General features: G+C 34.0%; 1 protein-coding gene across 2 annotated transcripts; it reads left to right on the forward strand.

The window, feature by feature from the left end:
* The first annotated feature begins 45,320 nt into the window (after positions 1-45,320).
* LOC120189911 (phosphatidylinositol transfer protein 3-like) lies at positions 45,321-48,422 on the forward strand. Of its 2 annotated transcripts, none has more exons than XM_039193045.1 (6): positions 45,321-45,457; positions 46,511-46,769; positions 46,875-46,911; positions 47,933-48,038; positions 48,118-48,228; positions 48,308-48,422. In XM_039193045.1, the coding sequence occupies exons 1-6, from the start codon at positions 45,323-45,325 to the stop codon at positions 48,413-48,415; spliced, it is 756 nt and encodes a 251-aa protein (XP_039048976.1). In that variant the 5' UTR covers positions 45,321-45,322; the 3' UTR covers positions 48,416-48,422. The 2 variants fall into 2 exon arrangements, with proteins under 2 accessions (XP_039048976.1, XP_039048977.1); XM_039193046.1 differs by having other exon boundaries at positions 47,933-48,032.
* The last annotated feature ends 23,667 nt before the right edge of the window (positions 48,423-72,089 follow it).

Consider the following 72,089-nt stretch of genomic DNA (forward strand, 5'->3'; position numbering starts at 1 on the left):
CCTCACTTTGGGGACTTGGTATTTTAACCGGATACGTACAAAATGACGCAATTAGGATTGCCAATTACTAGACCTTCTAGAGTCTTTCCATTTCAATTCACTGGAATCTTTCATTTAGACTCATCTAATCAAAGTAGTGAGAAAATATCGGTCTAAAAATGAAATTTCTGAGTGCTTGTGTAAAGTTGACTGTAACAGGTGTTTCGTAACTCCTTTAGTCCATTTGTTAACACATTTGCCATTTTGGCTAGTTGAATTCAGCTTTATTGTATATAATAATATAATCACCTTTATCAGGTTAATTGAAACTTATCCATAAAGCTGGGACGCTTAACCAATTGCTCTAGAGGGACAATTTATTGCATATAATAGTATAAATAGATTAGCTGAATATTATCCATAAAGCCGGGGTGATTAACCATTTGCTCTAGTTGGACAACTCAAGCTTTATTGTATATAATAATAAAACATGGGTATCCAAATCCAATTTCTTAATCTTGTTAAGAAGAACCTGTTATAGTCTAGGTGTTTTGGTGGAATTCAGAAAATCTCTTCGTTAGAGTTCAAATCCCAAGCAACTGACTTAAACTAGATTTACCTATTTATAAAAATTATGTTCATCATCGAACGTCATCAATAGAAAAATATTCTAGTCAATTTTGTAATGTAATACACCAACGATGGCCCATGTTGTACGTTCCTATATATAAATACCAAGCCTTTTTGTAATTCCTTTCAATATGAGAAGGCTATCTCATATTCGTAATAGGATAGTGTTTGGGTGTAATTCTTCTAAAGTAAGGTCAAGGGTCCTTATTTCTCTGGTTTTCAATTTTGATATTTTGTCAAAGATTATAACTCTAATCATGCAAAGTTTTTTAATCCAGTTGATATTCAAAGAACTGCAAGATTGCAAAATTGACTCAATGCTCATAACCTTAATAAGCAACACAAATTTATTTATTGCACAAAAGGTGGAGAAATGAACAAAAAAAAAGTTTAAACAGGATGCTGAAAATAGAAAAGTACTACAATGGTAGATAACAACTTCCACTTGTTTATTTAGCCTACCCCATCATTCCAGTAATGTTGGGTATGTAATTGGCCCAAGATTTTCCTCATTTTCCCCCCATTTCTTGATCATCTTTTGTGTCAACTTCTTTGAGTAAGCCTTCATATACACAACTCTTTGCTTTATTCTATGCAGTCTCCATCATCATCTTTTTCTTCTCTGGCTGGTAATTGAGCTCATTTTTGGATTCAGGATAACTTTTACTAAGGATGATAGCCTTGTCCTAATTCTGAACATATATTGTGGCTGTAATTGGAGTAATATTCACTAGACTCTTTGTATCTAGACTCTTTTCACTGGTCTTCAGAAAATCTGATACATGCGTTTGAGGTTTCTTCAGAGTTTCATCTTTCCCATTCATTATTAAACCTGTGGGCCAATCTCGAATTACCTCTCCTTTTACTTTTTTATCATTTATAATCAGAGAAGTATTAAGAATTGACCGTTTTATCTTTGGCTCAAGTACTTTGTTTTCTTCATTTTCTACGGCATGTACTTTACTTGTTTTGATACTACCAACTCCATTTTGATGTTTAATTCTTGATTATTTGACCAAAACAAACTGATCATCCACTTCTATGATTCCCTGAACCAAAAGGTCTTGAACTCATTGTTTGAAGCGACCACAATTCTCAATGGAGTGTCCTTGGGTTCTAGCGTGATAATCACAAAGAGAGTTTCTCATTATACCAACTCGGTTATGGAAGCAACAAAGGCTTATCTCGACATGGAGTAATAATCTGGGCTTTGAGTAACTCAAGATATAACTTGCTGCATGAAACTAAAGGAAACTTGGGTAAAATTTCCCCTGACATCACTGTCACATTACAATTGTTTACTCTGTTTTCTTGAAGACCTTGTGACTGTTTGCTTTGTTTAGCTTTCTTCAATGGTACTGAAATTTCTTCCATGCTTCTCTTTAACTTGATCTTTGTCGCATTTTATGGGGTCATACCCGATTTTTGGAGATTTATCGAATTTCCACATTCCCCGACAAAGCCTTGGTCATTTGTTTCCATTGTATCAGCTACACCATTCATAATCCCATTCAAATCTTTCACAACAGGATCCTCTAAGGGTTTCTCTCCATGGATCATAATATTCACCATATCCATTAGTTATGTCATTTGCTCTTTTGAGTCATCTTGGAATTTTTTTTGCTTGATCCATGGCTATTATCCCTCTTTAGGAAGACCAAGTTAGCTCCACTTTGATTTTAAAATTCTGTCATGGAATTCTCCACGAATTATTCCAATTGTCACGATTAAATGCATGTATAATAGTTTGAAATAAAATGTAATTATGCAAATATGCAAATGCAAAAATGAAAATATAAATATAAACTTAAAAATGAAAAAATGCAAAATGCAAAATGCAAATGTAAATATGTGAATGTAACAATAAAAATGCAAATTGTGTAATACAAAAGTAAACATAAAAGTATAAATGAAAATGCAAAGATGCAAAATGCAAATGCATATATAAAAAGGTGTTACTCAAGAGTGATCATCTTAGAACAGATTTCATTGAACACAAAAGTTTTTGTGCATCAAACAAAACTTTTACATGTAGGGGACAACTTTCAGTCCTATCTAAAACTTTACATATAGGGGATAATTTTCCCTCCTAAATTCTCTAAAGCCAAGTTAGTTTCTATTCATTCTCAACAATTGAATTATCAGTCTGCTTCAATTCCTCCTAAAGTCAGCTTGGTTTATCAGTTTATGGGTCATATTGCTTGTCTGGACTGCAGCTTCTTCCATGACATTCTGGTGTTTCTTCATCTTCTGTGTCACTTCTCGGAGTTTCTCATTTTCCCTTGTAAGAGAACTTTTTTTGTCCAAGAAGTTATTGGATTAGATCTTCATATATGTTGCAGTTCTTTTTCAGTTTGGTAACCCCTGTTATCCACTCTTCTGGGGTATCTCCTATGCCAGTATTTTGAAAAGCTTGACTGATCTTTTGGAAATCTTCGTGCATGGTTTCCACTTCTGTGCTCAATTTCTTGTTTTGGTCATTCAAGTCCTTCAAATAACATGCTTGAGCTTCATAAAACTTTCCTCTACTCTGAATGCCCTGGCTGATACTCTTACTATAGACTGCTTTTGTTATCAATCTGGCAAAATATTTGTGGAGTACTTTTGGTATTAATATAACAGGATCTCTGTGTGCATTGCTTGCTTCTATCCTCGGAGTTTCATCAGGATGTCTTTCCTTGGCCGCATCATAATTTGTTTGATCATAAAACTTTTTGTCCATTTACGATTTCTTTCCAATTTAATGAACAGTCTTTCAAGTCAATACCTTTTGGTTATGCCATGATCATGTAATGCAGGCACAAAACAAAAGAAATCAATATAAACAAGTTAAAATAAAACAAAATGTATGAAAAATGAGAAAGGAAATAAATAAATTGGTAAGTACCAATTAATGAAAAGAAAATATTCTACCTATCATTGTATATAATATCCTAACCTCATGCTTTCTAGTTCCATGCTCTATTTGGAAAAATTAACCTAACAGCATGATTACTAGTTCGCAGGCATTTATTCAGAGAGAAAAATAATAAATTAAATAAATTAAAAGATAGAGCTTATTTCTCCTTTGTGTACACCTATGGACAGGGTTTCAGTACTTCTTAGATCAGGTGAAGTGCTAGGGTTTATTATATACAGGGTTTTAGTTCTAGGAGTAAAGGTACCTGAATTGTCCTTGTTAGTGCCCCCTTGGGCTGCTAACCCTTTATCCTAGTCCATCACAGACTAAAGTGGATCGAGTTCAATTCGAGGGGATACACTTCTCTATGCCTGACACGGAGAATAAATTCTCATGAAGACATAGAGCATATGAATCCCGAAAGCTACTTGCTATGTCTGACACGGAGAACAAATTCTCACGAAGACGTCGCTTTCACTCCCACTTAAAAGGGACAAGCTTGATTATAAAGCTTATGTTATGCAATGCAAGTGATGTGTGTGAGGATAAATGTTCAAACCTTTGACAAATAAGTATATATAAAATTTTTGAAAAGAAAGAATTATAAATTAAATATATGAATTTTTAATTTCTAATTAATAGAGACAATTTATAATTGATTTTAAAAGCTTGACCAGTCCCCAGCGGAGTCGCTAAGCTGTCGTAACCGGTTTTTGCCCGGGTATGAAATTTTTCTTGGCGGGAACAATAAAACAAATAAATAAATGATTTTCATTTAAAAAATATTTTGGGAGTCACCATTGATTTTTTTGGGTTAAGTATATCAAATACCTAAAAAAAATCTTTTAAAATAGGTTTTAAGAAAACATAATTTAAAAGATAAATTGATCTGCGTATAACCAAAAAAATTTTAATAAAAAGGATTCGTGGTCGGTTACGTTTAGGGAAGGATTAGCACCCCTATAACGCCCAAAATTGGTACCCATTAATTATAATTTGTCTCTATTATTGGAAATTTAAAAATTCAAAAATATATTTAATTTATAATATTATTATTTAAATTTTATAATTTTATGAAAATATATTAATTTAAATATAAATAAGATATTTATTTATTTAGAAATATCAAAAAAGGGCTTCTAGGTACTTTAAGACAGCTCTTTTCTTAATTTTAAAAAATAGATAAATATTAAAGCATTTATTAAAATAGATATAATTTATAAAAGTAATATATTATTTAAAATATCAGAAAATGGACATCCAGTCGCTTTAAGACTGCCCTTTCTTAATATTTAAATATTAAAAATAATAATTTTTTCAAATCTTTCACAACAATATGTGTTTTCTGATTTTTATAAGTAATATATTTATTTATTTAAAATAATAGAATAGGATATCTAGTTACTTTAAGACTGTCATTTTATTTGATATTAAAAATAAATAAATATTATTATTTAAACAAATATATATAGAGATACTTATATGAATAAGATAAAAACAATAATAAAATAATAATTAAAGCAATAATTAAAATATAAAAGTAATGATAAAATAATATTGTAAATAAATAATGATTAAAATAATAGAAATTAAAAACATAGTATACATGTACTAATATAATAAAATTTAAATACTAAATTCTAAAAAAAGTCAATTTATTGATACACCTAGAAATAGGTATCTTTCTTGAAGATTTTGTTAAATTAAAGAAAATGGGATCATGGTGATTTAATATAAATATCACGTGCAAATAGTAATGATTTAATTATATTCTATATACAAGTGGGATCATGGTGATTTAATATAATAATATCATCAAGATAAGTCAGGATTGTACTTTATAGAGAACAATAATGAATTGTTTTAGTTAGGACGCATGTTTTTGGAATCTTTCAATGATTCAAACTACAACTACGTGCAAATAGTATTAATTTAATTATATACCCTACATACATATTATATAAATTTATCAAACAAATTATTAACACTACCTAAACATAAAATTAACCGTATTGATAAATTATATAACAAAATCATGCTACAATTAGGTTAATATGATCATTACTTGCCTGAAGAAAAAAATATATACCATCTTTATCATTTTTTACTCTAAAATATATATATAAACGACTAAAAGGAAATAAAATAAAATATATACGTCAAACTAAAATAAACAGAAATATGTTTTTAATGATTAAATTATAAAAATATTAAAGTTAATAGACATAACTTGAAATATTATATAATATAGGTGCATATAGTATAATTTAGCTTTAATTATTAACTGGTAATTAAAATATAAATATTTAAAATTAAAAGGACTAAATATGGTATTTTCCTAAATATTTAATAAATATAGTAGGGACTATAATATAATAAAATAAAATTAAGAGTCTGAATTAAATGGTTCGAAGTTTGATTTAAGTGACTAAAATGTAAATTTACAAAATTGCAGACATTACGGGGCATATTTAACCATACGTGAAATTACCTAGAACCCCTCACCAAAACTACGTCATTTTGGTGAGGGTATTTAAACCCTATTCCAATCGGCCTTAAGGCCATTCTTGTTCATTTCTCATTTCTCATTCTCTCTCTATTTGAGAGAGATGAGAATTTTCTTTGTTCCCTCTCTAAATTCCTTCAGCGGGTGGAAACCGGTCTTCGACCGGCCGCCATCGCGCGCTGCGCTAAAAACCTCTATTTTACCATAAATCTAAATAAACTGAAGTGATTACCTTCGGTTAAATCTGGATCTCCGGCGGCTTTTGAAGATTCTAAAGCTGGTGATAAGGCTCTCGACTTCTTCTCCTTTTTTTCTTCATTTTGATGTTGTCTGGGATCGTTGGTTTAGATGCTTTTCTATCTTTTTTGTTGTGTCTTCTCTCTTCGGGTCTTCTTCAGACCCGTTAAAGGAATGGCCCTCGGTGAGTCATCGAACTATGGTGGTGACTCACCATAGGGTAGCAACGTGGACAAGGTAGCTGGCTTCTGGAGGCTTCAGCGTGGTAGCAGGGCGTTGGATCACCTCGTAGTGCTGGGGGCTGCTGCAACTGATGCGTGGAGGGGCTGCTCGCTGGAAGCTGCTGGGAATGATATGTGGAGGGGCTGCTGGATGGAGGGGGCTGCTCAGGTAAAAATTTAGTGTCTACAAGCCGAATCCGACACTCTTTTTTTCAAAAACCGCCTATTATTTCCTAGATCTAAGAAAACTACCTTCGGGATTTTAATTTTCCAGTAATACATGGAGGCGTATGGATGCTCCGGTGGCCGTGTTTCTTCTCGGTAAGTCTCTTTCCTTCTTTTAATTCACTATTGGCTATTCTGGTTGCTATAGGTGTATTTTTTTGTTGTTCTCTCCGTACCATTTTTTTTCTTTCGCAGGGGGTGGTGGCTTTTATAGCTACCATGGTGTTCTGCTCAGACCGATTAAAGGGTAGAAATCTCGATGAGTCACCGAAATATGTGGTGACTCATTCCATAGCTACGATGTGTGGCGAGCAGCTGGCTATACTGGAGGCTTCTTCGAGTGTAACGTGGCAAAGGAGTGGAGGCAATGGCGGTGGAGGCATCGACAGTGGGGTGTTGGACCACCTGGTAGAGGCGTGGCGGCTGTGGATGTTCTAGAAGCGGCGACCGCGGCCGCGTGGCATTAGGGTTATAATACCCTAGGGTTTTCATCTGGAAGCTTCTGGACCGTTGGATCTTGCCAGATCCAACGGCTGAGATTGTCTGGCGGCTGGGATGAGATGGAAACCCTAATATGATTTTAGGGTGTAGTTGGGCCATCTAGGCCGGTTCAAGTTGGGTCTGGATCCGTTTGTAATTGGGCTCTGGGTTTTGGGCCTTGTAATATTTATTTAATAATAATTATAATAAATAATAATAATAATAATAATAAAGGCAAATTGAAAAATTAGTGTCTACAAGTTCTCTCATTTATTTTATTTTTCAAGTTTTTGATATTTTACTTTATTTTTTTCGATTTATTTTTAAATAAGCTAAATATGACTTTTGTCATGCTTAGCTAATTTTCTCATAAGCCGAGAGCTGAAGCGATGACTCAGTTCCAATGGGAGAGTTGAAAAAGGCCCTTAATAACTTCAAAAAATCTCTCTCAATCTTTGTCCATATTTTTCAAAATCAAAACAGTTTTCAAAATTAAAGATTGACTTTCGTCAAGAGGTTATTGCTATTAAATGTGTGGGAGGAAGGATTGGCTTATTGAAAGCACATTCTACTTCCTGGGAACACACTTGGCGAGATACTCTTTCCAGGGGGAATTGAGATCAAAATTAGCGGCTATTGAAGTAACAATCCGAGTCAATCGCCACGAACTTAAATGGTAATTGATCTACAACAATTGATGTTGACTAGATCAGTTTCCGAAGTTGGAATCAAAGATTTCCTTGGGTATTCGATATACAAAATAGAGTCACGGAGATTGCCCTTGTAGACAAAGTAACCGACGTGAATCCCAAAGGGAAAATCTAATTCGATGATCTGAAGGAAATTGAGTCAAAGCGAAGCTTGAGGTTGTTTTTACCATATCCATTTTCAACTTTAAAATCTTTTCTTTATTTTTAATTCAAATCTCTTTTATTATTATTTAAATATATTTTTACCAAACCCCTATTTACTACTTTCACGCTTGTTTTAAATAATTCAGACAAAAAATTGGAATTTTCTAAGTCCCTGTAGAATCGACCATTATTTCTCTTTACTACATATTTCCTTGCTTATTAATTGAGAAAAAGGAATTTATTTGACATCAAAACGACAGTTGTCAACGGTATTCTACAAGATTGGGATATTTTGTCTCCCATTCTCCCCTGGGTTGGTATATTTCCAGAGTTGAATCCCCATATACCTTGAGCATTTTTACCTTACGTTCGATGGCGGCTCTAAGACCCAAAACACAAGCCTCATACTCAGCCATGTTGTTCGTGTAATAAATATTTAGCCGACCGGTGAAATAAGAAGGCTCTCCATTTGGTGAGACCAAGGTTACCCCAATCTCATGCATCAAGGAATTTGAAGCACCATAAAAGTTCAACTTCAAGGTTTACCGGTGGACATAATTGTTTCATCTACTGAAAAAACCATTAGATCTTTGTTTGAAAAATCAAAACTTAGCGGCTCATATTCTTTAGAAGCCCTATTGCAATAAATTTTGCTATGCCGCTCCCTTTAATTGTTTTCTGGCTTACATACTGGATATCAATCTCTAACAGTAGGATCTACCAATGAACTAATCTTGCAGATAATGCCATCAGATACTTCAAAGGATCGAGTATGGATATAAGCTAAGTAGAGTGATATAGCATATACTTTCTAAGCCTGCGGGTGGCCCATACCAAAGCATAACACAATTTTTCGATTGGCAAGTATCTGGCCTCACACTCAGTGAACTTCTTACTGGGATAGTAAATAGCCCTCTCATTCTTCTCAGTTTGGTCATGTTGACCTAATACACACCCCATTGAGTTTTCATAAACTGACAAGTAAAGAATTAAGGGTTTACCCGAGATGGGTGGTACTATGATTGGGGTACTTGACAAATATTGATTAACTACTTCGAAAGCTTCTTGGTAATCATTATTCTATGCCCCTGAGTTATTCTTGTGGAGGAGGAAAAAATGGGATCAGATTTCTCAGTCAACTGTGAGATAAATCGAGCTATATAATTCAGTCTCCCCAAGAATCCTCAAACCTCTTTTTGTACTTGTGGGGGTGGTAAATCTTGAATATCTTTGACTTTATTTGGATCTATTTCAATTCCTTTTTTTCTCATGACAACTTTCGTTTTCGATGTAAAATAAAATTCCTTCTTCTCGGATAATAAATAAGGAAATTCATAGTATAGAGAAGTAAGGGTCGATTCTACAGGGACTTAGAAAATTATAAACTTTTTTTTGATTTGTTTACACCAGGCGTGAAAGTAATAAATGGGGGGTTTGGTAATGAAATATTTAAATAATAAAAGTGATTAAATAAATAAAAGCAATTTAAATAAAAATAAGAGAATAAAGATTGTGAATAAATACGGTAAAATAGCTTCAAACCTTGCTTTGACTCAATTTCCTTCTGATCATCGAATAAGATTTTATCTTTGGGATTTATGTCGGTTACTTTGTCTACGAGGGTAATCCCCGTGACTCTATCTTGTATACCGAATACCCAAGGCAAACTTTGATTTCGGCTTCGGGAATTGATCTAACAACATCAATTCTGGCATCAATTTCCGTTTAAGTTTGTGGCGACCGACTCAGATTTCAATAACCGTCAATTTCGATCTCAAATCCCTATTGACGAAGCTATCAAACCAAGTGTGTTCCTAGGAAGTCGAGTTGCTTTCTATAAGATGAATCTTCCTCCCACACGTTTAATCGCAATAACCTCTTGACCAAAGTCAATATTTGATTTTGAAAAATAAGCGCATAGATTGATAGAGATATTCCGAAGATATTAAGGGGCTGTTTCAATTCTCCTGTTGGAATTGAGTCATCGTGTCAGCTCTCGGCTTATGAAAAATCTAGCTAAGCATGACAAAAGTCATACTTAGCATTTTGAAAACAAAGCCTGACAAATAAAAGAAAATGAAAAGAACTTGAAAAGTAAAAAGAGAAATTTTTATAAAAAATAGAGAGAAAAAGAGAATTATAATATGAGTCATGAGTTTAGGCTTACCCCAAGTGGGTATTTATAGCCTCTCAAAGCCTAAGGATAAACAAGAAAATAAAATAAAATAATCCTAAGATAATTGTTTTTCAAATTTAAATTCAAACTTAAACTAGTCTCCTAATGCAACTCTGCTCGTCCATCTTCCAGAAGGCGTGTGGAGAAAGTCTTCTAGAAACCGTCGATGACTGGACCTTCTAGAAACTACCACATCACACCACGTTGTGCCTAGAGTTGTGCCCATGTCTCCAGCCTTGACCAAATAATAAAAAATGCATAATGCGCCCGTTTTGTCACTAATTATGGATAGTAAGGACCTGCACAAAAACAAGCATAACACGGCCAATTTAGTATCAATAATTCCACAAAAATGAAGAAATAACGAGCAAATATTGACGATTCTAAACACTCATCAAATTCCCCCTCACTTATCTCATGCTTGTCTTCAAGTATGATATACTCAAATAAGTCAAAAAAACTTCATTAACCGTTCTTTGTCAAGTTTCATATCCGAGAAATCAAGGTAGAGACCACAACAACTATTCAAGTCAAAAAAATCAATCAATTGAATATCACCAATTGGAACAAGTCAAGTGTAATTGTAATATCCATTGATTCATTAATCTCAACACTCTTAACTCAACACCTTACCAGGATTCACTTAAATCACTCAATGTGTTTGGGGTAAAGAAACGCTCATTGTCATAATCAACACAATATTACCATAGGCCTACAAGTAAATAAAATCTCCACTACTAATGAGAACACGATGCATAAATCAAAGGGTATTTAATTGATTGTAAAGGGGCTTAGGTAAAGGTGGGGAAAAGGCTAAACATTCAAGGTAAAGAACTAACAAATAATAATTTCAACTTTATCAAAACATTACGCACAACGAGATAAAAAAACAACCTATCAAACAACAAACTTCTTTCTGAAATACATTGAATTTGTTTTCTTTGTTGTTGTTTCGTTCTCCATTCTTTTCACGTCTTTCTTCTCTTCTTTTTTTTCTTTTTCGAACAACATCCCTTTTTTCTTTTTTTTTCTGGAGCATACAACGGATAACTGCTCACTTACCCTTAAAATGGTAGAAAATAGCGATAAAACAAAAGGCTGGGGTTTATAAATATGATGAAAACAAAGAAGCAGGAATAGGCTCAAAATTGGTTAACTAAGGGAAAAATCCGTAGGTAATTTAGTGGGGAAACAAAATGGTTAATCCTAAGGTTCCCAAATAATTTTTGAGCATCATGTTCATGTGTAATCTCGACAGTATTTAACATGTAGGTTCTAGAATATCAATTCCAAATTTGACACACTCAATCCAACAAAATGAGAGCGAAAATGATATGCTCGTAAAGGCTCAAATCTCACCAAATTGTTTCATTCATTGAGCTAATCATATTTCAACAAACGAAGTTATGGAATATCACAAAAACACCAACTTATCAAAATTCATGTTATTCGCTATCAAGAACATCCTAACCTAAACAATTATGTGTTCCCAAACAAGCATTGCATTCCAAACAATATTCAACAAGACAAGGACAATCAATGAAATTTCTTACAAATCCAACCAACACATATTAGCATCGAAACATAAAGATAAGCAAGGTGAAATTCAATCCTACACTCTACCCCCCTCACTTAAAGCATTTTACCTCAAAACGTAAAACTAAACTACAAGAGAAGGAATATAGTACTCTATGGATTTAGTGTCGACCACGGCCTCGGCCTCAATGAGAGGTGCTAGGACGTAGGTAGGAGAGTATCTCTGTGATGTTTGTCTCGATAGATTAGAGGCAGTCGTGGACTTCATCTATTTGGGATTGCATATCCAAGCGTGTTGCTGCAGGTGGCGGCGCTGGTGCGTTTCGACGCATGAAGACTCGCTCACTGTGAGGAGTGAGGACACCAGGTGGAGCGAAGTAAGGTGTACTTGGGGTTCTCACAAGTAGGCCCAATGAATCCAAGCATCACTCATCTAAAGCAACTGTAGCAAAAGTATAAGTAAATCGTGTTACATCAAAGTTAGCGACGCGAGAAGCTAAATGGGTGATGTAATGGCCAAGGATAATGGGGCGATTGGATCGAATAACTATCTAAAAGGCCCGAGCAAACCAGAATCCTAAGTTCACACGTACATCGGTTAACATACACCACAAAAAGAATAGCTCGACTCGGCTTAAGGAGGATTATGAGTCGTTCCGACCAGAATAATTATAAGCGAGAAAGTGATGGATATAGCGCAAGGCCGATTCATGGATAGGATGGACTTGCGTCGCGCGAGCGTTGAAAATGTGGTCGGCTAAACCGGTAAGTCCCTCATAAGCCACGTCGGCATCGAAACTCTACGGAATCTCAAGTAAAGCGGTTAAATACGAATGACTCGTGACATCCATCATGAACCCCATAGCAAGATTAAATTCTGATATAGACATTGAAAAGTAATTTCCACATAGTCGGAATGTTACAACATCAGGTGAACTAACATTAAGCAGACGTTGGGGTGAAAAATTAAAAGTGACATAGAATTCAAACACAAGTTCATAAAACGTTCCACAGTTAATCATCGGATATAATGCCCAACCAATGGCAGCAATATATGTGTAAACAGACTCACGTAAATGCACTATTTCTAGAGTACGAGTTAGAATATACTTAGCTACACGGAAAGGGCAGTGTCTTATCGACTCGAAACGTACCATTTCATCATTGGAGAATTGTAAAAACCTATGCATCGTCTCCTCGGGAAGGACAGCGTAAGATCGACCCCAACGATTATGCTTTGGGTTTTCGTGGGCTGGTGGTAGGCTGTCAGGTGCATCCCCCGAGCTACGTGGACGGGTCGGTGAAGCATCACGTGGAGGTTGCTACTGTGAGCTCGATGTTGCAGGCGATGGGTCCAAAGACAGAAAACCGGCAATGAAGTCCTCTCTAAAACCATAGATAGGGTGGTAAATTAGCAAAGGTTGAATCGAAACATGATTAGATTTTACCTCGGAAGTGTTATCCGATGCCGCCGAATGCATCGAGTATGACGGGAATGCCATCCGTCTTAAGCGTGATGATGTTGCTTCGGTTGGTAGTGAGTGGAATGACAGAGATAGAGATCGTGGAGGGGACAGATGACGAGACGTGCTTGGCTAGGGGAAGAAGGAGGCGGTTGGTGCAAATACCGAATGATATGGCGATGTTGGGGCTTGCGCACGACCTTGCGTCGGTTGAACCAGGGGAGGCGGCGGAATGGAGTCGGAGTCACTCGGTAACTCTACGAATGTCGGTGCGTTTGAGCGGTGTCGTCCTCCAATAACGGTGGGTGGAGGAGCGTTGGTGTTGTCGGGTCGGTTTTGTGTGCGCACTATAGCGTATTAGGGAGGAACAAGAAGCGTGAAGATGATAGAATGATAAGAGTTCTTCGTTGGTGCTGCCAGTGGTGAGTAGAAAGAGGGGCAATGGTTTGTGCTTTGGGGAGGAGCGATCGGGTATGGAGAACATGAAGAGGAGAAGTTTTGTTTAATTGGGTCTAGGTTGGTGGTGCCGTGAGTGGGAGGGGGTTTGAATTTGAGTCAAATGGGGATTTTGTTTGCTTGGGTGGATAAGGTGAGTTTAAAATTGAAAAGTAAATTGATAGAGATTGGGGTTTGTTTTTTATGATAATAGGTGTTTTGAAAATTGAAAAAGTATAGTGATAATAGGGACGGGGCAGCATAGTAAGAAGAGGGATTGGGGAGTGTGGGGGAGGCAGAAAGGAAACAAAAGGTGGGAAAATTGTTTTTGGTTTTTGCTAACGTGCGCCAAAGCCTCCCTTGGGTTTTACTAACGTGCGCCATTAATGAAACGGTGTGCACTGGCTTCTCCTTCCCTTTTTTCTCTTTGTTCGATCGTGTACTGCACTGTAGGTTCCGAATTTGGCATTGTTCGAATGGAAATTCTGCAATTCTTCGTCGTTTAAGTTTGAATAAAAATATTCGGTTCTTGCAAAATAAAAATAGAAATTAAATTAAACATGCTTAATGAAACAAAAAAAAAGTAAAAATAAAAATAGAAATTAAATTAAACATGCTTGATGAAACAAAAACAAAAAGTAAAAATTAAAATATAGCGGAATAAAAACAATGGGTTACCTCCCATGAAGCACTTTTTTGTAACGTCGTTAGCTCGACGACCTGATTCAGACTCAGGTTCTTCTAAGTCGAGATCTTCAATTAAGTAAACTTCACTATTCGCATAATGCAATTTAATCCTGTGTCCATTTACTTTAAATCGAGTGCCCAAATCGTCTTCAATTTTGACTGCGCCATGAGAGAATATTTCAGTTGCCGTATAAGGCCCGCTCCACTTTGATCGAAATTTTCCTACAAAAAGTTTTAATTTTGAATTAAAAAGAATAAATTTTTGCCCGATAGAAAAATATTTAGAAACAATTTTTCGATCATGGAATTCTTTTGTTGTCCTTATATATTTTGGCGTTGTCGTAAGCATCTCTCTGGATTTCCTCAAGCTCTTGTATATGTAATTTTCGTGTTTCGCCAACCGCTTCTAACTCCATATTGCATTGTTTTACAGCCCAATATGCCTTGTGTTCTACCTCAAAAGGTAAATGGCATGGCTTACCGAACACAAAAGGTGATATGGTGACATGTCGATAGGTCATTTATATGTGGTTCGATAAGCCCACAAAGCATCAATCAACTTCAAGCTCCAATCCTTACGATTTGGCTTAACTATTTTCTCAAGAATCGTCTTTACTTCACGATTTGAAACTTCTGCTTGTCTGTTCGTTTGCGGATGATACGTTGTGGTAATCCTGTGATTCACTTCATGCTTTTTCATAAGTACATCAATTACTCGGTTGATGAAGTGTGTGTCGTGGTCACTTATTATTGCTCTTGGTGTACCAAACCTGGAAAAAATACAATTCATTAGAAATTGAACAGTAGTTTTAGCATCATTGTTTCGAGTGGCTTTAGCTTCTACCCACTTCAAAACATAATCAACCGCAAGAATTATATAACAATTGCTAAAAGAAGAAATAAATGAACCCATATAGTCAAGTCCCCAAACATCAAATATTTCGTATATATGTATAGGGTTAAGGGGAATTTCGTTTCTTCGACTTAAAATACCTGCACATTGACAATTATCACAAGACTTGCAAAACAAGTAAGCATCACAGAAAATATGAGGCCAAAAGAATCCGCATTCCAAAATTTTATGAGCGGTCCACTTCGGTCCAAAGTGTCCACCACACGATTAAGAATGAAAGAAATTTAAAATTGAGCTTACCTCTCTTTCAGGAACACATCATATAATTACATGGTTTGAACAATGTTTCCAAAGATACGGATCATCCCAAATGAAGAAATGAGATTCTCTTTTAATACGGTTTACTTTAGCTCTTGTTAAATCATATGGTAATTTACCTATAGCTAAGTAATTGACTCTATCTGCAAACCAAGGTATTGATGTATGCGCCATCATCAAGCTTTTCTCTGGGAATTCTTCACGAATGGGAGGATCAACTGTAGTGATTGGAAGCTGTCTTAAGTGATCGGCTACTAAGTTCTCATATCATTTCTTGTCCTTGATTTCCAAACCAAACTCTTGGAGGAGTAAGATCCAGTGGTTTCGCCTATTTTTTACTGAGCAACTACTTCAAGGCTGCATGATCAGAGAAAACAACAACTTTAGTGCCAAGAAGATATGATCTAAATTTATCTAATACAAAAATAATAACGAATAATTCTTTTTCGGTTGTTGAATAATTCCGTTGTGCGAAAACCAAGGTACGGGACGCATAAGCAATAACGTGAGGTTCTTTACTGATCTTTTGTCCAAGCATTGCCCCAACACTTCCATCCGAAGCATCACACATAACATCGAATGGAAAGTCCCAATTTGGCGGTTGGACTATGGGTGACGAAACTAACTTTTCCTTTAATACGTCGAATGATTGTTGGCACTGCTGCTCGAAATTAAAGGCTTTATCCTTCTATAATAGCTCGCACAAGGGTTGCGCCACATTATAGAAGTACTTAATGAATCTCCGGTAAAAACCTGGATGACCAAGGAAAGAGCGAATTTCCCTCACCGTAATGGGGTAAGGAAGTGAATGTATTATATCAATTTTCACCTTATCTACCGTAATTCCTTTAGATGAAACAATATGTCCTAGAATTAAACCTTTATCAACCATAAAGTGACACTTTTCATAATTCAGAACAAGGTTGAATTACAGGCACCGACGCAACACATTTTTCAAGTTTAATAAACACTCATCGAATGAATTACCGTAAATAATGAAGTCGTCCATGAAGACCTCAATACCTTTCTCAATAAAATCAGAAAAAATACTAATCATATACCTTTGGAATGCAGGGGCATTACAAAGTCCGAAAGGCATACATCAGTAAGCGAAGGTACTGAAGGGACATGTGGACGTGGTCGTTTCTTGATCTTCAGGTGCTACTAGAATCTAGAAGAAACTTGAAAACCCATCAAGACAACAATAGTAAGATTTACCAGCTAATCGTTCTATCATCTGATCTATGAATAGAAGATAAAAATGGTCTTTTCGAGTTAAAAAATTCAACTTCCTGTAATCGATACAGACTCTCCATCCATTCTGAACTCGAGTTGGTTCAAGTTTTCCCTCAGAATTTTTTATCACAGTAACTCCTTTTTTTAGGAACTACGTGTATCGGACTTACCCATTTGCTATCCGAAATTGGATATATAATTTTTCCTTCAGAATTTTTTTATCATAGTAACTCTTTTTTTAGGAACTACGTGTATCGGACTTACCCATTCGCTATCCGAAATTGGAAATATAATATCTGCATCTAGGAGTTTTTGTATCTCCTTTTCTACCACTTCCATCAATGGTGGATTTATCCGGTGTTGACCTTCACGTGTTGGTTTTGTGCCTTCTTCTGTTTTAATTTTATGTATACAAGTAGATGGACTCAACCCTTTTATATCACTGATGGTTCATCCTATAGCCTCCTTGTATTGGCGCAAAATAGTGATTAAGTCTCTTTCCTCCTCATCGGATAACTTTTTTATATGAGTACTGACAGAGTGTTATTTGCTCCGAGGAAGGCATATTTCAAATGATCAGGCAACGGTTTCAGTTCAACTTCAGGTGCCTGCAAAACAGAATGTAAGACTTTAGGCTTAGAAGAAATCAAATTTAATTCGGTACGATCAGAATTCACATTTTCATCATGATCCTCTAGCTCCCTGCATATATCAAAGGAAAAATTAGTCCTTAAAAATTCATCAGTTAAAGGATCAATTAAATCGACAGAATTTAAACTTTCTACTTTATCGGGATATCTCATTGCCTTATATACATCAAATTTAACGATCTCACCTTCAAATTCCATAGTTAAAATTCCACTCCTAACGTCAATTTTTGTGTATGCAGTGCTTAGGAAAGGGCACCCCAAGAGGATATCAGACGATGTGCTCGTGCGATCATTCTCCATGTCGATTATATAAAAATCGATGGGAAATATAAAGTCATTTACCTTTACCAATACATTCTCTAAGAGTCTTTCTAGATAGATCAACGACCTGTCAACAAGCTGTATCAAAATCTTTGTATCCTTCAAAGGATCGTTAGTAATCATTTTATAAAAAGATAGAGGCATTACATTAATTGATGCACCAAGATCTCCCATTGCTCGTTTTATCTCAACCTTACAAATTTTACAAGGGATTACGAACATACCTTGGTCCTTTAGTTTAGGTGGTAACTTCTGTTGGAAAACGTCTGAGATGTGCTCTCTTAAGTTCACTTTCTCGAACCCGGTAAGCTTTCTTTTGGTTGTAAAGAGATCCTTCAAAAACCGGGCATACCTTGGAATATTCTGGATAACCTCTAGGATGGGTATGTTAACTTCCACCTTCCGAAGTACGTCTAATATTTCCTTTTCCTCAGTTTTTTTTATCCTTTTTAACTAAGCTCGATGGAAAAGGCAATGGCACGTCATAGGGAGATGGCGTTGGGTCGTCTATTTGTTCTTTGTTATTCTCTTTCTTGGACCCTAAATCATCATTCTTCTTCTTTTTCTGGGTTGCTTCGTTTGATGGAAAAGGTGGCGCCACTATTGTACCGCTTTAAAGAGTGATGGCGCTGACATTCTCCCTCGGGATTACTTCAGTTTGAGATGGAAGCTTACCTTGTGATTCCAAGCAATCTACGGTTTGAGCTAGTTGGCTCACCTGCTTGTCTATCTCTTGTAAGTGGGATTCAGTACGATTCTGGATTTTTTCCTTGTAAAGTGCTAACGTCTCGACAATCGATTCTAATGATGACTTCTGCGGTTATTGTGGTGGTGGAGGAGGTATCGCTTGATAACCTTGATTCTATCTTGAGTTCTGAGCAGAACTGAAGTTTGAATTATCCATCCATCCTGGGTTGTATGTATTTTCGTAGGTATTGTAAGCTCTTTGGGGAGGTCCTGAAAAATTCTCGACTGCATTGACTTGAGCTGCTATGTCATCTTGAATCAGTGGACAACCGTTTGTCGGATGATCAAGTAATGCACATATTCCACATAATCGGCTTTGTCATGTCTTTTCTGCAACAAGAGAGTTTATGACTTCAGTTAACTTATCTATTTTATTTTTTAAGGAAGATGAACTTATCTCATAAACCCTTCGAGAAGGTTCATTATTTGTGCGAAATTGTTGGGAATTTGCAGCCATCGTCGATATTAAGTCCATAGCCTCAGTAGGAGTCATATTCACCAAGGCTCCACCGCTAGCAGCATCGATCATCTTCATTTCTAGGGGAGATAATCCTTTATAAAAGTATTGAAGAAGTGTTTGTTCAGTTAACCCATGCTAAGGGCAACTAGAACATAACTTCTTAAACCGCTCCCAGTAGTCGTAAAGTAACTCTCCATCAAGCTGCTTGATTCCAAGTATCCTCCTTCATAGTTCACTTACTTTCGCCATAGGGAAAAACCTGTCAAGAAAAATACGAGTCACTTGAGCCCATGTAGTAATAGAATTAGGAGGAAGATAAAATAACCACTCCTTAGCTGAATCGACTAAGGAAAAAAGAAAAACTCTAAGTTTGATTTGGTCATCGGTTACTCCCTGTGGTCTCAAGCTGGAGCAGACCATATGAAATTCCTTGAGATATTTATGTGGATCCACGTTTGGCAATCCACGGAATATAAGGAGGAGATGAATAAGGTTGGTTTTCAACTGGTATGGAGTTTCGCCTTGGGAAAAATCAATGCTCAAAGGAACATATTTAGTAGGAGTTGCGGCTAACTCCCGAATAGTAGGATCAGCCATCGGATTTGTATTACCTGAATTTGATTCTTCTTCTGGATTTGCTTGTTGTCTCCTTTCCCGAAGTGTTTGTGCGTGGAGTCTCGTAGCTTTGGCTTCAATCTCCGGGTCGTACTCCACTCATGCTCCCAGATTAGTCCTCATCATAAATCAAAAACAAACAAAAATTAGTAACTTGGCGAAGTCCCCTGCAACGGCGCCAATTTGACAACTGACGTTTTCTATGTCAAATAAAATTCCTTCTTCTTGGATAATAAATAAGGAAATTCATAGTATAGAGAAGTAATGGTCGATTCCACAGGGACTTAGAAAATTATAAACTTGTGTTCGGCGTGAAAGTAATAAATAGGGGGTTTGGTAATGAGATATTTAAATAATAAAAGCGATTAAATAAATAAAAACAATTTAAATAAAAATAATAGATTAGAGATTGTGAATAAATACGATAAAATATCATCAAGCCTTGCTTTGACTAAATTTCCTTGTGATCATCGAATAAGATTTTCTCTTTGGGATTCACGTCGGTTACTTTGTCTACAAGGGCAATCCCCGTGACTCTATCTTGTATACCGAATACCCAATGCAATCTTTGATTCTGGCTTCGGGAATTGATTCTAACAACATCCATTATCGTAGATCAATTTCCGTTTAAGTTCGTGGTGACCGACTCGGATTGTTGCTTTATTAACCGTTAATTCCGATCTCAAATCCTTCTTGGCGAAGCTATCTCGCCAAGTGTGTTCCCAGGAAGTAGAGTTGATTTCTATAAGTCGAATCTTCCTCCCACACATTTAATCGCAACAACCTCTTCACCAAAGTCAATCTATGATTTTGAAAACTGTTTTGATTTTGAAAAATAAGCGCATAGATTGAGAGAGATATTTCGAAGATATTAAGGGCCTGTTTCAATTCTCCCGTTGGAATTGAGTCATGAGTTTAGGCTTACCCCAAGTGGGTATTTATAGCCTCTCAAAGCCTAAGGATAAACAAGAAAATAAAATAAAATAATCCTAAGATAATTGTTTTTCAAATTTAAATTCAAACTTAAACTAGTCTCCTAATGCAACTCTGCTCGTCCATCGTCCAGAAGGCGTGTGAAGAAAGTCTTCTAGAAACCGTCGTTGACTGGACCTTTTAGAAACTACCACGTCACACCGCATCGTGGCCAGAGTTGTGCCCATGTCTCCAGACGTGACCAAATAATAAAAAAAATGGAGAATGCGCCCGTTTTGTCACTAATTATGGAAAGTAAAGGCCTGCACAAAAATAAGCATAACACGAACAATTCAGTAGCAATAATTCCACAAAAACAAAGAAATAAGGAGCAAATATTGACGATTTTAAACACTAATCAGCTCACTACAAATCCCAAGAGCCTCGTAGATGTCACGCCAAAGGTACACTTACTTGGGTTAAGCTTCATCTGGCATTTCATTAGCCTTCGAAAAAGTTTTCTTAAATTCTTGACATGTTCTTCCTCTATCTTGGCTTGGACAATATTATCATCGACATAAAATTCTATTTCTTTATGCATTATGTCGTGAAACAATGTTACCATGGCCCTTTGATATGTCATTCATGCATTCTTTATCCCAAACGGCATCACTTTAGAGCAAAATGTCCCAGACATAGTGACAAACTTTGTTTTTTTTATATCTTTAGGTTTTATTTTAATTTGATTATAGCCGGAGAAACCATCCATTAATGAGAACAAGGAATTTCCAGCAGTGTTTTCGACCAAGGTGTCTATGTGTTGAAAAGGAAAATTATCCTTCGGACTGGCTCTATTGAGATCTCTGAAGTCAACACATATACGGACTTTCCTATCTTTTTTTGGTACTGGGACAATATTTGCCACCTACTCAGGGTATTTTGCCACTTTAAGAAACCCGAACTTGAATTGCTTCTTCACTTCCTCTTTAACTTTTAGCAGCACCTAGGTCTCATCATTCTCAGCTTTTGTTGCACAGGCTTACATTCAGGCTTTATCGGCAATCTGTGTACCACCAACTTTGTATCCAAACTTGTCATGTCATTATATGACCAAGAAAATACCTCTTTGTACTCTTGAAGTAATTCAATCAAGCTCTGTCATCCTTCATCAGATAGAGTAGTGTTAATCTTTACTATTTTTCATATCCTTATCTAACCCCAAATTTAAGATCTCAATAGGCTCTTCATAACATATAATCTACTGTTGAGTTAATCGATTGACGGAATCGGCCAAGAGGGGGGTGAATTGGCAATTAAAATTTTTGTGGAAGCTTTTGCAGAAAATTGAAAGTAATTGCACAACGATTTACAGTGGTTCGACTTTCTCAAATAAAGTCTACGTCCACTACCTTAGCTATCCACACTAAGGATTTTCCAACAAATTCACTAATTTGTTCTTTCTTTTGAGGCCAAAGAGATAACCTTACAATTCCCTCAAGAGTATACCCCAACTCTTGAGAACACTCTTTTTCCCAAAGAGAAGATTACAAATTTGAAAACTTACAAGAAAACCTCACAAGGTAAAATGTTTGCACAATTCTAGAACAAGAAAAGAACACTCAAAGAAAATTACAAATGAGCACAATAAGTGTTCTTTGAAAGCAAAATGAATATTGAATGAAAATTGGCTTGAATTGCACAAACTTTGTGTTTGATGCTTTCTCTCTTGTTTCTCTATAATTTCTTACTGATCAAGGGCTTCAGAACTTGTTTAAATACACATTGAATCACTTCTGAACGTTAGGGATAATTAATGAAGATAATATAGCCGTTTTAGTGTGAAAACAATTAATAAAAAAGCTTGGAGCGTGGGGGGAATCGGTTCCTCCTTATAGGGAATCGGTTCCCTAAGTGTAAAATTCAAATATTTCGACCGTTGAACAGGGGGGAATCGGTACCCCCTATGGGGGAATCGGTTCCCTCCGAGCATTCTAGAAATTTCGGAGTCAAACCATTCAGGGGGGAATCGGTACCCCCTATGGGAGGGAATCGGTTCCCTCTGAGCAATCTGGAAATTTTGGGTTTGAAATGGTTCGAAATACTTTGAAAGATTATTTTGAAATTGTTTTAAGATTAAAACTTAATTTTACACTTAAGTAAGGATTAAAAATGATTTTTGAAATATTTGGAGTAATGTTTTTATATTCGAATAAATTTATCGAACATACTTTAGAAATCATTTTGGAAAATCTTAAAATTCATTTAACTTAATTTGTTATATCGAAATATCAAAATGTTTTCAACAATCTCCCCCTTTTTGATATAACAAAACATTTTAGTAATTTCAAGATTTTGAAATCAAGTTTTGAAATTACTCCCCCTTACTTTAACACTTCTCCCATTTATCATTTTAAAAACACACACTTAAACACACTTCTTCTCCCCCTTTTTGTTAAATCAAAAAGATTCAAATAAACGTGAAAAATATTAAGCCATTTGATTAGGTATATGTATGCATAAGCTGCTAAGATCACAATTAAGAGAAACGTTAGCCATTAGTTCCGTAATCAATATTCATAAATAATGTGATATGGAAAAATTGGTCATATTGCTAATAATGATGTAAATGAATAAAACACACCAAACATATAAGTTCACACTATCCATAAATCCAACAATCCAACAATCCACAAAATCAAACAATTCAAAATGTTGAAACAATATTCATTTTGTTCAAAGTTTTAAAGCTAAACACAAAATCAAGCATCCGGATCGGTAGGAGGAAAATGGGCTCGCATAGCAGCCATTTCATGAGTTAGTTCATTAATACGAGCATTGGTTGCTTCATTGTTTGCACGCATCTCCTGAAGAATCTCTAATTGTTGAGCTCCCATTGTGGATAAATGAGATTCTATAGAGGAAAAGCGCGAATCCATTGTCGCATAACGGAAATCAAATGTCTCCATAAAGGATTGAAAATATGGAGGCATTTGAGTCGATTGTTGTACGTGCTCCTCGGGTTGTTCAGGTTCTTCTTCAGCTTCATCGATATCCCTCATTAATTGTTCAAACTCGGGATCTTCGTTAGCTTCGGGTGGAGCTTGTGAAGAACTAGCTCCCGGAGTAGAAGATTGAACCCATGCACCGGTTTCCTTATTTTTGACCCATCCCGCTCTTGTTAAAGAAAGAAGATTGATTTGTTTCTTAATAGGAAATGAGGTATCTAGACCAACTCGGAGTTCGGCTTTAGAAAAGAGATTACTAAGGATACAACCGTAAACTAGTGAAGAACAGAGTTTCTTATTTGGCACTAAGTTAACGGTTTCAACGATCTCAGCAAATATAATCTCGGAAAGGTTTATTTTTATATTGTTTTCAAAACAATGCAACCACCAAAGGTCTAAAGCTCTAAGAGTAGAATAACGACCCCCGGATGGTCAAAACCACAAAGTGATCATAAGATGAAGAAAACGCTCATGGAGATCTAAAACACTTGCACTATCATTCCGTTTATATCGTGAGCCTAAAACTTGTTTTTCGTTTGATAAACCTTCATTATCCAAGCCTAAGGCATTGGCTATGTAATCAGGATCAATATGGAAATATTGACCTAGGAGGTAGGAACACACTCCTATGGTTTTGGTTTTGTCACGATTTTTGATACAAACGGCATTACAGTAGAAGATACGAACAAGTTGATGATAGACAATGGGTTCAAGTTCGAAAAGTTTATCAAATTTCCATTCGTGCAAGATAGGGAGATATTTAAAGTTAATATCAACCATAGTTTGAAGAGATGGGATACGTTCTTCCCTAATCTTATATGAGTCAAAATATTGGTAAAACCAATAACGATAATCTTTAGGACCCGGTTGATTGAAACAAGAATTTTGGATAGTCAAGTTAGGATCAAGATTTGGAATAGGATTTTGAGGAATAGGAGGAGGATTTGTTTGACGACTAGAACGACTAGATGAAGACCTAGCACGTTTAGGATTGGACATGGTTTAGGAAATCGGAATAGAATTGATAACCTGCAATTTTAAAAACAAATGTATGCAATTCAATTAATCCCAAAACTCAAATGAGTCCTCAATATTTCAAGGTTCTCTAAATCAATCCTAATGGGCAAAGTTTTTGAAAAATATGGTTTTGAGAAACAATATATGTATAGTTTTTATAACAACAACATAATTTAATCAAAACACAATAATTTGAAAATTAACATTTTTTTTATTTCGAAAAATTAAAATTTTTTGGAAAATTCTTGTGTTTTTGATGAAATTAGTTGTAACATCTAGTTTCTAATCACTAAATAATCAATGCCCAATCACTATTTCAACCTAGAACTAATTAAAACTAATCCTATGTTCAAAATCAATGAAATAGAGAGTTTAGAAAAATTTACCTTGAAAGATGAAGATTGAGGGGATTTAGATGTTGTTTGCACGATTTTAATGATGATTGCAAGTTTAGGAGATGATATTTGAAGTGATTTCCGATTAAAATCAATGATTTGAGGCTAGAATGGAGATTTGAGTGCTTAGAGGGTGAGAAACGGTGGAAGAAGAAGAAAAATGAGGGTTTTGGGGTTTTTGGGGTGTTCTGCCCGATTTAACAGAACCCCAGGGGGGGTATCGATTCCCCTGTGGGGGGAATCGGTTCCCCTTCAAAGGGGGAATCGGTTCCCTCATGGGGGGATCGATTCCCTCTGCACAAAAATGCTAAAATCCGACTTTTAAGCACATAAAATGCTAAATTAATCTTCTCTAGTGGTATAGGCAACTCATATATTGAAAAATAATTATGTTCAAACAATTAAATTAATCTTTAAACATTATTTTAACATAAAATTAATTTTCATTAAGAATCATAAACTCCCCCTAACTAATAGCAATAATGCAATCAAAAATTATTATTATAAGCATTTTTCAGTATTTATTAAAAGTGCTAAATTATTTTAAACACTAAGTAAAGATAGGTTAGTTAAACCTAATTCTCTTCTAAGTGTCCAAAACCTTTCCTTGTCTAAGGGTTTTGTAAAGATATCCGCTAATTGATGCAAAGTATCAACATATTCTAAAACTATATCTTCCTTAGTGACATGGTCTCTAATGAAGTGATGTCTTATTTCAATGTGCTTAGTTCTAGAGTGTTGGATGGGATTTTTAGTGAGACAAATAGCACTAGTATTGTCACACTTGATAGGAATGGTACCTACTTCAATTCCATAATCAAAAAGTTGTTGTTTCATCCATAAAACTTGTGCACAACAACTACCGGCTGAAATGTATTCCGCTTCAGTGGTAGATAATGCAACACAATTTTGTTTCTTTGAAAACCAAGAAATTAGCATATTTCCAAGGAATTGGCAAGTACCGGAGGTGCTTTTCCTATCTAATTTGCATCCTCCATAATCCGCATCAGAAAAGGCATGCAAGCTAAAGCTAAAGTCTCTAGGATACCAAAGTCCTAAACTAGGAGTGTCCTTAAGGTATCTAAAGATTCTCTTAACAGCTAGTAAATGTGATTCTTTAGGACATGATTGAAACCTAGCACACAAGCAAACACTAAACATAATATCCGGTCTACTTGCGGTTAGATAAAGCAATGAGCCAATCATGGATCTATATAATTTAACATCCACACATTTACCTCCTTCATCTAAGTCAAGCTTTGTTGAAGAGCTCATTGGAGTGTTATGAGGTTTCCCATTTTCCAGTCCAAACTTCTTGAGCATATCTTTGACATACTTAGCTTGATTAATGAAGATGCCATCTTTTCTTTGCTTGATTTGGAGTCCCAAGAAAAATGAGAGCTCCCCCATCATGCTCATCTCAAACTCACTTTGCATTAGCTTAGAAAATTCTTGGCAAAGAACATCATTAGTAGAACCAAATATTATATCATCAACATAAATTTGAACTACTAATAAATCTTTACCTTTTCTCTTTAAAAACAATGTAGTGTCAACCTTTCATTTAAAAAAACCTTTTTCAATTAAAAAATTTGACAATCTTTCATACCAAGCTCTAGGAGCTTGTTTTAAACCATAAAGAGCTTTTGTCAATTTTAAAACATGATCCGGAAAATTTGAATCTTCAAAACCTGGAGGTTGTTCCACGTACACTTCTTCTTTTATAAAACCATTTAAAAATGCACTTTTAACATCCATTTGATATAATTTAAATTCATTGAAACATGCAAATGCTAATAATATTCTAATTACTTCCATCCTAGTTACGGGAGCGTATGTTTCATCATAGTCTATGCCTTCTTCTTGAGTATAGCCTTGAGCAACAAGTCTAGCCTTGTTCCTCACTATAATACCACTTTCATCAAGTTTATTTCTAAAAACCCATCTAGTACCTACAGTAGATTTATTACTAGGCCTTTCAACTAATGTCCATACTTTACTTCTCTCAAATTGATTTAATTCTTCTTGCATAGCCATAATCCAATGTTCATCTTTTAATGCTTCTTTGATGTTCTTAGGCTCTATGCATGAAATAAATGCAACATAATTACAGATATTTCTAAGAGAAGATCGAGTAGTTACCCCTTTTGATGGATCACCTATAATTTCACCATCCTTGGCATAGTTGTACTCTCTTGGAAAAGATACTTCCCTTTCTTCAATGGTTGGATTCTCGAGGGGATCATGAGTTTCCTCATCTTTTGTTTCTTCCTTTGATGATGATTCTCCAACGTCATGTCTAACGTCATTTGCTTGTACAATACCTACATCATCATTAACAGAAGAATCCTTCCTCGGAAGGGGATTATCATCGAAAACAACATGTATAGACTCTTCTACAACTAAAGTTCTTTTATTAAATACACGATAAGCTTTAGAATTTAAGGAATAACCCAGAAAAATTCCTTCATCACTTTTAGCATCAAATTTGCCAAGATTTACTTTACCGTTGTTTAAAACAAAACATTTACATCCAAAAGGATGAAAATAGCTAATGTTAGGCTTTTTATTTTTGAGAATTTCATATGGAGTTTTCTTTAAAATTGGCCTAATCATTACTCGATTTACAACATAACAAGCGGTATTTGTGGCTTCCGCCCAAAAATATTTTGGCAAATTATTTTCACAAAGCATGGTTCTAGCCATTTCTTCTAAAGTTCGATTTTTCCTCTCAACAACTCCATTTTGTTGAGGGGTTCTAGGTGCTGAAAAATTATGGCTAATACCATTAGAATTACAAAACTCAATGAATCCAAGATTTTCAAATTCAGTTCCATGATCACTTCTAACACTAGTGATAGAGTAACCTTTTTCATTTTGGATTATTTTTGAAAATGTGATGAAATTTTCTAATGCTTCATCTTTAGTACTTAAGAATATAACCCAAGTGTATCTAGAATAGTCATCTACCAAGACAAAAGCATATTGTTTTCCTCCCAATCTAGTAGTTCTAGTTGGCCCAAAAAGATCTAAATGGATCAATTGTAATACTCTACTAGTTGATACATCATTAATAGATTTGAAAGAAACTCGTTTTTGTTTTCCTTTAGCACAAGCATCACAGATTTTATTATTATCAAATTTAAGCTTAGGCAACCCTCTTACTATGTCTCCTTGAATTAACCGTTGCAAAACACTCATACTAGCATGACCTAGTCTCCTATGCCATAACCAACTATCATGCTCATCCTTATCAACTAGGCATAAATTAGTCATATCAATAGAATCTAAATGCACCATGTAAATGTTTCCTATTCTATGACCAATAAGCATAATCCGATTAGATGCAATGTCAATAACTTTACAACCATTAATTTCAAATAAGACATTGAATCCTTTATCGCATAATTGACTAATACTCAAAAGATTATGCTTTAATCCATTCACATATAAAACATTCTTAATTTGTATGGAATAGGTATTACCTATTGTACCAATACCTTCAATGTGACCTTTTGAATTGTCTCCAAAAGTCACTTCTCCTCCATATTTGGCGTTAAGCTCAATGAACCGGCTTTTGTCTCCGGTCATATGTCTTGAGCATCCACTATCAAGGTACCATGAGTTTGAATTTGTTTCCTGTGCCTTGTAGCAATGCTCCTTTCCCTACAAACATAGATTAATTTTTGATTTTTGGTACCCAAATTCTTTTGGGTCCATATTCATTAGTTTCCAAAATCCTAGTCCCCTTAGGTATCGATTTGTGTAGGATATTTTTATCTTTAGTAGTAATGAGTTCTTTAGGAACCCACATACTTCTAATGATTTTTCCATTAGAGGTTCTTTGGGGACCTCTATGATTGTAGTTTCTAAAACTTTTTCTAACAAAGTTGGATTTTGAATTTCCACCTCTTTCAAAATATTTTGTTCCAACTTTATCAAAAGAAGTTTTAAGATCATCAATTTTCTTTTGATGATCATCATTGATCTTTGAAAGTAAATTTTGCAAATCTAAATTTTTCTTTTCAAACTCTTCTAGTTTGATTTGCAAATCTTTGATTTTACTTTCAAGATCGTTGTTGGTTTTGGATATGAGTTTGTTTTCATTTTTCAATTTTGAAACATCATTTTTATATTTAAAAAACAATTTCTCATAATCCGAAGCCAACCCATTGTACTCAAATAACTCATCATAAGATAAATCATCAAAATCGGATGAGTTAGAGGTTACCTTAGAATCTTCCCCGAATGCCATCAAGCACAAGTTTGCTACTTCTTGTTCCTCTTCATTGGAACTTTCTTCATCGCTCCATGTAGCCACATGAGCCTTGTGCTTATTCTTTGATTGACCCTTTTTCTTCAATTGTGGGAAATCATATTTGACATGCCCCGGCTTTTTGCATTCATAGCAAATGATTGGGTCCTTCTCTTTTGGTTCATTTTTGAGGCCTTCGTTTCGTTTGAATTTTCTTCCTTGGTAAGGTCTCATCATTTTTCTGAACCGTTTGGCAAATAATGCCATTTCCTCATCATCATCATCATTATTAGAATCACTCTCATCTTTTGTGGATTTGAGAGCAACTCTAATATTTTTCTTCTTCTCCTTTTCCTTTGGTGTCTCTTCAACTTTATCAAGGTCCACCTCATCTTCGAGCATCATCTCATGAGTTAGGAGTGAACCGATAAGTTCTTCAAGAGTTAAGGACGATAGGTCCTTAGACTCGATGATTGCCGTCTTCTTTGATTGCCATGATTTTGGGAGGGAGTAGACTAACTTCCTCACAAGCTTTTCATTTGAGATGATCTCTCCATATGATTTGAGACCATTGACAATCGTTGAAAATCTATCCGTCATAGCTTTGATGTCTTCATTTGATTTCATCCTGAAATTTTCATAGCTATGCGTTAGAATACTAATTTTTGATTTCTTTACCTCATATGTACCTTCATGTATGACTTGAAGTTTGTCCCATATTTCTTTGGCGGTTGTACACGATGAAACTCTTCCGTATTCATCTGGTCCAAGAGCACAAAAAATAATATGGATGGCTTTGGAGTTGAGCTGGAACATTCTTGTCTCTCCTTCACTCCACAACCTTGGATGAGTGAGAGGTTTGATGTATCCTTCTTCTACAGCATTCCATGCTCCCATGTCACTTGCTTGAATGAAGTACATCATTCTATTCTTCCAATAGGCATAGTTAGCTCCATTGAAGAAAGGAGGCTTGTTGACGGGCATCGAATCGAGACCGGAGTCGAAGTTTGAAGCGGAGGCCATTGATGACTTTAATAATCGATATAACTCTTCCTGAATCGACTCAAGAGGCGATAAAACCTTCAAATGAGTTAGGCTCTGATGCCAATTGTTGAGTTAATCGATTGACGGAATTGGCCAAGAGGGGGGTGAATTGACAATTAAAATTTTTGTGGAAGCTTTTGCAGAAAATTGAAAGTAATTGCACAGCGATTTACAGTGGTTCGACTTTCTCAAATAAAGTCTACGTCCACTACCTTAGCTATCCACACTAAGGATTTTCCAACAAATTTACTAATTTGTTCTTTCTTTTGAGGCCAAAGAGATAACCTTACAATTCCCTCAAGAGTATACCCCAACTCTTGAGAACACTCTTTTTCCCAAAGAGAAGATTACAAATTTGCAAACTTACAAGAAAACCTCACAAGGTAAAATGTTTGCACAATTCTAGAACAAGAAAAGAACACTCAAAGAAAATTAAAAATGAGCACAATAAGTGTTCTTTGAAAGCAAAATGAATATTGAATGAAAATTGGCTTGAATTGCACAAACTTTGTGTTTGATGCTTTCTCTCTTGTTTCTCTATAATTTCTTACTGATCAAGGGCTTCAGAACTTGTTTAAATACACATTGAATCACTTCTGAACGTTGGGGATAATTAATGAAGATAATATAGCCGTTTTAGTGTGAAAACAATTAATAAAACAGCTTGGAGCGTGGGGGGAATCGGTTCCTCCTTATAGGGAATCGGTTCCCTAAGTGTAAAATTCAAATATTTCGACCGTTGAACAGGGGGGAATCGGTACCCCCTATGGGGGAATCGGTTCCCTCCGAGCATTCTGGAAATTTCGGAGTCAAACCATTCAGGGGGAATCGGTACCCCCTATGGGAGGGAATCGGTTCCCTCTGAGCAATATGGAAATTTTGGGTTTGAAATGGTTCGAAATACTTTGAAAGATTATTTTGAAATTGTTTTAAGATTAAAACTTAATTTTACACTTAAGTAAGGATTAAAAATGATTTTTGAAATATTTGGAGTAATGTTTTTATATTCGAATAAATTTATCGAACATACTTTAGAAAATCATTTTGGAAAATCTTAAAATTCATTTAACTTAATTTGTTATATCAAAATATCAAAATGTTTTCAACATCTACTTATCCTCTCTTTTCACCATTTTTAGCAACTCAAAAGGTAAGTCACATCCCTCACCATCATCACAATCTTAGAATCCCCCTTAACATATAGGCAGCTCGAAATCAATTTCTGGGTCAGTGTCATCAGCATTCATGTTATTGATATCTGAGGTCATAAAAAATAAAGAACGAGAGTATATATACATATAGTCATTTGGGAGAATCTTATCTCATATCAAGATAAATAGAAAGAAATAATACATACATATAACAAAGAAAGAAAAATGCATGGGAGAATGTTTGTTATTTTTAATTAATTGGAATGTATCTTTTATTGTTACTAATAAAAATAGATAGTTTAACCCTTTACATAAAATCACCTATTGCCCCAAGGTAAAAGCAATAGGGAAAGTTCTCATGTATTACTCAGAAAAAGACTTGAAAACTATAGGTAATTACTCCGCAGTCCAATTATTCAACATAAACCCTGTGGTGCGGGGTAGGGGCCCATAGTTCTCCCTTCTATAGATTCATCGTCCAATATGACATTGATTCCCAGCTCTTTCAAGGCAATCTCAACAATCAACTCCTTTTTCTCGCTAACTCCCTTGGAACATATATCATCCGGACACAAAAGTGTTACGCAACGGTGGAAAAGTCATTGGCTTCCAGCTAAGGTCTTCTCCAACTAGCCTTGTTTTCCTCATTTCTTGGTTCTTCCTGATGCTTCTCATTTTTTCCCTTAGAGTCAGCTGATATCCCAAGCTGAAGCAATTTCTCCTAGTGATGGGGAAAACTGGATTAATTGGTCCTTGTAAGAATCTTCCTAACCTTCTTTCGGCCTTTTCTCCTCTCCTTAGGGTCAACTTGAGCTCCATTCTACTACAATTTAATAGTATGGGTTTGGGTATCTACTTGCATTCAGCCACAAATGTGGCATTAACAAGCTCCAATTATCTAAAAGAGCATTCAATAACTTTCTCATTCAGTTCAACATACGGAGCAGTGGTGGAGACAGAAGCGATGATGTCTTCTTCAGCGTTAACACATATCAACCTTCCATCAATTACAAATTTTAACTTTTAGTGCAGTGTGGAGGGAACTGCCCCTGGCTGGTGAATCCAAAGCCTCCCCAGTAAGAAATTTTAAGTGGGCATGATATTCATCACAAGGAATTCCACAACGTACGTAGTTAGGCCGATAGTTAAAGGAATATTGATATTTCCTAGCACCACCCTTTTGGTTCCATCAAAAGCTCGGATAATATTGTGGCAATTTCTCATGAGTGTACTGTCAACTGACAGTTTCTTCAAGGTCACTAATGGCATTACGTTTAAAGCAAGGCCATTATCAACCAACACTCAAGACAGATTATGTCATTTGCATTTAACAGTGATATGTAGGGCTTTATGGTTGTCGATCATCCCAAAGGGGATCTCATCCTCAAAAAAAGAAAGGAAGTTGTCAGCCTGTATATTTGCAACCAACCTATCTACCTTGTCTACGGGTAACTCCTTCGGAACAAAAGTCTGGTTTAAAACTTTCAGTAAGGCTTTTCGATGTGCATTGGAGCTCAATAGAAGTGCCAATACTGAGATACATGTAGGCAGCTTGTGTAACTACTCAACAATACTATATTCGTTGTGTTTAAGAAATTTTAGGAATTCCACAACTTCACTATCAGTTATTGGCTCATTGATGACATGTTCATCTTCTCTTAACTGCAGGTCAACCTTCTTTCCTTTGTTAACGATAGCCTGCTTCTAAGGTTCTTTAGAGTAACATCTTCTAATTCTAGTGAAATGTCCAACTTCATATACTTCTTCATTTTCTTTCACTATCTCCTCAATCTTGCAATCATACTTCCATGGCACCTGCTTGTTGTCTTTATAAGGGAATGTGGATGGGGTGTGATGAACACCTTCAGAGCTATTTTTTCTGCTACGTGAGTCCTTGGTGTGATGATTAGAGGACAGTTAGCTTTGTAAACCCCTCTAGACAAACCCATAGAGGCACATATTTCTACTTCTTTTTCTTTTGTGACTTCTTTGAAAAAATCCATCTCTTTATCATCCATCTCTTTATCATCCATCATCTTTTGTACCAGAGTTTGGAAATTTGGCCACTGTTGTATAGTGTGTTATTCGCAGTTGTGGTAATGTCATGTATTTCCATTGTTGAGTTGTTCAGCTGACAGACTGGGCATCAATAAACCAACCTTGATCATTTGACCCCACACCTAATACATAGGCGATTCCACCTTGCTAACTTTCGTTATAATTTTCTTTCTCTTCACCTCGGTAACTGCATTGATTCTCGTACATACATGATTTGGCAGTGAATTTTGGGCCACATTTGGCTGCTCACTGTCACCAAAATTGGTAACGTTCTTTGTTCTCAGGCTCTGGATGACTTTTTTGAATAGAGTGTAGTCCTCGATAGAATGTCTGGGAACTCCTGCATGATACTTACATTAAATGCTAGCATCATACCACTTAGGGTAAGAAGGTTACAAAGGTGACACATGATAGGGTGACACGACATGTATGTCATACAATATCTGGAATAACTCTTTGTAGGTCATAGGAATTGAATCAAACTGGGGCTTTTCTCTTTCTTGCCTCGGCTCCCTCGCCCCTTGTCTGGTAGGGTTTTGTGTAAATGATCATGTGGCATGGGGTTGAGACATAATGATGTTATTAGATTCATATTTCCTTACGTTGTTGACCTCATTCTCCTTCTTTTTCATTGGTGATTTCTTTCTAGATTCACCTCCATTGACTCTCCCACTCCTAATTGCCATTTCAATAATCTCACCATCCATGATAATGTCAACAAAACTCTTAGAGGAATTCCCTATGAGGTAGGTAATGAAAGGAGCTCTTAAAGTGTTTACGAAGAGAATAATTGTCTCTTCTTCTTCAAGGTGAGGATGCACTTGTACAGCCACGTCTCTCCATCTCTGGGCATACTTGTACACAAGTATATTGGGCCTCACATCTTTCAAATGTTTTTATTGTTCAAGAAATGCTTTTGCCAAATCTTTCCATGACTTGATATGAACCCTACTTAATTGGTTGTACCATTGAATGGTATAACCTTATAAGCTCTCTTGAAAGCAATGAAACAACAGTTGATTATCCCCTATATAGCCAATCATTTTTTCTACAGAACATTGTGATGTGAGTAGAGAGGCATCTTGTGCCGTCGAATTTTTTTGAAATCTGGAACTTTGAACTTAGGAGGAAACACCAAATTAGGAAACACCAAATTAGGAACCAAACTCAAATCTTTAGCTTCAATTCCATACATGCTAGTTTCCTCATTCATAGCCCTAACTTCTTCTATTAGATGTTTCCATTTTTCTTTAAATTGTTTACCTAACTTTTTGTTGCCTTCCTGGTCAAAATCTGGGACATCTTCAGCTTGTTGCTGGTTTACGGAGATACCAAGTAAATTTATGTGCACTCTTTCTGGCTATACATCCACTACCTTGTTGTGCTCTATCATGAGGTGGTGTAAAACCTAGGGGGTATAGAGGTTATTCAGTGGTAACACCAATAGTTTGAGTTTTTCCATGATCTACTTGTGGTGCGAAACATGGGGGACACAAAGGATTTTCGGTAGCATCACCAATAGTTGTGGTATTTTCTCGACCTATACTTCTTCCTTGTAACATGCTTGCAAGTTTCTCCATCAGATCATTCTGGGATTTCAGCATTTGTTCACGCATCTCATCTTGAGCTTTCTTGAAGGTCTCATACATTTCGAGTTGAGTATTTTCGATTTGGGCAATTCTCTCGTCCATTACCTTTTTCAGGGTATGGTATGGATGTTTAGAATTGTCCAGTATTCTATAGTGTACCCTTTATTTTTAATTTCGATGTTTTGAATATGAATGCAAATTATGTGAAAATAAAATGCTGAACAAATAATTTTGAAAGTGCAAATAAAATGCAGAACACAAAACTTGAATTATAAATAAAGTACAAATGTATGCTGAACCCAAATCTGATGCTGGATTTGTATAGCTTTTGGATAACTTATCCATCTCTCCTAGATTCCTTGCAACACCATTTAAATTGATTCGTAGTTTCAATGATTACACGATTCAAATTTGTTTTCTAGTCTTCAAAGTGATCATTCGCATTCTGTCACTGCCGCCTGGTACTTCGGATAGTGCCCTCAATACCAGTGATCTGTACTTGACAAATTCATAAGGCATCCTCTAAATAATGAACATTTCTTCGTAAAGTGGTATTATCTTCAAGACTAACCCTTAGGTTTGTCGGCCTGTACTGACCATTTTTTATAAATAGGGAATTTTCGAGTTGCAGAATGTAAGCATTATACTCTTCATTCTTTGCCTGAGCCTAAGCTAACTCTTCCTCATTCCTTGCTTTAATATCTTGCATATCTTGATTGAGGACCTCTATTCACTTTTTCTTTGTCCCACATCATTGTATCCAAAGGAAAACTTCATCATTCTCTCCTTGGAGCACATGATCTCGATGTTGCCTTTTTATTTCAACTCTTCACTATTTTGCCTCTTTTCAGCTTCAAGCTTGTCTATTATTCGTCCTCTAAGCTCAAGTTCACTTAGCATGCTATTCACCTCTATTCTGAACCCTTTAAACATATTACTTTTCTCAACTTCTAATTGTTCTACTCTTCGTTTCCCTTTCTCTATCTCGTTTAATCTGCTCTGATTTTCAACTTTGAGCTCCTCAATATTAGTTTGCAACACTTGCAGTTCAAAAGTGAGATCCTCTTCTTGCTTCTTACTCAGGGTGTGCCTTTGTCTCAATTCCTTAGCCTCTTTTCTTTCACCACTCAATGCACGAGCCCAGGACTTCTTCTCTATCTCGAGCTCCTGATTTTTTTTCTTTTTCTCTGACTCTAGTTCTCTAACCCGACGTTCTCTTTCAGCTCTAACGTCTTTAACTCGATGATCCTTTTCAGCGTGGAGTTCCAACTTCCGCTGCTCTAAAGTTTTTCCTAGTCCAGTAATTTCCCAGGCCCAATTCATTTTTAGATAATCTTTCTGTAAGTCCATGAAATCAGCCTCAACCTCATCTTTCCTCTTTCGCATTAGCCGAAACTGTTTACTATGGAATCTCATATCGAGGTCTAACATGAAATTCTCTGGCCTAAGACCTTCACACTATTTTTTCTTTCTAGAAATTTCGGCTTCATATTCACTCCTCAGTATTTCCAACTCAGACGTCACATATCTCAACTGCTCTTCTAAAGGAATAACTCGATCATGGTCAGCTAAGGGAATGATGTCATTCTTCCTTACAGCTATCCAAACTACATAATCTCGTGTTAACATGACCTCAACTTCTACCACATTAGTTTGAAAGGTTAACTTCTATGCATTTGACATTAAACGAGCGCTTTTCTTGTAGTGATCTCTGTGGTACACAAATTCGGAATTACTTAGTCTTGAGGTGACTGGGACGAATTGGCATGCCCCATATTACCTTAACACCATTAGTGGAGTATAACCTACTCCACCCATAACCCTAATAGAGTTACCTAATCAGAATCCCTATATTTGAATAATATATCGACAAAGGCTAACAAATGGACGTGCCACATTATATCGTGATCTTGTAAATTCCTGAAAAGTGAATCCCAATCTTTTCTTGTGAGATGCTCACGCCATTCTTTGGTGATGAAATCTTTCAAGGGTGAATAAGCAATTGAGAATCGATGACTGTATTATCGATCAATCTTCCAAAAGTGGCTACGGATCTACACAGTAAGCAACTGAACGCACCCAGTAAAGCGGTTACTCTATGCTCTTTTACAACTGTTAAGAAACCTGAATTTCTCCTCCAAGACTGCAGGAGTAGGATTCACTTTTCTTTCCAAACGCTCAAATAAATCAACCACGGTGTATTCTATATGGCAAAGAACTTTTGGAAAAATCACTAAGCCATAAATTCCCAAAGCGAACAATTCCATGCTATTCTCAATATCATTGTGTTTGAAAATAAGTTCTTTAAGCCATGGCCAAGGAAAACAGTCAGACTCTTCTTTCTTTTGGATTCGGTCCGCTACCATTTCTCTCATATTCCGATAATCTTTTCGACCTTGCTTTTGAAGGATTGCACTCTTGTCGCCTTTGAGTAGATTCTATCCAAGTGTATCATTTTGAAATGAAACAGGGAGGTGTACTCTTCCAGTGTGGGAGTCATGTCCTCTTTGTTGAAAGTAAAACAACTATATCCTGGATTCCAAAACTGGATCAGAGCTTTGATGAAGGGTTCATTTACTTTCACATACAGCAAAAGAGCTATGTCACCATACTTTTGCAAGAATGCATGCCTCGTATCATATTTTCAACTCTCCTAGATTTCACGTAGCCCCTGCAGATCATTTTGATTCAAACTGACTAGAGCGACCTCTGGTAGCACTGATATGTAGTCTTCAGTTAAACTATCCCTCTTCTTCCTCTGAGTATCTTCAGATAATGACCTCACTTCTACATTCTTTATTTCCTTGTTATGAAAAACTCTTGTCCATTTTATGACCATCTTCTACTCTGATGACTACTTCGTGAACCAACACTTTTCTTAATGAATAATCATGCAATGCAACAGTACCAAAAAATAGAAACAAAAATAAAATTGTGTCAGTATATACAATGAATAATCGAATAACAAGAAAATATATCATAAACCTTACCCACATGTAATCTACCCAACATTTTATCCTCATGCTTTTATTTGGCAACTAAATCCTAACCACATTTTTCTAGTTCACAAACCTGTATAGAGATATAAAACCTAATCGCATAATTTTCTAGTTCTCATATATATATATATATATATTGAAGAAATAAATAAATAGATTCAAGGACAATGTTAGAATGAGTTTCCTCTTTGTGAGTTTTTGAGATCCGTGAACAAAGATTCAATATAAAACGGGCAGAATTCAGTACTACTAACATGATCCTCGAATTGTCCTTTGTTGGTGCCCCCTTGAGCCTGTCAGACCCTTGATCCTCACCCATTATAGGCTTAAATGGATTGAATTTAATTCTAGAATATGCATTTCCCCATGTCCATGCGAGGAAACTCAATGTTTCACTCGTAAACATGAGGCATATGTACCCAGAGATTACTTACTAAAGCCCATACGGAGAAAAATAATTTTTCTCACGTAAGCGTAGCATTCACCCCTACCTAACGGAACAGAGCACAAATTGAAGGCTCTAAATGTCAAACGGTTATGGCGTGTATGAGGGGAAACTCACAATCCTTTGCCTCTATCCAAGAACAACTAAACTAAAAAGGTCAGAAATCTTAAACATGTAAACCAATCATATTAGTACGACTAATAAAAAAATACGATGTGATGCAAACAAAACTTAAGGATCAAAAATTAAATATCATTCATATTTACCATTTTCAACCAAAAAGATGACGTATAATTGATTACATCCAGACTATTTAATTACTTCCCCAGCGGTGTCGCCAAGCTATCGAAACTGTCCTTATGCTTTTTAGGGCTATGGCGGGGATCGATTCAACTTAATCTTGGAAAATGTTGGGTTTTAAAATAAATGTAAAAATAAATAAATTTGGAGTCACCATCGACCTTTGGGTTAGGTAAGTCGAATACCTAAAAATACCTTTTAAAATTATTTTAAGAAAAATAGTTTTCAAAGATAAAAAATGATGTGCGTTTAACCAGAAATTCATTTTAAAAAGGGTTTGGGAGTCAATTACGTGTGGGGAAGGATTAACATCCCCACAAAGCCCGAAATTGGTACCTAAGCGATTATACGTTACATGAATGTTGAATTGGGCAAACTTGAATATACATTTAAATTGTGATACTTCTTAGAAAAATTAAAAGGGATATTATTTTGTACGAACAATTATCGAAAATACCTTCCTTGTTAGTTAAGGGCGCATTTCCATGGATTCTCCTTACAAAGTAATATTGCCTTAATTTTTCTAAATCATATACATAATAAATTTTAAAACAACTCTAATATAAAGAGGTATTATTTTGTACGAAAAAACATTAGGAATGTATTCCTCGTCCGTTAAGGCACCTTTACATATATTCTCCATAAAAATTAATATTATCTTAGCTTATAGATAAAATACATGTATTATCTTAAAAAAATTATTCGAATATAAAATGCATTATTTTGTTTGAACAATTCTTGGAAACACACTCCTTGTCAGTTAAGGCGCGTTTCTATAAATTATCCGCACAAAAATAACATTTAATATATATTTTTTGTAGAAAATACTAATATACACATATTGATCGAAGCCATGTACATTTCACAACTCCTAATAACACACATCATACCAGAGAGGTTAAAACACAATGCAACAAAAGTCGAATAGGCCGTATTAAGATATAACTAAAAAAACATAAACTTCAAAGACAAACAGAAAAAACAACAAAGATTAGGGTAACCAGTGCAAATATTATACAAACTAAGCACCAGAATTGTAAATAAACTAATAACACTATTCAGAATTAAAAAACTAAACTCGATGATTAAACTGAAAAACCAACATAAATCATGGCCATAAACAAGAATAATATGCAAGCTAGGGACTAGAATCATAATTTAACCTCCATCAATATTCTGGATTAAAATGAAAAAGGTTAAAATAGGGTACTCAAACTAAAATAAACATAAAAATAACATAACTAGTATAGAGGGACTAAAATATAAACATGGATAAGCTTGGAGTTCATATCATAACAATTAAAACTTACATATAATGACTAAAATAAACAAATTATGAAGTGTAAGCCCAGCGGAAATGGTATTCCCATGCACCCAAAACATGGAACCCCCTCCCCAAAATTACATCGCACCGAAAGGGGTATATAATCCCGAAAACTAACCTAAAATGGCCCCAAGCCATTCATTTTTTTCGGTTATCTCTTTCTCTCTAAGAGTGGAGAGAAATTAAACTCTTTGGCCTCTCTCTAACTTCCCTCGTCAGGGGAGGCCGACAGGCTCCAACCACCACTAGCGGGAGCCCTCCGCCGCTGTACACGGCGGCTAGCGACCTAAAAAATTATCCCAAAATGAAGCCCAGCTTTCCCATAACCCAAAAAAAAACCCTAATCAACCTAATACTAAGCTGATCATCCTAGACCTAAGAAAAACGAAGGGGTTACATTCGTTTTTCGGTGGTTTCTCCTTTTTCCGACAGTGAGATGCGTGACTTCGAGTGGTAAGCTACTCCTTTCTCTCCCTATGTTTTCCTTTCCTATTTTTCTTTTCGAAAATATCTCCGATTTTTTGTGGTTATTCTCCCTTTTTTATGAAAATTGTATTCTCTTTTCTTTTTATGGTGTTGCCTGTTGTGTTTATGGTTTGCTTCGGTATTACCCAGAAAATAGGGCATGATTGTCCTATTTTGTAGCTGATAGTCTCAGATTTGTCTTGAAAACTATTTAAGATTTTTTTACTATTTTTATTGGCCTACAACAATGGTCTAACTGAAGTGTTGATAGTAGGGATGAAATAACGATGGCGGCATGAGTAGACATCAATAGTCAGCAATGCAGCAGGAGGTAACAGTGGCGGTGACAAGACTGGCTCAGCTCAGATGATGTCGGTGGCAAGAGCTGGGTAAGGCTCGGCTGGAGCGATGGGTGATTAGGGTTTCAATAAACCCTAATTATCTTTCTATTGGGCTTCAGTTTGTTGGGCTAGAACTAGGTCACTTAGGGCTTGTTTAGTTTGGGTCGAACCGGTTAGGCCCGTTTTGATGTTGTAATTGGGCATGCAAATGTAATTATTTAATATAATAATAATAATAATAATAATAATAATAATAATAATAATAAGAACAACAACAACGGGACAAAGACCAATGTCTACATGTAGAACACAAAACTATCCGGATAAATGAATTGGAAATTGTACCATTTATAGAAATGCAAGTGAAAATGAATAAAGAAAGCAATGTTATAATGAATTAGTAAAAGCCTCCTTTCAGCTCCTCTTGCTTTATTTTTGGGGGTAAATTCATCGTAACCGGAAATTTTTCTAAGTTCGAAGATATGACAATTCACCTTATGTATAAAGAGAAAATGGAGACAATAATAACAAAAAAGAAATTCATTCAGAAATATAAAAAAAATCAAATCCAATGATACTCTTCCTTGAGAATTATGACTAACATCAAAAGAACCTAATAACTTTAATAAAATCTCATTGTTTCTGTCAAATGAAATGTTTTACGAAGTGATAAAGGAGCGGTGAGTGAATTAAACTATATGGTAGGTTGCTTTGCCTTATAATTATGATTATATCGACAAACGATCTTTTACCAAAAAACGAATCTGACTTTACGTGACTATCAACAAACTGATTAGAAAACAAATATCGTGAGGGTCTTTGTGAAGACACCAAAACGGAAACAAAGGTATGGTGGAGCGGATGTCCATAACAGTTGTGATGTTGCATGTCTATACATATGAACAAAAAAATTTTACATTAAAGTTGGATGAAAAATGAACAAATAAAATTTTTGAGAAGGAAAACATTTTTTAATAAATATAAAACACTAAAAATTATATGTTAAAAGATTTAAACCAAAAATATATTTGATAACATTTTTAAAAATCAATTAATTGAAAATTAATAATATTAACGATTATTAAATTTGTATGGTAATGTAAAACTAAACTTATTCGTTAAACTATAAAAAAATGTTAAATTGATAAATGCGTACTTCTTATAGAGAATTTTTTAACGCTTTTAATTTAAATTATACTTTAAATTTTATATTTTTAAATGATTTAATTATATTTAATACTTACTTTTAACAAAAAATATTTTTAATGGTCTTGGATGATTACAAGATAATATATATTCAAAATCTTTCTTAACCATTAATAATGCACACATACCCACAGACATCTGTTTGATCCCAAAATTCATAGGAAGAACAATACTCTTTGTAACTACTGAGATCATTTGATGAGTTAATTTTAACAAACAAATATTAAATATATTTACAATTTGAATTTAACATTTATTTTCTTTAATTTACCCGACAACACTTAAATTTAAATTTTAAAATTATCATTATTTAGATAATTTTGTTTAAATATCACTTGGACTCCAAAACAGAATTATCATCAAATTGTAAAATTTGGGTAGGACGATTGCTTATTTTTGGATAATTATTCACTGAAAATTTAAAATTACTATATTTTTTAGAATTTTTATGTTTTTTTTATTGAAAATATATTTTCTCCCATAAAATTTTATAAATTTATCATCTCCTAAAATTTTATAAATTTGTCCCCTCCTAAAATTCTAGAGATTCGTCCCTCCTAACTTAAAATATTATATCCGTCCTTATGGTAAACCTACCCCTCCCAATGTAACGTATGGGTGGCAGTTCAAGGTCGTCACTAATAGTCATAAAAGCTCATAATTATAATTAGGGTAAATTACACTTCAAGTATATAAATTATCAATTTTAGTTTATTTTAATATCTAAATTTTCAATTTTTTCTAAACCATACATATCATTTAGTTTTTGTTTCATTTTAGTACCCCTCCGTTAAAAACTTAACGGACAGGCTCGCTGGTTGCTGCGTCTATAGTTGTCAACCGTCGTATCTGTCGGTCGATGGAGACCAAACTTTCCAGCCCACACATTCTCGACCTTCCGAACATGATTTTGGCCTCCATTTCACCAGAAAATGCATCAGACTCCCCGAATTGATGACGGACTCTTCAACTTCTTCATCCTCCGATCTTCGTCGTCAATCGTCCGATGGGACTAAAACTGGATTATGTTGGTCGACTCATAATTCTCTTGTGATCCACCGTTCGGATTGGTCGTCCATCCACCGCAGCGATGCCCCCTTAGCCCGTCTGTTAGTTTTTAATGGCGAGCTACTAAAATGATACAAAAACTAAACGTTAGGTATGACTTTGAAAAAAATAAAAGTTTAAGTACTAAAATGAATCAAATTTGATAGTTTAGATATTAAACGCATAATTTACCCTTGTGACTAATTAATTCTTTTTTTCCTTTAACCATCTATATGGCCAAACGTGAAGTAAATAGTGCTTGTTGGTTTCAGGTTAAAGTCATATCCTCAAGAAAAAAGAAAAAAAACATTCTAAGATTGTCTAAAGGTGAAGTAAATAATATTTTTTTAGAAAAGGATTAAGGCAATTGAAATAGTAAGTAAATTAATTTAAAATATAAGATTTATCTAAAGAGTATATAGTAATTAGATTACACCATATATTATATATCATATATTATTTAAAAATGTGAAATTATAAGATAATAAAAATATTAAAAATTAAAACAACATAATTCTATGTTAAAATGAAGTATTACCGGCATGTTAGATTCGAGCAACAACACACCTTTATTATTATTTATTATATCTTAAATTATTATTGTGCATACGGACAGCAATAAAACTCTTCGATTACTGTCTGCCCCGTCTATTAACCTGTTCGATTACTCTCTGCCCCGTCTATTAACAACCCTTTTGAATTGGTGCGATCAATATCAAACCGACAAAGCTTGGTTCACCGACTTCCAAAAGATCTACTGTGAAACAAATGCAGCGACGGACTATATCGCCAAGATGGGCACTTTCCCCGATGGCTCTCTCATCATTTTTTATTCATTTCCGACTCCTCTACTCGATATCCTTCACAGAGATATTTATGATCTTTTATACTCTCGAATGTGAAAATTAATTAATGACTTTAGCCTCTTTCTATTTTAAAAAATATTATTCTAAAATATATTTAATTAATAATTTTTATCCGGTTCAGAGAAGAAGTATTTTAATTTAGTTAAAGGCATTTGGATTAATTTAATAATAATTAAAAAATACATTTTTAATTTAATTTTGTTTTATTTTATTGTGTATTTTAAGTTTTAAAGTTTTAATTTTCACCTATCTTAAAATTTAAATTAATTGTTCGTAGTGCAATGATAAAAGACTTCTGTTAAATTAAAATTTCAGTTAATTTTAAATTGTCGATTTTGAGTAATCATTTTTTATTTATCCTCTATACAAAAGTTATTTAGTATAAATAATTAAAAAAAATCACATTGGCCAACAACCAGTTGGTCTAGTAAGATGAGACACTAGATTCCTTAAGTAATGTTAGGGATTTTAATCCTGACGTTTGTGAATAGGGAAAATTGGGTTGAGAGGTTCGTCATTGCCTCTGCAATACATGATCTGGATTAGCCGATCAATAGATCGGATACAAATGATTAATTAAAAAATAAATCACCTTAAATTTTTATCTTGGTATCTATATATGAAAAAATAACACTATTTATAATATTGATCATAAAATATGAAATTAATATATTATTATTTTTAATAAAGAATTATGATTTATTTTTAATAGTTTAGGTTGATTACAAGATATCACATGTTCATATTTTTTTAGTTACTGACAACGCATACACCTTACACATATTAGGGTGTTCAAAACCGGGTACCCACATTTTTGGCTATTGGAAATACCATGTACTCAGGATCTTCGGGTACCAAAATATCATATCGCGTCCCAACCTATTAAATTTGAATACTTGTATTTTCGGGTTGCAGTTACCCACAAATTCATTTTTTAAAATATATTATTTTTTTTTAAAAAAGTAGAAAATATATAAAATTTAAAGATCTATAGTACTCAATCTACCTATAAAATTTAAAAATTTAAATTATATAATCGAAAGAAAAAACTTATTAAAAATAAAATTAAAGAAATACAATTAGAGATTGCAATTCTCATGGGCTAATAATACTTACAGTTCACCTAACCATACACTCTTTCAATGTGTAGTTAAATCCCACAGTGCAATTCTCTGGAAGCGGTGAGTTTGACTTAAAGTGGCAATTGAGCTTTCTTTGAACTTGTTTCTACTTCAATGTTGAATATGTAAGCAATAGGAAGTACGTTTTGTCTCTTTGCTTGAAAAGTAAAGCCTATCACTTGACCAAACTATAAAATTACTCTGTGTTTGTTCTTGTTTTTTTTATACATACACACACAGATTGAACTAGAACTATGACGATGATGGGTTCTGAGAAAATGGAAAACTCCATGGAAATAGAAAAAGAGAGTTTTGGAAGCAGTGAGATGGAGAAGACGAAGATAAGTCTTATGAGGATCTTGGTTGAAAGACAAGATCCATCTTCCAGGGTGAGTTTATCTTTTTTTTTTCATTGTTTCGTTGCGTTATCGTGATTATGAACATAAAAAATGCTGTTGACGTGATTATGATTGTGAGTATTGCGATCATGCAGTAACAGATTTAAATACCTACAGAATCATGATTTTTTTTTAATAAACTTGAAAGCTACAAGGAAACTTTTTTTTTTCCAAGATTCTTATTTTCTTACTTCATCTTTTTTCCTGGAAACAAGAACGAAACTCTTGAAGACACAAGCCAAGGTTGTAAGGATCGTCAAGATCATCTCTTCATTTCAAAATACAAAAAAACACGAAACTTAATTCATGAATTTAAGATTTTGATTCAAATCTCTACAGTTTAATTAACCACAATAAGTTTCTTCATTTTAGATTGCAACCTTCCACTCCGATATTCATATGCCTGCCATGAATTTAAATTGCGGTTAGAATCATGTTTTTGGTTTTGTTGTGTTTATCATTATTATGAATATATTAAGTGATATTGCACTGATTATGGGTATCAGGGTCATACAATAATGGTTTCGAACGAGACCACTACTACTATATAATTGACACCTTTATAATAGCGGACTATTTAAATCCTTGGACTATCTACCTATATAGCACGAGTACAGCAATTCAGTGTCATACCAAGCATGCAATACGTCCCCAACATGGGTACAGGATGGGTATAATTTGGGTATGTACTGGAGACGTCCATATTTAAGGGGTATGATTGAAATTAATTGGGTACATTGCAGAATTTTCGGAGACGCATCGGGACGATATTTGATCTTCACGTACATATCCAGAATTATTTTTAAGATTTAAATAAAAAGTTATAGATGCTATTTTGGTGATTGTGGGTATCGCGATCATAAAATAACGATTTCAAATGGTACCACTACTACTATATAATAGCCGCTATTATGATAGCGGACTGTTCTTTAAATTTATGTACTATATGCCATGCATTTATTTTACAATTCCCATACAAATACTATATCGAAATTTGTGTTACACTTTACTTGTATAATTTTACCACGGATTTAGGTTTTCCAGGAAGTTGACGATTCGACATTGAGAAGATTTCTGAGAGCTCGTGATCTTGATGTAGAGAAAGCATCAAACATGTTCCTTAAATACCTCAACTGGAAACGAAACTTTGTTCCCAACGGTTCCTTTTCAGCAACCGAAATCAGGCATGAACTCGAACAGAATAAGATGTTCTTGCAAGGTTCGGACAACAAAGGACGACCGATAGCAGTAGTTCTTGCTTCAAGACATTTCCAACATGAAGGGGGCGTTGAAGAATTCAAGCGTACGTTATTTACTTTCAAACTTCCACAAAAAATTTTCAGTTTTTCTTTGCTGATGACTTTGAATTTTCTCACCATGTTTTTCTATGATTCATGTTAACTTACAGGTTTTCTGGTCTACCTTTTCCACAAAATATTCACAAGGTAGTCTTCGATTCATATTTATAAATCAACCAATCAGTTATTCTTGGATAATTTTCTGTTTACATATACACATAGCAAGGGCCGAAGTCAAGGAATTAGTGCTGGGGCTGAGATAAATTAAAATATTTTGATGTCATGGTCAAAGTTTTCTATTAAAATAGTTTAAATTGAATTATGTATTAAGATAAAGTATATAAATGTTATATGATTATAGGATGTTGTTTTGTCGAGTCTCGGGTATTAAAAGTTATAAAATTATTTAAGAGTTGCTTTGTTAAGTATTTCGATTATTAAAAGTTACAAAATAGTCATCCGACTATTTATATGTTTCAAACCCATCTTTTTCTGTTAAAAATTTAACAGTAGTCTGAACTAGACATTAATCAGCTTATTGAGATATGATAAAATGATATTTATCGGCACCACTGTTGCTTTCAAACATTGACTTGACAACATAATATAAATAGAGAGTCGGTCCACAAAATACAACTCAAATAGTTATGAGATCAAATTTTATCATATCTTAAGGCATATTCAAATATTTAAAAATCAGGGTCCAAAATTTTTAATACTATTTTTTTCAACAAGATGGGTATGCAAATTTTTTTTAAAATTTTTTCTTATTCCATTAATATATTGAATTATATTTAAAAATTTATTCTAAATAATGGGTATGTATTTGACCTCTAGGAGGATAAGTGCATCCGCCTCTGATCTCAATTAATATGTTAACATTCAACTCAGAAGACCATCATTTTTAATAGAAAATGACAAGTTTGAAACATATGAAAAGTCGAGTGACAATTTTCTAATTTTTAATAGTTATGAGACTCGACAAAGCAAATTAAGTCCAGAGTTATCATTTTGTAAGTTTTAATAAACGGAAACTCAACAAAACAACCCCTATAATTAGGGGACCACTTGTATATTTTACCCCAGTTATTATTAGAAGGGTCAAAACTATTTTCTGAAATTGAATGCATTAGTGTGTATATGATATATTCATTTGAAAATATGACAGGATGCCTCCAGGACAAGAGAAATTCATTGTGATTGGAGATCTTAAAGGCTGGGGGTACGCAAACAGCGACATCCGTGGATACCTTGCAGCGCTCTCTCTCGTGCAGGTTTCTCTCTTTCGATTCATCTTCTTCCCTGCAATGGCTGTCTTGAATAAATCCAATGTATATTCCCCGGAAATGGCAGGATTATTACCCTGAAAGACTAGAAAAGCTCTTCATAGTTCATGCACCTTACATATTCATGACTGCATGGAAAATCGTTTACCCTTTCATAGAACAAAAAACCAGGAATAAGGTAAACCATTCACTCACACTTCTCAAACAACAGAAGAATAAACATGCTGATTAATATTTTTTATTTGTTTTTTCTACAGATAATGTTCGTTGATAACAAATCGCTGAAATCGACTCTGCTTGAAGAAATAGACGAAAGCCAGCTCCCTGAATCATTGGGTGGCAAGCTTCCATTGGTTCCCATTTAAAACAGCTGAATCAGCTTATTCATTACATTTATCTGCATTGCGTATTGGTTTGGACCGAGTCTTATCGGGGAAAAAAGTTGGAGTGGGTGGCCATATTAGAAAAATATTGTAAGCAAATAAAAGAATTAGAGAAATGCGACTCGTGGATGGTTTAAATTATTTTTTGGGTCAACGTTATTGAGCTATTTTTTCCAGACCCTTTCATCTAAAAATTGTATATTATCTAATGCTTAGAAGATTATTAGTCGGGTCGTACAGAATTGGTTTGAGTACATGTATGATATCAACACTGATATATATGTTTCTAACTTTGATTCAGTTTAAAATTTTAAATATGAGTGAGTATTCAAATATGTTTTAAATAAATAAATAATCCGTCAGAATTGTGTAAATCTATGAATTGAATAAGTCAAAATGTAAAAAATAAATAAGACTTCTTCGGTTAAATTTGTTGATGGACAATAAGCGAGGCGATAATTCACAGTGATTTTTTTTAAATTAAATAATTGTTATAGATTAGTTAAAAATGACATCGTTTAATACAATATCAAAAATACAATTCAAACATTCTGATATGAGCACGACCATGAGCTTGGAAAGGTTCTTGGAAACTTTTAGGAGGCCATTTGATCGTGGAAAATTATCAATATCAAGTAAGCTTCAAGATCATACAAACTTAATTCAAGCTGCTCAAAGCAAGATTGGATTTGCTTGGCTCTATTTCAATCCCAAGGAAGAACCTCCACCGACAAGATGCAATACAAGCTTGGAGGAAGCTTTGGAGATTCTATTAGTTATATCTAGTTGAAATCTTTAATTAATACAATCTTTAATTCATATTTCACTTGTGTCCACAACACATCAAGGAGCTAGGAGGAAAGATAGCATGCATGCTTCACTTGGAAGGCTTGGAAGACATATATTCTCCATTTGCAAGACTTTGGATGTTGCATGCATCCATCATACTCTAATACATTTATTCATCCACCTTGGAAGACATATTCTTCACTTTCAAGGTTTTGGATGTTGCATCCTTCCACCAAACTCAAATAAATTCTTTCACCCACTTTAGAAGGCACAGAGGGGAAGCAATTTGAACTTTCAAGCATTCACCTTTCTTCCATGCAATGTACGACACAAGGGGGTTGTATTTAGAGCTTTGGTACATTCATTCATCTTTAAAAAAGACACGATGGAAGAAGCATCAAGGAACATACGTGAATGACAAGATTCATTAATGCCTAAATACATGGACAGTATTAGTGAAGAATTCATTCATCCTAGATTCATTTATCTTCCTTGGATAAATTCATCTATCTCTTATTAATATTTGCTTGTTCATATATTTGTAAAAGCCTATAAATAATGGCTTCTTTGTTCATTTGAACATGCCTTAAAACCTTTGAAATTTGAAAATACAATTGAGTTTGTCTCATTGTTTATCGTTAGACTTATCAAGCCTAAAAATGTGGCATCTCTCTACTGAACTTATCACTTCTATTAGTGTGGCATTCAAACCATCAAATTATTACTTTGTTTCCTATCTCTTCAATAGATAGCGGGTCAAGTTCAATATTCTATCTATTTTGTTATATTGAAGGTTCCTAACTCTTTATAGCTAGTGGGTCTAGATCCATTTTATTCATCAAAAATTCCTAGACAACATCACCCATCCTTCAGCTTATGTACAAATCAATCTAAGGTTTCAATTTGAAGTCTACTACGCTCGAGCAACCTTAATTCGATTGGGAACACAAGCATTTTGACTTCACATTCGAAGGTCTTCATAACCTCATTAGCTATATCAGGAAAAAACAAGTATACCCCAAAATTTATAATGCACATTTTACATCATAGATCTAAGATAATGACTAAGTGAACTATGAAGTCGATATTTTTGTATTTTTAATATCATCCCAATACTTGTTTTACTTCTTCATTTTTTGTAAGCCATGGAGATTATTTCTAAGTCTTCACAATTTATCCATTCATCAAGTAAACAATGCATATCTATTAATGTTTCCCAAAGGAAATGAGAGTTGACATGCAATGATATAGTCACATTAAATATAAGACCATAAAAAGGCTTTAGAAATTTTGCAATTCTTCTTAAAATTTCCCAATCATCAAATGTAGGTACTCCATATCTAATTACGAGGTCGAGAAAAAAGCTATTGTTGACACGAGAATATGAATCAAACGCATGCTCATATTTTCAGCCACCTTTAACATCATATACGTTGAGTTCCACCTAATAGGCACGTCTAAACGCAAATGAAGTTTAGTATTTATCATTTCTTATTCTACCCAATCACAAACTTTTTTTCATCATCAATGGTGATGTTTTTATGTAACTAACAGCAGCTCTAACTTGATCGACATACATAGAACCATACTTAACACCATGTACGATGAGATCAATAACGTTTGTAACACATCTCATATGAATATATTTATTTCCCATTTGAAACACAAGTAGTTCAATGGTACAATTTCTTTATAAAAGATTCAATATCAACACTATTAGCAGATGCATTATCAATTGTAATAGTGAAAACCCTCGCAATCCCCCAATCCCATATGTATTTTTTTGGCGGTGATTTTTCTTTCACCTATATGAGCATATATCAAACAAAATTTTATGATTCTCTTATGCAAAATCCACTCATCATCTATCCAATATGTTGTTTGAGCATGTAAGATACCCTTTGCAGTGAATTCTAAGTGCAATTGTCAAAACAATTCTACTCATATCTCTAATACTCAATTTTTGTCCAGCCTAACTTTTTCCAAGGCCTAAATATTTTTATTGAAGCTTATTTTAAAGTGTGAGACATCAATCGACTTGCAACAAATTTTTCAGACAAGATCCAAGCATTTCCAGGGCATGATACTTCTCGAAATGGAACTGACTTTCACTTAGCTTTCCAACGTATTTTGAAACACCTTAATTGAATGTTGAGAACTCAAGATATGCTTATTTTAGTGAAGATAACGCGCGTAGAAAATTAAATATGGGTCCAATATGGAAATTTTAATTTATTATGAATTTTCAATTATTTTATTGATTATTTGTAATTAAATATAACTTTATACTTTCCATTATTTATTTAGGATAATTTGGAATCTTTTTATTATTTTAAGCATTTTTCTTTTTAATTAATATATCTAGCATTAATGAAAAAAATATTAGGGTATTCTTTTAGGTTTTTTAAGGCTTATAAATAGGCACTCATCCTATGTAGAAAAAAGAGGGGAGGAAAAAGAGAGGAGGAAAAATGAGAGAAAAAAAGAGGAGAAAAGAGAGAAAATGGAGAGACACCCAAAATATTGTAATTTGAGAATAGAAGAAATAAAAGGGATTTTTTGTTTCAAGGTACTTCTCTTTTTTATTTAATTTTGGCTTTAAACTTTTTTGTTTATGTTGAGTACGACTTTATTATTTTTCATTCAAAACTCTATCGGATGAAAGAAAACCGAAGAACAAGAAAAATACTTTTGAATAGATTTCTTAAATCTAGCAGTCCTTGAGGTTTCTCAGTTAAAGGCAACATTTTTATTTTTATTTTTATTTTCATTTTCATTTTTATCTTTATTTTTGAGTTTTATTGTTTCGGTTGATTTCAACCTTGGTTTTTTTCAAAAATTCTATCAGAAGAGAGAAAATCGAGGAACAAAGAAAAATGCTTTTGAATACATTTTCTTAAATCTAGCATTCCTTGAGGTTTCTAAGAGAAAATCAATAATTATTTTTAAATTTTTATCTATTTTATATTACCTTTTTATATTATGTATACTTTTATACTTTTATACTATTAATATTTTTTATATTATGTTTAAACATGTATAATCTTTAAAAAAATTAATTTTTTACTTTTTCTTTTCACATTTTGTATATAAATATAAATATAAATATATATTTTATATCTCTATATTTATCATATCATGTATATATATTTTTACATATTTAATTATACATACACCCATATTAACTCTTTCTATTTATTAGTAGTATTATCATTATTCTTTTTTCTTTTCTTTGTATATATACATTATTTATATTTTTTACCTTTTATTATTTTACTTTTTTGGTAATTTTGGTAATTTGTGTATTCCATTTACGCATTTAGTTTTAATTCTTTGTTTTATAATTCTAGCATGTTAGTTAAATTTATCATTTGATTTGTTCCTTTTTGTAATTAATTTTCACTAATTATATTGTTTAATTGCATGACATTTTTGTTTGATTAAAGAAGTATGATACTCTCACGTACATAACTCGACATTTTTAAAATTGAATTAAAAGACAAAAATTTAGTTAATTTAAATTATAGAAAAGGGTTATGTAACACCTATCTCTCATATCCCTTTCTGTACACGAGATACAGATGTTGCATCACTTTTAAAACATTTCATCATTTAAAACCCCTTAAAATTTTGTTTCCAAATTTCTTAAAACATAACATTTGTTTTATGTACAACAAAACATTAATTTGAAATCTGTTACGATGTTCTACTTAAATACAATTCAGAGCATTTTTCGTACTTTAATTACATGCCAACTAAGTTTTTCAAAATAACCCGGATTGTCCTATTGCTATTGACGAGTCAACCTTAATTGATGATAGCTGATGTTACTGTTGCACTCCTTTCTCGGCTAATCTCTACCTTCATCTATGCGTGAAATCAACACACGTTAAATATTTACTTAGTGAGACATAATATTGTAAAGAAACATTAATGTATATATGAGTATATCATGATTTCTTGGTTTCGAACTATTCATATCATTCATAAGGATTAGATAGGTCCCTATTATCTAAACTAAATTTCTTTCATACTATCATCATAAATACTCTTAGTATGTCCATCATACCTTTCTTTATGTACATTTTCCCATTATTCTTTAATAATTATTCATTATTTTCATTTATGGTATCCTTTCATGCCCTTAATGCACAGTTGTGCATTTCATTTATGGTGTCTTTTCATGCCTTTAATGCATAGTTGTGCATTTCATTTATGGCGTCCTTTCATGCCTTTAATGCATCGTTATGCATTTCATTTATGGCATCCTTTTATGCCTTTAATGCACCGTTATGCATTTCATTTATGGCATCCTTTCATGCCTTTAATGCACTGTTATGCATTTCATTTATGGCATCCTTTCATGCCTTTAATACACAGTTATGCATTTCGTTTATAGCATCATTTCATGCTTTAATGCACCGTTATGCATTCCATTTATGGCATATTTTCATGCACCGTTATGCATTTCATTGATGGCATCTTTTCATGCCTTTAATGCACTGTTATGCATTTCATTTATGACATCCTTTCATGCCTTTAATGCACTGTTATGCATTTTATTTATGTAATGAAAACATATTGAGTACCATAAAGCATACATTAAATTAAAACATTCTAATTTCAATCATTGTGAATCTTTTTCATCTCAAATAAATAAAATAAATGTACTCACCTTCGCTAATAAGATGTAATGATGTCGGCTACTCAACAAATTTATCTTTGCCCTTTTTCTTGCTAGATTTAGGAGCTTGGTTATGATCTACACAAGCATCCATTAAAGATATGTACCCTAACATTTATACTTTAATAATACTCAAAAGTACTATTATTTCAATTTCTATAACAATTTCAACCTATCTTATAGTTCCAGACTCAATAGTATCAGTACCCCGACCATGGTATCGATACTTCTATACTATGGTATCGATACGCCCTTCTAGTATCGATACCATTTCTATATTATGTAATTCATGGTATCGATACCTTTGTCTTAGTATCGATACTTCTATTATAAGGTATTTATACTCCCTTTCACTATCGATACCATTTCGACATTCTGGAAATCCCTGGTATCGATACATTTCTCTTGGTATCGATACCCACAGCAGTATCTATACTAATTGCATCAATATCGATATTGTTCATAAAAATTCTTTAAATTTAAACCTGTAGTATCAGTATTGTTCTTCCAGTACCGATGCCTCTACCTAGATTTACCATTTTTCAGCCCGATTTTTGCTAACTTTTCCTTTAAATCTTTTACTTTTACTTCCAACAATACTATTAAACTCTTATTTACTTAACCCAACTAATATTCCTTCATTTAGACTCTTATAACTTCTAAAATCTCAAAGGAACATCTCAACCCAAGAATCGTGCCACTTTTCCTAACATGTTTTTAATCACATCTCAAGCTTCTAATCTCTTATTTACTTCTTTGACAAGTCAAATATACTCATAAACCTCAATAAAAACTCATATATCAACATTTCATTCAAATACCCATTTCCTTAAATCTCATATAAAACATCCACCTCTTAGTTTTACTCTTCTTAAACCCTTCCTTAAGCTTACACATCACTTAATGTTACAAGAGCAAACAAGAATCAGAATGAAAAACTAGTTTAATGAAGTTTACCTGTTGCTATGGAGGAGAGCACAACCCATGGGAGGAAAAAAAGTAAGTAACTTAACTTAATTTTTAACTTTCCCCTTTTCTTACATCCCTAATAAAAGAAATGACTAAAGGACCAAAATTCCCTTTCAATCATCCATTTCTTACTAATTGGTCTCAATCAATCATTCCTGATACTTTAAAATTTATCAAATTAAATCCTCAAAATTTTAAATTCTTTCAAAATAGTCACTGACCTACCTTTTAGGGTATTATAGGTTATTCTAATCCTCCTGATAGTTTGATTCTGCTGATTTAAAATAAATAAATATCCTCTAGTGAACCTAAATAAAATGATAATACTTTAAAGTTAACCAGAAGGGACGAAACGGAGACATTCTTCTATTTAAATTTATCGAGGATAGGTCATTTGATCATATTCAAAGGTATAACATCTGTATTTTGTAAATATTTGAACATTTTGGTTGTATAATCTCAATGTAAATGTTTCTTATTTCTTTTTGAGAATGAGAAACCCATCGATTTACTTTATATTATAGGGTATTTCTCCTCGATTTGAAATGTTAAAACATTGCATGTTTACCTTAAACAACCTTAAGTTCTTGAGAAGAAATATTGGCAATTCATAGGTTTGGTTAAAAAAGAGGACTCAATCCTACTTATTAGGGGGTTAACTCTCCCCAGTTAAATGTAATGAATTGTTAATTGTTCTTCTGGAACATTATTTGGTTAAATAGTGTTGTATTTATTGAATTGAAAAAATGGATAATTAATTAAATTAAAATTGAATTCTTAATTTTTTTCATTGTAAAGACAACAATTAAACGAGTAGGTATCGATTTTAGAGCGTTGTGGGGATGCTAATCCTTCCCCGCATGTAACTGTCGACACCGTTTTTGCCCGGGCGGGGAAAGACCAGTACCGACTTGGGTTTTTTATTTGAAAAGAATTTTGAAATGTAAAGAGTCACCACTAGTCATTTAATGTGCGATTGGGACACCATAAAAATCGGATGAATTTAATAAAACATTTTATTTTTATTAAAATACCAAGTTTTAGGGTTTGTAAAAATCCTAAAATCAGGTTCAGGAGTCAGTTAAGCGTAGGGAAGAATTAGCACCCCCACAAGCGCCCAAAAATTGGTACCCAGTTGATTACCCTATATTTAGAATAAAGAATTTTGAGTTTAAACTTTATCTAAATTAAAAATCATTACGGATGCAAAGTTGAAAAGGACATTCGTTTATTAATGCCAATAGCATTCGCCCCTAGCATTAATACGGGATATCAACTATTGTGCCTAATAATCGGACATTGCCTTAATTTTAGAAATCATGATGCAGTCTTGAAAAGGACGTCGACCTATTTCGGAAATCACTAGTAGTCAACCCCTAAGCATACTTGTGGGGAGATATACTATCGAATCCCTAATAAGTGAACATTGCCTTAAATCTTAAAATAAAATCCAATCGAACAAATTTTATTAATCCTAATTAAACTACGGATAGATTAAGGTTTTTCTATATTAAAGTGTCAAATTATGAAAATTAAAAAACCTAGATGCATAAACCTAAAAATATATGCTCTAATATTATTCCTATTTGATTTTAATCAATTATCGAATCAAATAATTGAGATGGTCCCTTGAGCATTTAGGCGAGGGCCGACTCGAATTATTCCCCAAATTAAAAGAACTAGATTGAAATTTAACTAAAGTAAAGGTTCTAACATTAACTTAAATTAATTTTAATCAATATTGCAATTCAAATAATTAAATTGGAACCTCGAGCAAAAGTGAGGACCAAATTAAGAATTCTCTTAATTTAATGGCTAAATATGAATCAAATAATTAAAAGATTATGGACTATATCTAGAAAGGTGATCCATCAAGGACTAAATTAAAAGGATACATATATTAAAGGAAATTAAAATATATAAAAGTTCTAAAATTAAAGTACAAAAAAAGGGTGAAAATAGATAATAAAAAATAGTAAATTAAAGTAATGAAATTAAATAAATAAAAAATAAAGGACGAAAATTTAAATGTGCATAAAATTAAATAATGAAAATAAAAGAGAAATAAAAATTAAATGTTAGCATTAATTTTTAATATTTGACTTTAACAAGAAATAATGCGAGTCGTACCCCGGGGCAGGTCGTCGCAAGGTCGTACGATATTTCGAACATAAAGTAAATAAATAAGTAACTAAATAAATAAAAGGTTAACAATTACTAATTAGCGGTTAAAAGTTAGAAAGGTTAGTAGTTGGAAAAGTTAATTGTTAATAGAGTCCAGACTATAATAATGCGGGTCGTACCCCGAATCGGGTCACCGCATGGTCGTATAATAATTCAAACAACTTAATAAAAAGAAGTAACAATTAGGAGTTAATAGAATCTGGACCATAATAATGTGGATTGTACCCCAGATCAGGTCACCACAATGTCAAATCTAATATTTAGTGCAATAAATAAATAATAAACAATGGTAAGAGTTAGAAATTAGTAAAGTTTGGATCGTAATAATGAGAGTCATACCCAGGATCGGGTCACTGTAAGATCAAATCAAACATCAAATAAATTAATTAAAAGTGGTTAAAATACAATAAAATAAAGAGTCAATGGTTAATTCAAAATAATGAAAGAAACATAACAAGTGACCATATTGTAAATAAGCATAATAGTGTGTCAAAATTAAAATAAACAAAATGTAAATAAAAGGGTCAAAATATAAATAAACAAAAGCATCACATCAAAATTAAAATAAATAAAATGTAAAAATGTGACCAACATGTAAGATAATAAAATTAATATGCGAAAATCAAAATAAATAAAATTCTGTGACTAAAATGGAAAAACACGACAACACTTGGGGGACTAAAACATGATTTATCACTTTTTTTTAACTTTAATAATACCTAACAAAACAAAATGGAAAAAATAGCATGGTCAGACCCTAACAAATCAAAAAAAATTAAAATAACCCATAATTAGTTACTAAGATGAAAATATGCAACTAAAGTTGAAAAGCATGGAATGTAGCTTTCCCATAAAACAAGTGGTCAGAATACCAAAGGGATACTAAAATGAGGGGGCCTAGGCGTGATTTTACCCTATCCTAGTGACTGGAATGTAAACAGAAGGGTAAAATAAAAGGACCATTACGCTATTATCCATAAATAAGTTGACTAAAGCGTAAAATATGCTAAAACATGGAGGACCTGACTACGATTTGCCCCTAATAATGGTGACCAAGATGCAAATATGCGCCTAACTTAGGAGCACTAGAGGATAATTAACCCAAAGAACTGAGTATTAACCTAATATATACCATCTAAACCTAAACTTAAAAAGAAAAACTGAACTCCTCTACTATTTCACTCACATGCGGTGCCACTCCTCACCAAACTTCAAGCCCCGACACTGGCCACCGGTTAGGTGGTCATCTCATGCTCGATCGATGATCGAGGAAGCCAAAATGGAGGCTAAACCTCCTAAAACGCTCAAAGTCGAGAGATCCTTCTCAACCGAAGCTCTCCTACGCCTATGGCCATCGCTCACCTATCGTATTTCGGCAATAATCATCGCTGACCACCCTCAAAGAAGATCGAGAAACTAACCCAAAGGTCTAATCAACCTAACAATCAACTCTCCCTTATTTCAAAAGCTCGACTTCTTCCCGATCAACATGCAAGCGTTTGGTCTGCCTAAGAGCAAGACCCCCAAATCTTGATGATCAAACTGGGCTCCGACGAGGAATAAATCGACTCAGGTAACCCATATTCTCAACCTCTTTCCTTTTTTTTATGAAAACTAAATACATCCATCAAGAAAATAAAAAAATGAGTAAAAAGGATGAAGGTTCAAACGAACCTTTGCAAATATGAGGAAAATTTCTCTGATTTTTTTCATTTCATTTCTGAAAAATACTGCTTTACATTTTGATTTCTTGGGTTTTTATAACCCATATTACATGTAAAATAAAAACAATTATTGATGTTGTTGGTTGCTGCTGATAGAGCGAGGAGGCTGTTGATTGGTGGTGGCAGGACATGGTGGTGGAGTAGAGTGTTGGAGATGATTTTGGCAGCTGCTGTGGTGTACGTGGCTAGTTTTGTTTGGGTTTGAAAATAATTGTAAAAATAGTGATTACAACTACCCCTCTTTACTCGTTGATATGGAACAGAAATAAAGAGAATATAGTACACACCATTTTTCTGACTCAGTCCTTATTCTTTGAGCTGCGAGTTTTTCTCATTATGAACCCTTCCAAGTTGATCCACTTTATTTCTGTGATGGATTCAAATAAAGTGATGATGGTGATCCTACTCCATATGTGATGGATGAGTAAAGTTCGATGATGTTCCAACTCCTCATGTGATGGAAACGAGCTAAGGTTGAACAAGTACTTCACATTATGAACTTCTTCTTCATCATCGGATGAGTTCTTCTCATTATGAACTCTCTATTGAAAATATTGATCCCTCGAGTGAGGTGTCGCTGATTCAACTCCATATTCGATGAATCGAGCTAAGGTTGAACAAGTTTTTTTTATTATGAACTTTTTTCTCCCTCATCAAATGAGTTCTTCTCATTATGAATTCTCCAATGGAAATGTTGATCCCTCAAGTGAGGTATTGCTAATTCAAAATTCTGTGAATCGAGAAAAGGTTGAACAAGTTCTTCTCGTTACGAACTTCTTTTCCCTCTATTGGATGAGTTCTTCTCATTATGAACTCTCTATTGGAAATGTTAATCCCTCAAGTGAGGCTCGCTAATTCAAAATGACATGAATCAAGCAAAGGTTGAACAAGTTCTTCTCATTACGAACTTCTTCTCCCCCTATCGGATGAGTTCTTCTCATTATAAACTCTCCATTGGAAATGTTAATCCCTCAAGTGAGGTGTCATTGATTCAAAATGTCATGAATCGAGCAAAGGTTGAACAAGTTATTCTCATTATGAACTTCTTCTCCCTCTATCTGATGTGTTCTTCTCATTATGAACTCTCCATTGGAAATGTTAATCCCTCAAGTGAGGCTTCACTGATTCAAAATGCCATGAATCGAGCAAAGATTGAACAAGTTCTTCTCATTACTAACTTATTCTCCCTCTATCGGATGAGTTTTTCTCATTATGAACTCTCAATTAGAAATGTTGATTGGTTTATATTTGAAGAGCTTTAAACATGCAAAAGATTATCATATGTCAGTGATTTGTATTTGAAGTACCGAAGGCAATGACCCTATGGTCCTCAATTTTACCGAGATCCATTTCTTTCAACGATGAAAAATATGGACTGATTTTTTGCTGAAATCTTCTTCTTATTCATGCAGTCGTGAAATGACATCTTTTTTTACTCTTTGAATTCCTTAATGTTACAAATTATATCATCTAGTGAATCTTTTCTCCTTTATCTGTGCTGAGTTTTTGTCTGTGTTGGGTCCATCCTAGGAACGATATTGCTCACTTGCATTGAAGCAATCTGAAAAAGTCAAGTTGAAAAAAGGCATTGCTGGTAAGGCTTCTAGGGAAAAACCTTTAGAAGGACTCCAACGACATCCCAGAAAAACAGTCCTAAGATGGACTCAAACAATTTTCTTTAAAAATGATCCTAAGAAGGACAAAATAGTTTTTTTTCAAAATGGACTTTACATGCATCCTCATGAGAGGGAAATCAAGATTTATCATGTGTATGAAATGATGAAATGTATGATTCAAAGATGTAAATTCATGAAATATGTATGAATGCATGTTTTTATGATCTGTTGAGAATGGTTGTAAGAGAAATCTTCATTGCTAAAGCAATCTTCTTGACTTGTGAATGGGCCCATATTGCCCCAATAAATTTTGGCCTTTGATAAATTTGGCTTCTCCTTCCTTAACTTGTGTAGAAATCCAATAGAGCTTTCATCTTTGTCAGAAAGTTTTGAAAAGAGAATCTATCATTTCAAGCTCTGGAGACTATGTACTTACTACCATCTTTTGACGAAAAATCAATAGCCACTGTTTAGAACTAATCCTTATAGACATATGTAATTAAAGGTGTTTGCTCAATTGCTAACATCGAATTCAACCCTCCAAGCTTTGCATTGATTTTTCAAGGTTTTATCACCCATTTAGTGGAAAGAGAACTTCCCAGTTATCAACTTTTAATATTGGCACAAATAACACACAACCTTCAAATTAGATTAATTTGGAATTTATAGAAACCCCTAACAAACTCAATATTGACTCAGCATAATGATGTTTGGCATGGGAAGCATTCATCATTTCTTGTGGCTTATGCACAACAAATCACCATAATAATGTAACTGTATGTTACGAGACTCGAAGAACTCATCATCGAGAAACCTTTGAAAATCAAGCTTGGTTTCTTCAAAAATTCATTTATGGCTATTATCAAGAAATCCCAAAAAATTAGGCTTAGCTTCTTTAAAAATTCATCGGAAGTGATCAAGAAACCCCTAAAAATTAGGCTTAGTTTCTTTGCAAACCTATTTGAAAACATCAAGAAGCCCCTAAAAATTGGGCTAAGTTTCTTTCAAAATTCATTTGAAAACATCACACTATTTGGGTAATGTGCCCCACATCAAAGTAATGATTCTACTTTATTGGGCTCCTCAATCCGTGAGGCATAGCCACTTTGAACAAAATCCCCTCCATTCGATGCTTGAATTATGCTCTTTCTGTAACCCCCTCAGATCGATACGGATGACCCGATCTGATCTGGGGTGTCACATTAGGGCCACCTGAGTGACCCACCGTAAAAATCTTAGAAAAATTTAATTTTTTATTAACATATGTAAAATCATAAAATCATTTATAAACACAAAAGTAAACTTTACCAGTATTCAGGAATAAAACAAATTTCAGACTCATATGTAAAACAAATTACAACATACATGCCCCCTAATCTCATGCACTGTACTCCACAAGCAACGCTGGTAGAACTCCCCTACTGAAGTCGATAGCTGCGGAGGTACAACTCTTTTAACCTGAAATGGTAAGTAACCAAGAGTGAGCTTTGATAAGCTCAGTAATACAATACTACCAGTTGATGCTACAGGACAAGCAGGCAAATGGAAATCCATAAAATTTCCTTATTTAAATAGAAGTATACAAGTTTTTTGACTAAGTTGGGGTTGCATTGGTAGTTCATCGAGGAGAAGCCATAAAGATCTTAGGTCATAGGAAACATTTATAGTATAAAGTTTTTAGGAGATCGAATAAGATGTCTAATGTGTTCCAATCAAAACCAGTGAAAAGATATAAATCTTTTAAAACCATAGCGGAACCCTCCAACCAAACTCCATTATGCAGTTCCCCAGAACTGCATCCATAAGGGCTTACCCTAAGTACACAGCAAAGGGAGCCAACCTAAGGGTATGCCTTGGGGCCTATGGCCAACCCAAGGGTATCCTTAGGTCCGTAAGGATTTACCAGCTGGATCAGGGCTGTACCTCCATACTCCATAATCCTACCCATATAAAAATCCAGTAGAAATCAGTTTTAACCGTAAATTGTAATATATGGATTATGATCCAGTCATATATCATAACCGTGATAATGAAATAAACCGTATAACTGATCTCCACCTGTACACCGTAAGTAGTCCCATGATTAACCCAAGGGAGTTCCTTAGGGCCTGAGAGCCTACCCAAGGATCACCTTAGGTCCATAAGGATTTACCAGCTTGATTAGAGATATACCTCCATACTCTAGTCTACCCAGATAATGTCCCAATAAAACAGTTAAAGTAATAACCAATGAAACAGGAAACCATAATTCATAACTCAGTAAATTCCATGATTCAATAAATCAGGAGCAATTCATATTTTTTGGTGAAAACCGAAATCGGAGAGAACATACCATGTTGCCATTGTTCATAAACTAGTAAATCAATAATTTCGTTAAAACTCATTTTAAAACATATAAAACGTCATGTAGTACATATGGAACACACTAGAGGATCCAAGTATTTATCATAATCAGATAATAATTATTATGAAAATGTGAAACTTATATATTTTGATCGGATTCCATGAACGAAGTCCAATTGAAGGGATCAATTACTAATAGATCTAATTAGGCATTTAAAGTTGATACTTGAGAATCCCGCTATCCAGCTACATCATAAAGGTGTTCGTGAACCTTTATACATAATAATTTTGGATTCAGAATTACTGAGAGTAATTCCATTACTCAACAATCATAAGTATTCAAGATTATGAATTGAATTATCAGGATTTTAAGTCCAATTGAACCAAAAGGGGTATTCAGGATCCTTTTCATCAGTTACTTGTGTGATCAGATATGACCCGAGTGATTTGAGCTGGTAAGGGAGAAACGAAGATTCAGGACATTTTCAATCTATATCGATCTATCGGATTATGGAAATAACTCGAGCTAACATCTCTCAGAACTAATGCATGTCGATCGGTCCATTTATTGCCCTTTCCAGAGTATTCACGCTTTAGTACCAATAATTATTGTCCATAGATCACCTTCAAAATCATTGTTGAATATATCTTAAGAGACGAACATATATTCCAATGATCTTTATTTCATTTTCCACATTGCAACTATATTAAGAATTGTCAATGATTCATGGTTCACCATCTATAAGGACAATACATCTTGTAAGATCGACGATGCTACCAGATTTATCCAAGTTATTCACTTAAGTCAAGGTCATCGGGGTACTAATTCAATTAGTATTCAAATATATCCTGGTCGCTTAGGAGTTTTTGAGTAATTTAGTCGCTTCTACAAATTCGAATACATATAGTACTCCCATTCCATTTAACTTGGTCAAATAATATAGATATATAGGTATTCGAGGATGATTTATTCATTCAGAGCTTGAGGGCATTAGTCATTTTATGTCTTGGAAATACTTTAGGTCATTTTACACTTTAGGGGCATTTTGGTCATTTACACTTTAGGGCATTTCTATGAATCTAATATAGATCTGGAATTTAAATCGATGATTCCAAGGTTCAAGTGAATCAAGATATAAGCTCCCAGGTCATCCCAATTATCATAGTCATACATATTACTTTTTAGTCTTTAAGAGTATTATCGTAATTTTATTTAATTCCGTCAGTGGCATTACTTTGGGTAACTATGGCTTGAAAGTATTCCAATTCCATTTAATTTCAGAGTACTTTTCTCATTTACTCATTTAAGGTTAATTTTACCACTAGGGAAAGTCTTGGTCATTTTCAATACAAGGGAATTTTTTGTAATTTTACCCTTTAGGGCTATTTTAGGTAACATATTATCCAAATATTCTCGGTATTTAATCTTAAAATAAATTAATCAAAATTTATGGATCTTGAAGTCAGTTCATTCATTATTGAATCACCAAGCTTATTATTATTATTATTATTTCTGACTATTTTTCCAATTTCTTATGCGAGCTATATAAGTTCTATCTGGTTACCGACATTTTATAGTATTCGGATCGAGTTTAGGAAATAATCAGAACATACATGTGACCAATTATAATTATCAATATAGGAATCAATACTAACATTTTCCATAAAGCATGAAACATGTAGTAATGTATTACCTCAATTTTCGTTCCATATCGATCGACCATTTAAAACTTCATTTGATCACCCTTGAACTTGAATTCAACGTCCAATAATTTCTCAGATACAAAGTAACCAAATTTATGTCATAAACTGGACTTAATTTAAAAAACATATTTAATTCGAAGGTAAATCTCTGAAAATGGCTTACCGGGTGCGAATTTGGCAAAATGGACTTCAGATTTGACTCAGTACGTCAAAAATATAAAATGGGACCTTTTCAAAAATGTTCATTTTTTTGTCAAACTGAACGCTCAACGGGTTGACTCAAACGAGTTGACTCAGATGGGTTGACTCAGACGAGTTGAATCAGAATGAGTTGACTCGGTTACTGGATCAAACTAGGTGGGTCAGGCAGGTGGGTCGACCCGATTCTGGAATCTTCCCCAGGCCAAAACAAGCCCCACGTACAAACGGCGGTGCGTGCGGCGATGACAGAGGCTGTTTTGGGTGGTTAAACACTCCCTGTTCATATACTTAACAAATCAATCCAATTCAACATCAACATTTCAGCCAAAACCAACGGAATTAAAAGAAAAATATTTGAAACGCTTACCCACGCCAGCGGTCGATGAAAACAGTGGTAATACTTCAACTCACCAGTCAGGTTTTAAGTAGAATTGATAGGAGAACACAATGGGGGAGGGCGGTGAGACTCACCTACGACTGGATCAGCTGGAATCGAAGAAAATCCACTCGATGACGGGTTAGTTTCAATGACTTTTTATCGGCTAACCCACAGCGAATGACGTCGTTTCTCGTCGAATCAGGGGTTGGGTTAGTGTCGCCGGTTGATAGGGAGCTCGATGGGTACGACAGTGGGCTCCGAAGGCAGCCAGACGGCGGTGAATTTGAGGCAAGAATGTGACTGATGGTGAGTGATTTGGGGTTAGATGTTTAGTTAAATTTAGGGGGAAAATAATTTGAGATTACCTAATCGGGTAATATATTTTGTACCGTGTCTAGAAAATGGGCAAATTTAGGTTCAAGTCCCTAAATTTTATTGTACTTCCTTAAATGGTCTTCCAACTTTGCGATTTTACACTTTAATCCTCAATTTCTTCTAAAATACCACTTTAATTCAATACTTTATAATTTCTAAAACTTAACCCCAAATTGGGGTATGACATTTTCTTTGCTCTCTTCTTTCTTTGAACAATCCATAAAAATATGTCGCATGAAACATATATATAATGGATATGTATCTAGATGTAATGTTGGTAATCAATTATTCTTCTGGATCAAAGCGGAGACCTTAGTCTTCCTTCACTTGATCATATTTGAATGGATCCTGCCTCAATATCAAGGTAACAACTTGCCACCTCATGTTTCCAATCTTCTAAGGATCAGCCTAATCATCTCGTAGTCTTTATTTTCTTTATTCATTTTGGAGGAAATATTTTCTCTCTCGAATTCTTGTTTTGATCGTGTAAATGGCCTTGACGCCCTTTTTGTCTATGACTTGACCACTTAATCAAATTTGCTTCTCAGGACAGGTCTTCTGACTAAAGCATGAATGGTTTGTTTCTCAAGGTAAGATCTTTTTGTTTTCATTTTTTCCCTGGGTACTCCAAACGGTGAGGCTCATTCTCCATATTTTCTTTATTTAAATCTTGTGATCTTAACGACATTTAGTTTTGGTAATGCCCCAATGTGGGTACTCATGACTATCTTTGTGCCAAAATCTTAATCTCAAATGGTCTCACTCTCATATTTCTAATCAATAATGTTATTGAATAGCTTGAGAGCTTATCTTTATAATGCCACAATCAGATGGACACTTAAGAAGTAATCAGTTCTTCCAACAGAAATATCTTGAATCTTTAGCATAAGATGAGATATGTTCCACTTTCAACTAAGGCGATCATTTGCTTCTTGATGGATTATTGAAAACGTCACAAGGAAGTGTTAAAAGTTCTATCCTTCAGTCCTTTTATATCTCAATCTATTTTCTTTCAAGAAATGCTTCATTATTCTGGCATCGTTTGTTCTTTTTCTCTGATGGAGGCAGAATGAGCCTCACCAACTTCAAGGACCTTTTTCACTTGAGATTGTCCTATTTGAAAAAAAATTCTCCTTTCTTTTATTTTAGAAATGTGAAAAAACTTTGTTGAATAAATTTAAAAAAATGTTGTCATTTTCTTCCGACTCACAGTCAAAACAAATTGTAAAACAAGAGTTCATTGAATATCAAATAAGTTGATAAGTGTGGGGATTGATAGGTTGTTTTCAAGTTAGCTCCTTAAAGTTTCTAAGGTTTTAGTCATTAAGATGTCTTTTCTTTCTCGATCCTTGTGAACATTACAACATGCCCCCTTTCTCAGCTTAACATTTTTATCGGATGCAAACAAAATGACACAACTAGCATAATCAATTGCTAGACTTTCTATAACACTTATATTTCAATTATCTGAAATCTTCCATTTATTCAATAGCAGAGGTAGTCTAAAGACATCGGGTCTAATAACAGAATTCTTGAGTGCTTATGTGAAGTTGACTATAATAGATGTTTCTCAAGTACCATAGTCTATTTTCCACTGAAACTCGTTATTAATTCAATTTATAGGCATTATTGCCTTTATTCCTTGAACTTTATTGACTTTAGTTTAATTTGTCTTTATTTAAGCATAACTTAAGGATTCATCTCATCACAAAGTCTTTGACTTAACAATCACCTTATGAGGTTTGGTCCCACGATTAGCTAAATAATATCTCATTGTATTGATCTTAACTCGGTGTTAGTATTGTTATTGCCTCTTATATTACCGTTCTTGATAGTGTTTTCTATCATTTCTCCACACATGACAATGTCAAATAAATTCTTAGTGGCAGCCCTTATCACGTGATTAATATAAAGATATTTTAATGTATCAATAACAATGTAGTGAGCTCCCTTTCAGTCATTAGTGGATGCACTTGGGATGCAACGTCCCTTCATTGTTGTGCATATTGTCAGAAGCTTTTGTTACGCTTCATCTCCATGTTTTGTAACGTTGTTCGACCATAGGCCATATCAATCACGTGCTTGTACTGACCCAAAAGGCTTGAGTTAAATCCTTACAAGAATTACAACTTAGCTGGTTATACCATTTGGAAACGGGTCCAGTTAAACTGTCTTAAAAATAGTGGATTAACAACTTCTCATTCTCTACATTATATGATGATGTGGCATGTGGTCCCATTATACTTCTCGAAATCTAGAGCCTTGTACTTTGGTGGGATGACCAGGTCGGGGACCAAACTTAGCTCTTTGGCATCAAACCCATAAAACAATTTAACCATATCCCTAGATTTTATCATCTCGTCTATATTTCTTAGTTGTCGGGTAAGTTTTTCCTCATCAACTAATTCATTCAGATGAGAGACCTAATTGTCAGTATGAAAATCTCATGGCTTCACTTCATATGTAACAGAATAGTCAGTGGGGAATGAAGCTCCAACCTAATGTTGTGGTGGGTTCTTAGTTGTAGGAAAGTTTGTGGTTTGATTTCTTTATGCCCGAGATTGTGCTCAGAAATGGGGACGGGAGTAAAACCCAGAGGATATATAGGGTCTTCAATAAGAGTTTTTTCAACTATCACATGCCTCATGAACATTTCTTCTATATTATTTAGTAGATTGAGCTGATGTCAGTCTCAATCTTACCTAACCTGTGTAATACCCCAAATTTTGTCTAGTGACTAAAATATAACTTTTGAAAGTTTAGTGGCTAAAGTATAAACTTTAAAAAGTTTAAGGGCTAAAATTGTAATTTTTAGAAGTTATATATTTTAGCCTGTAAATGAACAGTTTGGATTAAAATAGAGATTTTCTGTACGGAATTTGTGTTAAAAGCTATAAAACGGGTATTGAAATCGGATAATCAAATCCAATGAATTTTTACAAAAAAATTGTTGGAAATATTATTTTTCATATTTTAGATCAGAGAAGTTTGGCTCCTCAGAACAGTGCACTTTTTCAGATTTGACCTAACAATGGAATTTTAGTGACTAAAATGCATTTTTTAAAAATTGTAAGGCCAAATTTGAAATTCAAAGCCAAGTTGATTTATCTTTGACCAAGGAATATTTTAATGGAAGATAATACAATGCCATTTGGAAATTTTTATGATTTATTAAGGTAATTTAAGGATTTTTCATTAATTGAATATTAAATTCAATTATATTAACTTTTTCCAACTGTATTAAGTATTAAATACTATAATACTCAAGAGAATTAGAAAATTTTCATCTTCTTCCTTCATTTGGTTGAAAGTTCAAGTTCCTTCAAGGTAAGATTTTTATTTTGACTTTTGAAGCTATATAGTTGATTTTTGAATTTAGCTATTAGCTAGAGAATTAATCTACATGAAATTTTCTATCATTTGGTACTAAAATTTCATGGTGAAGATGATTATGTGATGATATTTGATGTTTAGGGTTATGAAGAGTTTAGTGATTTTGAAGAATTGATGAAGGATTTTTATGTTTTTGATGTTGGTGATTATTTCTAAAGTATGTATGGTGATTAAAATTGATTGAACATGGATATATAAGGTTTGCTCATGTTAGGGTTTATGGAGAATCATGGGATTTTGATTCAATGTGAGGTTGTGATGATTGGAAATGTATGAATTTAATCATAGGAGGTTGAATTCATGCTTGAAAATTGAACTAAAAGTTTCCCTAGATGTTATAAAGCATTTGGCCATAGGGAAGAAAATTGGGGGAAAATGTTGAACATTTTCCTATGGATTATAAATGGTATTAGAAATATTCCATGTGATTTGGAGATTGGTTTGGATCAATTTGGAACCTTGAAAGTGTAAAAAGGGCTAGTTTACAAGTTCATGGAATTGTGGGATATTATTGTAAGAATGTAATATTTGAGGGATTCAATGTTGATTTTTTATTTTTTTATGCTGGAAGTTAAGATGGAAAGTTGTTTGGAACCAAATTTTCAAATTTGGTAAAATTAGTAGTGGAATTCGAAAGGTCATAAAACCATGGGGACTTGTTTGCAAGTAATTAAATGTAGAGGTTTTATTTGGGTAAATTATTGAATGCTGAAAAATTTATTAGTATGCTGAATTTTGAATTAAAGATTGAGTTGGGGTTGAATTACAAATTTATAAAGTTAGGTGATGAAAATCAAAAGTTTAGGAAAGTTTGGGTTGAAATTTATAATGTTTTGAATGTTGAAGTATTGATTTTGGTATTTTATTTAAGTGATGGAATTTTAGTGATTTATGTGCAATGATCATAATGATGAAGGACCATTATGAATTAAATGGAAAGGTGGAGGTGAATTCTAAAAAGAATTCATAATCTGTGGCTTATTTGTGTAAATTAGCAAATGATGAAGGGTTAAGGATGAAAAATAAATATTCATGGATTTGGATGAGTATTTTGAGAAGTTGGAAATTATAATGGAAATGTGATTTAGTTGATATCTATTTAATCTCAATCTATTTAATCTCAATTTTTATTTTATAGATTTTCGAATGTTAAAATCAGATTAAGTTACTACGATACTAGTATGTAGTTCAAACATTTTGTGTTATAATTTGGTATTGTCAGACTACGATAAATCTAGCAATTCGAACGATCCCAAAGGAAAGGATAAAGCTCGTGATTAAGACTATTGTATACAAGTTTTTTAGTGAGGCAAAGGTGAGTGCAGTTTATTTATTTATTTTGATCGAGGACGACTTGCGACAAGTCAACCTCTCCTTGTTATTTTAAAGATATGAAATATGTTTTGATTATGAAATTATATCCATAATAATTTAATAAATTTTCTGAATGATTTTGGGTATGAACTACCCATATCATGTTTTACGAATGTGAATTAATATATTTCTGATTATGATATGATTTTATTTAAATGATTTCGAAATGAATTGAAAGCCCATTATATGTTATATTGAGAGTTAAAGGTACAATTGACATGCCATGAGGTGGAGTGATTATATTCTGGTTTTGATATACTTTGGTGTACCGGAGTGTACACTTGTATATATATTCTGATCTGAATGACTTTGAGTGCATATTGTTATTTCCGATGTGATAGCACTGTGTTTGCTTATCTGATCCGATTCTGATGATCTGAGATATGTATTGCCCACAGTCGTCTGACTCATATATCTTTTATCCTCTTAAATATACTTTGGGCTATAAAATGAAATATGAAAGTTTTGAAAAGTATATGACTATAACGGAATGTTGACCGACCCTTCTGTCCGATCTGATTTATTATGATTTTGTAAAAATCGCCAGATGATTATTTCAGGTTTCTAATAAAGTTTAGCATGAGATATTCGATTTGATCGTTCTCAAAATTCTGTCTGCTTTATTTTTTTAATGATTTTATATATTTCAATATTTTATTTAATTGTTCTCACCTTTAGTATTACTGCCTAACTAAATTATACTTAGCGCGTGATGATTTTCATACGTAAGTTCTAATTGACACACAGACGTTTTGTGAGGAGCCTCATAAGCATCTTGTGCAGATTATCTGTAATATCAGTATCAATAAGACATCACCAATGTTTATTTTGACTAGTAGTGACATGTATATTTATGTTATCAACCTGTTTTATCAGTTATGACTACATGGTCTGTAATAGTAAATTAGGAATGCTTAATTTGACTAGTTTACTTTATCATATTTTGGTATGCCTGAATATATAGTAGTTAAAATATTATGTTTTTAAATGGTACATAATTTTAAGTAGTAAAAATAGTTTTAAAAGTTGAAATTAGGAATGTTTTAAAAGAAATAAAAGTTTAAGCAACTGTGATAGTGATCGTTAGTCAGTTTGATGTGACATCTATGGCTCGTATTCTTAGATGTTTACGGGCTATAGGTGTTACATTTATTGGTATCAGAGTTGTAGGTTTAGTCTATTATCGGTCTAAACAGAGCCTATGTTATATGTGCATACAACTATGATGTCGTATGGTCTGATGATTTTATTTATGATGATGTTCCTTACTAATGTAAATTTGTTATTTTGCTTAGATGTCGGGTTCAGAAGGCATAAGATGGGCCACCGAACAAAAGGTTCCCAAGGGAACCGATAGTGGAAGGCAAACAGAACGAATGGTAGCTTCTATTGCCAGTCTGTATAAGTCTTAGTCATTTTCTGTATGAGCCTCTTGATGTTCTTTTTGGCTACCTCTACCGCTCCATTCATCTTTGGGCGATAAGTGGTGGAATTTTGATGTTTAATCTAGAACTATTTACATACTGACTTCATCATCTTGTTATTTAAATTCAAGGCATTGTCAGTGATAATCCTTTCTGGTAACAGATACCGAAAAATAATTTCTATTTTCAAGAACTTGCAAACTGTTGATTGAGTAACATTTGCATAGGGGCCTGCTTCTACTCACTTAGTGAAGTAGTCTATTGCCACGAATATGAAACGATGGCCATTAGAAGCTTTGGGTGAAATTTTCCCAATGACATCCATGCCCCACATAGAGAATGGCCATGGAGTAGTCATTACATGCAATGGATGAGGGGGGGTGTGGAGCTTATCTCCATAAATCTGGAATTTATGTCATTTTCTGGCGAAATTGATATAATCAGTTTCCAAGGTTGACTAATAATACCCAAATCTCATTATTTGTTTAGCCATTTCA

This window comes from Hibiscus syriacus, unplaced genomic scaffold (assembly GCF_006381635.1).
Source record: "Hibiscus syriacus cultivar Baekdansim isolate YM2019G1 unplaced genomic scaffold, ASM638163v2 tig00116961_pilon, whole genome shotgun sequence".
NCBI classification, from domain to species: domain Eukaryota; kingdom Viridiplantae; phylum Streptophyta; class Magnoliopsida; order Malvales; family Malvaceae; genus Hibiscus; species Hibiscus syriacus.

Bases quoted from the DNA above. Each gene is read 5' to 3' on its own strand.
- LOC120189911 (XM_039193045.1), top strand. From the start codon at position 45,323: ATGACGATGATGGGTTCTGAGAAAATGGAAAACTCCATGGAAATAGAA. The intron at 46,912-47,932 runs GTAGTCTTCGAT...AAAATATGACAG, and splicing joins TTCCACAAAATATTCACAAG to GATGCCTCCAGGACAAGAGA. The intron at 48,229-48,307 runs GTAAACCATTCA...TTTTTTCTACAG, and splicing joins AACAAAAAACCAGGAATAAG to ATAATGTTCGTTGATAACAA.